This window comes from Mauremys reevesii, linkage group 2, assembly GCF_016161935.1.
Source record: "Mauremys reevesii isolate NIE-2019 linkage group 2, ASM1616193v1, whole genome shotgun sequence".
NCBI lineage: Eukaryota > Metazoa > Chordata > Testudines > Geoemydidae > Mauremys > Mauremys reevesii.
Window position 1 is genome coordinate 119,807,095 of NC_052624.1, and position 69,548 is coordinate 119,876,642.

Consider the following 69,548-nt stretch of genomic DNA (forward strand, 5'->3'; position numbering starts at 1 on the left):
GTCCACAGCAGGAACAACAGGCAAGAAAATAGTAACATTGGTATAATCAGGAATGGCTTGCTCAAGGAAGCAATTGTCTACCCTGGCAATACTGTGGCCCTAAAAAGGGCTGATTCCTCTACTGATAAAAACCAAGAGACCCATCAAAGAATCATAGATTATAAGGGATCTCAAAAGACCATCTAGTCCAATCTGCTGCTCAAAGCAGGACCAATCCCCAAATGGCCCCCTCAAGGACTGAACTCATAACCCTGGGTTTAGCAGGCCAATGCTCAAACCACTGAGCTATCCTTCCCCCACACCCTTAAAAACCAATCTTGACAGCCAAGTTATCCACTGAGACCCATGTAAAATTATAAAAATCAATTAAATGAACCAGTTTTCTTACACTTGCTGCAATAAGGGAAGAGACAAGATTCCTAGAAACAATGCTGGGAATCCTCATGGCAGGGTTATAAACAAGGATTTAACAAGGAACCCTGGGAATTCCAGCCTCCTATCCTGCATCCTGAGCTAAAAAATCTCCAAGCATTAAAAAGCTTTGATAAAACTGAGTAACACCTCAAAACTGAGGCACCCAAGGTCCAGCAAAAAGTTCCCAATTAAAATCCAGCCCCCAATACCACCAAACAAAAGTGGGGTGTTTAGATGCTGCTTGTAAATATTTGAACTGGGAGCACTGGGTGTTGGGAGTCTGAAAGGACAGGAAGGAGCGGGGAGGAGTTAAGGAGGCTGGGTGAGAGTTACAGAGGGTGCAGCAGCAGCTTGGTAAAGAGGTTTCCACTTTAAAAATGAAGTCCTGTTGAAGTTTGTTAGTACCTTGCCTGGTTGTTACAACAAAAAGGAAAGGCCATCTGCTTCCAAGGAACAGGCTCATCCCCAAAGAACAGATGCTGTAAAGACTGTAACTGTAAAGTAGCAACTCTGCTCAAAAGATCAATGAGACCTTGACCCTCTTCTACAGCAGGCATGTACAAAGTATTCTGCCTCAGCCAATGATGGCCAGATCAGAAAAAGTGAAAAAAAAAATCCTTCTGAACTTTTTCTAATAAGAGTGAAGGGGGATTCAGAACAATACACTGATGCCACAACATAGAGGCAAATACATTATTAATGACTAACACCTGCCTTTGGAAGTAGAGTAGAGGCAAACAGCACCTCTACCTTTGGAACCTCCCCTCCAACTTCTCCACAATTCCCTCCCAATTCTGACATAAAATATCATTCACACCTAGCATAATTCCCAGTGTCTTAAAGCCAGTTCAGAATAAACCCCAACAAAGTCAGGGGGTGGGAGATCACCCAAGCCTGCAGCAGGAGTGTGAGCTTCCACCCATTTATGTGAGCTGAGAAAACCTGCTCAAAAGAGTGCTGGGATTCCATCAAAACCTGGACAACAAAATCATGAGTAAGAAAAATAGCCACATTGCCAGCATATGCGGAGACTTGCACTGGAGTACAAGCTGGAACAGGGAGAAAATGGCCAGAAAGGTGCTTTCACAACATGCATAACAGAGGCTCGATAGAAAGAACATAATATAACCCAGAGAGAGAACAACCCTGGCTGATTCCCCTGCAGACTGGAAAGGGGGCACTCAAAACCCCATTCACCTTAAGTAGACTATATATATATCTCATTATACTGACTGCAGGAGGCAAACACAAAACCAAAAGCACAAATTGCGAAACAAAAATCCATGATCTACATGATCAAAAACCTTCTCTTGTTCAAAGGAAATCAACCTAACATGAAAATCAAACATTTCTGAGGTCAAAATTACATCCAGCAATAAGAAAAAGTTATAAAAAATGGACCTGTTGGGGACACAATAGGTCTGTTCAGGGTGCACAACTGAACTAACACTGGTCTACAATTTTTGAGAAGTCGTCTGCTTCAGAGATAAAATGTGCTATTTATTATGTATTTTGATGTTCTGAATTCAAATATGACAATTAAAACAACTGATTGGCTACTGTTTCTAAGTTATTTAAGTTTTTACATTTTATGTCTATGTATATTGTGTAGATAGTAGAGTTTTAATCATAAATTGTAAACCTAGGTCTTTTCATGTGTTTATGGTTGCTTTACATGATAATATTTCACCTGTCCTGTTTATGTAACACTTTAAAAATCAGCAAAAGGGTTATATAACTAAAATTTATTATGAAACAAAAGGCAAAAAACTTTTATGTACATAGTTTAGTCCTATTCAGTGTCTACTCGGCGCTTCTTGGCTTGTCTCTTGTATTCATTAAATGGAGCATCTCTTGTCACTGTCCAGCAATAGTCTGCAAGCATTGATGGGCTCCATTTGCCCTCATAGCGTTTCTCCATTGTTGCAATGTCCTGGTGAAATGGCTCGCCGTGCTCGTCACTCACTGCTCCGCAGTTCGGTGGAAAAAAATCTAGATGAGAATGCAAAAATGTATCTTTAGTGATATGTTGCAACCAAGGCTTTTGTATGCCTTGAGGAGGTTTTCCACCAACAACCTGTAGCTGTCTGCCTTGTTTTTTCCGAGAAAATTTATTGCCACTAACTGGAAGGCTTTCCATGCCGTCTTTTCCTTGCCACTCAGTGCATGGTCAAATGCATCATCTCGAAGAAGTTCACAAATCTGAGGACCAACAAAGACACCTTCCTTTATCTTAGCTTCATTTAACCTTGGAAATTTTCCACGGAGGTACTTGAAAGCTGCTTGTGTTTTGTCAATGGCCTTGACAAAGTTCTTCATCAGACCCAGCTTGATGTGTAAGGGTAGTAACAAAATCTTCCTTGATTCAACATGTGGTGGATGCTGAACACTTTTCCTCCCAGGCTCCAATGACTGTCGGAGTGGCCAATCTTTCTTGATGTAGTGGGAATCTCTTGCACGACTATCCCATTCACAGAGAAAACAGCAGTACTTTGTGTATCCAGTCTGCAGATCAAGCAAGAGAGCAACAACCTTCAAATCGCCACAAAGCTGCCACTGATGTTGGTCATAGTTTATGCACCTCAAAAGTTGTTTCATGTTGTCATAGGTTTCTTTCATATGGACTGCATGACCAACTGGAATTGATGGCAAAACATTGCCATTATGCAGTAAAACAGCTTTAAGACTCGTCTTTGATGAATCAATGAACAGTCTCCACTCATCTGGATCGTGAACGATGTTGAGGGCTGCCATCACACCATCGATGTTGTTGCAGGCTACAGGATCACCTTCCATGAAGAAGAATGGGACAAGATCCTTTTGACGGTCATGGAACATGGAAACCTGCCAGGAGATTCCACTGCTGTAGTCTGGAGCCAACAGCTCAGCTCTTGGCTAGTTCCAAATCCCTGACAAGGTCATTCAGTTCACCTTATGTTATGAGGTGTGGTTCAGAGTGTTATATCCTTGGGGGCAGCCGGTTTAGGAAGAAATCACTTGAGGCCAGACAGCAGACAGCTAACAAAACTACCATTTTATTTACAGACACAGAGCTCACCCAACCGTCCGAAACTGGCTGGGCTATCCCCTAATAATCTAACTCAGTTGCCATAGGAACAAAAACCATGACAACCAAATACACAACATATTCCTCCTCCCCTAAATAAAACACACACTAGACTAGAGAAGGAGGGTAGACTGCCTCCATTCCCGGCTAAACCCTGGGGATTATTTTACCCCATAACCGTGGGTTCGCCCTAGCTAAAGATCCAGCCGATGAGGAGGCCTTCTATCTCTAGGTGGATTACGGCGAACTTCTGGTGTTGTTGCACCTGAAAGTACCATGGGCTCAGGGTCCGCAGCACGAACAGGTGAGAACGTGGTATCAGCTCGTGCTGGGCAAAGAGGTATCTCAGCCACCGGCAGTAATGGAGGAGAACAGTCAGAAACAGGTGATTTGTGATTCGGTGTCTCACCAGAAGTGGTGAAGTCAGACCACTCAACTGCAGATGTGTCCTGAGGACTGGCATGACCTGGCAACAGCTGATCTACATGTCGCCGCCACGTAAGATTCTCTGCAGTCCGGACTGTGTAGGAAACAGGTCCTGTCTGAGTGATGATTGTGGCAGGGACCCATTTAGCTCTGGAAGTATAATTCCGAGCCAAAACTGGCTGTCCCGGGCTAAAGGTTTGGTCTTTTGCTCTGGGTGCCCGTCTGATGACTTGATATTGCTGCTGATGTTGCACAATTTGTCGGGTTCAGAAGGTTTCAGCAGATCAAAGCAAGTGCGCAGCTGTCCCATCGTTAGAAAGGTCGGGGATGCCTGGGTCATAGCATGAGGTGTGTTTCTGTAGGAAAGTAAGAAGGTATCCAGACGCTTTTGAATGGAGTGTTGTCCCCTTGCTGATTTCAAAGCGTGTTTCATTGTCTGCACAAATCTTTCAGCTAATCCGTTGGTGGATGGATGATATGGTGATGTGGTGTATCCCATTTGCCTTCATAAAATTTTGAAACTCCTGAGAGACGAACTGCGGTCCGTTGTCGCTCACAAGTTGTTCTGGCAGACCAAAACGACCAAAGAGTCCTCGTAGTTTTTGGATAGTACTCTCTGCAGTAGTGGACTGCATTATAGAGACTTCTGGCCATTTAGAATGGGCATCTACTGCCACCAAGAACATGCTTCCTTCAAGGGGGCCAGCGAAGTCAACATGAATACGTTGCCACAGGTTTTCAGGCCAGTCCCATGGGTGTAGGGGTGCCCACTGGGGTGCATTCCTCACACCCTGACATGACATACAAGCTTTTGCCTTCTCTTCAATAGCACTGTCCAATCCAGGCCACCAAAAATAGCTTCGTGCAATTTCCTTCATGCGCACTATTCCACAGTGACCGGAATGTAGCTGTTCTAACATCTGTGATCTCAGTGGTGGTGGAATAACGACACGTCTCCCCCACAACAAACAACCAGATTGGACCGATAACTCCGTCCTCCTGTACATGTAGGTAACAAGGTCGGGTGAGACCGGAGAGGTTTGTCGAGATTTTCCATGCATCACCAGGTCCATAACTTGGGACAATACTGGGTCAACGCGAGTTGCCTTCTTTATCTGAGTAGCAGTGATGGGTGTATTCTCTACCTGTTCAAAGTAGAAGATTTCCTTTTGGGCACTATCTTGATGTTTGACCGGCAAAGGCAACCATGAGAGGCCATCGGCATTGCCGTGCAGAGTGGATTTCCAATATTTGATTTCATATGTGTGTGCTGAAAGTAACAATGCCCAACATTGTATACGACTAGCAGCTAATGGGGGAATGCCTGTGTAGGGTCCAAAAATTGACGTCAGAGGTCGATGGTCTGTGAGAAGAGTAAACTTTCGCCCAAACAGGTACTGATGAAACTTCCGAATTCCAAAAACAATTCCTAATGCCTCACGTTCGATTTGGGCGTAGTTAGTTTCTGCTTTGCTTAGAGTGCGTGAAGCAAAAGCAATAGGTCTCTCTTCTCCCGAAGGCATCATGTGTGACACGACTGCTCCCACTCCATAAGGGGAGGCATCGCAGGCCAATTGTAGGGGTAAGGATGGATCAAAGTGTGTTAGAACTTCAGAATTTAGCAATGCATCCTTAGCTTTGTTAAATGCAACATCACAGGTTTCAGTCCACTTCCAGGCCTTGTTCTGCCCAAGGAGCTCGTGAAGTGGTTTTAGCAGTGTGGCTAACTGTGAGATGAACTTTCCATAATAGTTCAGTAGTCCTAGAAATGAGCGCAGCTGTCTTACATTTCGAGGTGGGGGAGCCTTCACAATAGCTTTAACTTTTGCAGGGGCCTTATGAAGACCTGCAGAATCAATGATGTGTCCCAAATATTCAACAGAGGGCTTGAAGAATTCACACTTGTCTTTGCGAACTCGTAGGCCATACTCTTCCAGTCTTTGTAGGGTAGCCTCTAAATTCTTTAAGTGATCCTCTTCATTTGTTCCAGTGACCAAGATATCATCCAGATAGCACTGAACTCCTGACAAGCCACACAAGATCTGGTCCATAGCCCCTGGAACAGGGTGGGAGCAGACGTTATTCTGAAGGGTAGGTGACAGTATCGATAAAGCCCCTTAGGAGTCACAATAGTCAACAGCTCTTGGGACTTTTCATCAACGTGCATCTGTAAATATGCTTGACTCAGATCAATCTTACTGAACTTTTGTCCCCCAGCCAGGCCTGCGAAGAGGTCATGGATGCGGGGAAGCGGGTATTGCTCTGCACACAACACTGGGTTGACAGTGACTTTAAAATCACCTCAAATCCGGAGAGAGCCATCTTTCTTCACTATTGGAACAATAGGAGTGGCCCATGAGCTATGGGTAACTGGTATTAGGACTCCATTGGTGACCAGGCGCTCCAGGTCCGCTTCGACTTTCGGCCTGATGGTATATGGCACAGTTCGGGCTTTCAGATATTTTGGTGGACTGTCAGGTTTAATGTTCAATGTCACAGTGATTCCCTTCATACTTCCCAAATCATCTCCAAAAACAGCAGCATGTTTCCTTAGTATAGGGGTTAGACAGGTTTCTTCTTTAGTCATCCGGTGCACTTCTGCCCAGTTCAGCTGAATCTTCCCAAGCCAAGACCTACCCATTAAGGCTGGGTAATTACCTCTCACCACAAACAGTGGCAATTTAGCGGCCTGTCCATTGAGTTCCACCTTAACATCAATAGTGCCAAACATGGGCACAGTTTCTCCCGTATACATCTTCAGAACAGTTTTTGTTGCCTTAAGCGGAAGATGCTGTAGCTTTTCTTTATACACAGTCTCCACTATTCCCAAGTCAAGGGTTGTATATACTGACCCAATAGCTTAACTTGAAAACTAGAGCCAATCAACAATTTTAAGCATCATTTTCGTTCTCAGTCACCCAGAATTAGTAAAGTTTGACTACATTTATTTCAGAAGCATTTTGGCTGTAGAGCAGTGTAATCACAGCTTTCAGTCTATTTGCCAAGGAATTTGGAAAAAAAATATATAGTCGGAGCAAAGCAGGAACACAGGTCTCCAATTCTTTACCTCCCCAAGATCCACCTTCTTAGGCAAAAGGGTAAGAACTGCTTGATGACAACTAAGTGGTAATATCTTTTTGCTGATGCTTTCCTGAAATAGCTGGAGCAAGTGAGGCCCAAGAAGAGTCAATAGGCAAACCATCAATACCAGGTGCCTTCCCTGAAGCAAAGCCACTTAGGGCAGAAGTCAATTCTGAGAGTGTCAAGTCCTGTTCAAGTCTGTCCACAACCAATATTGAGATCCTAGGAAGATCCTCAAAGAGCTGCTGAGTCTCATATGAACACACAAGATCTATGAATACAAGTCTGAGAAAATATTCATAGCAAAATTTCTAATATCCACAAGATTTGAAAGCACTTGGCCTAACAATGTATTTAAATGGCCAATCATCTTCCTCTCTGCATGTTTCCTTTCCAGGCCAGAATAAAAACCCAGTAGCAGCATCCATTTGAGAAAGGTCCTGAAACCAGACCCTAACCAGTGCACCCTGAACTTGGCTATCCAACAGGTCCACTAAGAGCTGTTTTTTTTATAGAAAGTTCTCCTGCAACTCAGCATCATTACTACCAGGAAAGGCTTTTTCAAATTCCACAGTCCCCAACTCCAATTCCTCCTGAGCAAAGGGCCAGGGTTGTCTGCTGCATGTATTGCTGACAAAAACATTTAATATTAACTTTACCCACCTCCCACTATTTCCTCAAGGAGTGGGAAACATCCTGTGAGGCAACCTAAGCTCCCCAAAAATAATTGAAGAATCCTGAATGTGAACATCTTACAAAACGTGAATGTTAAAATGCCTGCACGGAAGACAGTCTTGAATAGAGGGAAGAGACTATAAAGATAAAACCAAACAATGTTCTGAAATCCTGGTAGGGACATTTGTCTCATTTGTGAGAAAGCAATTGAGACCAGGGGTGGCCCATCCATATAGGTGAACTAAGTGGTTGCCTAGGGTGCCAAGTTAAATGGGGTGCCAAATTTGAGGGAAAAAAGAAGTATAGAGCATTTGGAAAGTTTTCAAAATGGGAAAAAACTTGAATTACGATTGAAAAAAGAAAAACTATAGATGAAGAAAATTTACGTGTGATCAAAGAAAAAAGAATACTGGCAACAAATATTAGAGAGTATGATTGCTTTAGTGAGAGTTCTTGCTGGGCAAAATTTAGCATGCTACAGTAGAAATGAAAAATTATACACTCCGGATAATGGAAACTTTTTAAAATTTGTTGAATACCTAGCTTTGTTTGATCTAGTCGTGAAGGAGCATCTATGTAAAATAACTGATCATGAAACACAGGTTCATTACTTAGGAAAAAATATGCGGAATGAACTGATTCAAATCATAGCAAATACCATCAAAAAGAAAATTGTAGAAGCTGCCCATTCTGCAAAATACTTTTCAATAATATTGGACTGTACATCAGATGTGAGTCATTTTGAACAAATGATGATGATCATTCGTTTTGTGGATAAGGAAAAGTCTGCAGATGAAGATAATGTTGAAATGCTCCTAAAGGAACATTTTTTTGGGTTTTGTACCACTGAAGGAGACGACTGGAGCATTTATGACTGAAACTATTCTACAAGAGCTTGAAACAATATCATTATCTGTTGAAAACTTACGTGGTCAAGACTATGATAATGGGAGTAATATGAAGGATAAAGACAATGGTGTGCAAAGGAGAATGAGGGAAATCAATCCTAGGGCCTTTTTCGTTCCCTGCAGTGTGCATTCTCTGAATTTGATTGTCAGTTATGATGCTGTTTGGAGGCAAGCAGTTTCCTTGACCTGGTGCAATGTGTTTATGTGTTTTTCTCAGGCTCAACATGCCATTCGGAGATTCTGACTCACCATGTGAGTTCTCTAACTGTGAAACCACTTAGTCAGATAAGATGGGCAAGTCACACTGATGCTTTGAAGCCTCTTCACTATAAACTTGGAAACATTTATGATGCCCTAACTGAAATTTCTGATGATACTACCTTTACTGGACCATCTGGCAATACGGCACGTTCAGATGCAGAAGCTCTTGCAAATGGCCTTTCCCAGTTCAAATTTGTGACTTCACTCATTTTGTGGTAGAAGATCCTTTTCGAGATTAACTTCACTAGTAAGCAGCTTCAGGAAAAGAACTTGAACATACATTCTGCTATTCAAAAACTGCGACAAGCTAAAAATATTCTGGAGGAATTCCGAAGTGATGAAGGGTTTGAAAGAACACTGGCAGATTCTCTCCAACTTGCTGAAGAAATAGACTTTCCGACAGAATTTGAACAAGAGCCAGTTCACATTCAGCAAAAGAAACAGCAGTTTTCATATGAAGGACAAGACACACCAGAATCCAGACACATTCAGAATCCAAAACAAAGGTTCAAAGTGAATTTCTAGTTCGCAGTCCTTGATATCGCTATTTACTAGCCAACTGCTCATTTCCTAAACAAAGAAGAACATTAGAGATAGTGAGTTTAACAGCAGATGTTGAGAGGAGCACTACAGGGACAAAAACACCTGCACAATAATCCCCTCCTCAACTACCTGCTCAACAAGGCTAAGTTTGGCAACAAACACAACAGCCTTGCTCATGTGTGTGGCATACTGCACATTTTTAAACCCAATCCCCTTTCCCACAGCTAGAACAAACTCCTCTTCACAGATGCAGATCTGGAGGCAAAATCCACAACCCATGGGCATGGGTTAAACTCTCAGAATCCACAACTAACTGAGGTCTCTGTCTCCCTGGACTGACCATGTCATCCCAAAGGGCAGACAAAAGCCCACTAAAAAAAACAGAGAGAGAAATCCTGAAATTAAACCCACAACAACTACAAAACTCTCAACCTCCCTCTCACAATCCTGAGAGAGAGAGAGAGAGAGAGAGTACAGTAGCCTGGTGGTTAAAGCACTCTGTCACGCTGTGTAGAGTGGTTCATAATCTTCCTACTTCAGGGACAACTGGGAAAAGCTGGGCAGAAACCCCAAACTAGTGGTATGTTCTATAATTAGACTTCACCAAGCCAGTCACAAGTGTGAACTCCTGAAGTACTACAATAGTCTTATAATGGAGTCACAGATAGTCCCTGTAGAGCCACCCAGGTTAGATGGACCATGTGATACACCAGAAATCACAAAATATTCCAGATTAAGCCCAGTCACTCCCAGGTCGATTTGCATCCTAGATCTCACAGCAAAGTTAATACTGGTAGCCAATTCTATAGTAAACTAACTAAAAGTTTATTAGCTAAGAATAAGGAAACAATAGTTATAGAGAGGTTAAGGCAGGTAAAGATATATGCACAGGTGAGTCTCAGTCTATAATTCCAAATGGTAACAGGGAGGTTTCCCAAAAATCTCTCAGGGCAACCCCTATAATTCTGGAGATCTCCATCATCTGGTTCAGTTATTCTGCCCTGCTAGAATGCAAACAACCCAGAGATGCAGAATTTTTCCTTGTGTCTACACTTATAGCTTCTTCTCATGGAAACCAAGCTGACAGGGTCACCATCAGAGTGAGCTCTTTCTTTGAGGGAAGAGAGCGAGAGGAATGAATTTAGATTCTTTGATCTCTGATCTTCAAACACAATGACCACTTGCCTTCAAATGTGCAAAAGTTAGCACTTTCCTGTCAAAGATCTTCATTTGCATTACATGAGGCTTCTTTCTCATTTGATGGTTTATTTAGTTACAATGCAAATGTTTGCATTAGTTTTCATGAAGTTTAAGCACCAAATACACTCTTATACATTTAACAATCACTTTGATCTATACTAATGGACAAGTAAAGTGGCTTCCAGTGAGGTCTGATGCTTTGACATGACCTTGCACCTAGCCTGCCAGAATCACACACCTTGGATGTAGGAGATCCAGGAATCCAGTGCTGCTCCAAAAACTTTAATAGGAGAGACTGAGGGTGACCCACATCAGAATATCCCATAGGACAAGGTTAGAATCATAGAATATCAGGGCTGGAAGAGACCTCAAGAGGTCATCTAGTCCAACCCCCTGCTCAAAGTAGGACCAATTCCCAACTAAATCATCCCAGCCTGGGCTTTGTCAAGCCTGACCTTAAAAACCTCTAAGGACAGAGGGAGGGATAGCTCAGTGGTTTGAGCATTGGCCTGCTAAACCTGGGGTTGTGAGTTTAATCCTTGAGGGGGCCACTCAGGGATCTGGGGCAAAAATTGGTCCTGCTAGTGAAGGCAGGGGGCAGGACTTGATGACCTTTCAAGGTCCCTTCCAGTTCTAGGAGATTGGTATATCTCCAATTATTATTACCTTTATGGAGATTCCACCACCTCCCTAGGTAACCCATTCCAGTGCTTCACCACCCTCCTAGTGAAAAAGATTTTCCTAATATCCAACCTAAACCTAAACCTCCCCACTGCAACTTGAGACCATTACTCCTTGTTCTGTCATCTGCTCCCACTGACAACAGTCTAGCTCCATCCTCTTTGGAACCCCCTTTCAGGTAGTTGAAAGCAGCTATCAAATCCCCCCTCATTCTTCTCTTCTGCAGACTAAACAATCCCAGTTCCCTCAGCCTCTCCTCATAAGTCATGTGCTGCAGCCCCCTAATCATTTTTGTTGCCCTCCGCTGGACTCTTTCCAATTTTTCCACAAAAAATTGCACTTATCTGACTGGTGGCAGATTACTATTCAAATCCTTTCTTCTCTTCAGGTGGAGGGGAAACTTGATCCAGACGTTTCCCACTTCCTAAGTGGGTTCCCTAGCCATTGAGTTTAAAGACCTCCTCACACAAGGGTGTTGTGTGAACTCATCCTTAGGGGGCCTGATCTGGTAGCTGGCCTCTGAGCACACTTAATTGATCAGGCCTCACACATAGCTATCTTCCTCTGGTTTCTGAATCACTGCTGCTTAAATGGGAGATAGGCATCTGACACCTAGAGGGAAACAGTAGTAGTGTTCATGCACAAAGGCTGAGACATAGGCATATAGAACCTTTTACAGAAAAACTTAGATGCTGAGTGAGTTTAGGCACTTACAGGATTCTGTGAGAGTTTTGTGCATTGAAGTGGTGCCAAAACTGAGACTTTGGTGCCTAAAAAGGGACTTAGATGCCTACTTCCTTTTGTGCAGTTCAGGCCTATATGATTAAGAAACTTCCTCTAATGATGTTACTAATAATATATCAGTACAAGGCCACTCAGGGTATGTCTACACTGCAATGTAAGCCTAAGGTTCAAACTTAGGCTCAAGCCTAAACCCCGTTTGTCTACATAAAAATTGCACTAACTCAGGGCTTGGACCCGGGTCCAAGGAATCCATGCGAGTGGAGGGTCTGAGTCTGAGTCAATCTGGGACCCAGAGTTCAAGCCCTATTGTTTTGAAGTGTAGTCATAGCCCCACTGAACTCTTGCTCTGGGAGTCCACCGAAAGTATCCCCCAGTCTCCTAGCCAACTTTCTTTCTCCTCTGGGCAATTACGTTTGGTGAACAGTCAAATTTCCCCCCTCTGCACCATGAGCAAAGGGCTAGATTCTGTTTGAAAACTAGGCCCTGACTCTATAGACAAAGAAGTTTCTGGTGTAACTCAATTGACAATTAAAGTTATTGTATTAGAAGACTTTGGCCTTATCTCTGTAATAACATAGCATCTCATAAGAACATAAAAATATACAAATGGCATACTGATTTAGACCAGTATCCTGTCTTCCAACAGTGACCAATTCCAGGTACTTCAGAGGGAATGAACAGAACAGGCAATCATCAAGTGATCCATCCTCTGTCCTCTATTCCCAGCTTCTGGCAAACCGAGACTAGGGATACTCAGAGCATGGTGTTGCATCCCTGCCCATCCTGGCTAATAGCCATTGATGGACCTATCCTCCAGGAACTTATCTAGTTCTTTTTTTAATCCTGTTTTAATTTTGGCCTTCACAACATCCCCTAGAAAAGAGTTCCACAGATTGACTGTGTGTTGTGTGAAGAATTGCTTATTTGTGTTTGTTTTAAGCCTGCTGCTTATTAATTTCATTGTGTGACCCCTAGTTCTTGTGTTATGCGCAGGAGTAAATAACACTTCTTATTTAACTTTCTCCATACCAGTCAAGATTTTATAGACCTCTATCATATCCCTTCTTAGATATCTCTTTTGCAAGCTAAAATGTCCCTGTATTTTTAATCTCTCCTCATATGGAAGCTGTTCCATACCCCTGTTAGGCAAAAAGATTCTTTTCCCCAAGACAGAAACTGCTGAGAAGCAAGGACATAGTTTCTGTCACCCCTAATCATTTTTTTACCCTTCTCCATACCTTTTCCAATTGTAATATATCTTTTTTGAGATGGGGCCAGATCTGCATGCATTATTCAAGATGTGGGCATACCATGGATTTATATAGCGGCATTATGATATTTTCTGTATTATTATCTAACCCTTTCCCAATGGTTCTTAATATTCTGTTTGACTGCCACAGAACAGTGAATGGATGTTTTCAGAGAACTATCCACAATGACTCCAAGAGCTCTTTCTTGAGTGCTGACAGCTAATTTAGATCCCATCATTTTGTATGTTTCGTTGGTATTATGTTTTACAATATGCATTATTTTGCATTTATCAACACCGAATTTCATCTGCCATTTTGTTGCCCAGTCACCTGGTTTTGTGAGATCCCTTTGTAGCTTTTCACAGCCTTCTTTGGACTTAACTATCTTGCGTAATATTGTATTGTCTGCAAATTTTGCCACCTCACTGTTTAGCTCTTTTTCCAGATTATTTATGAATATGTTGAACAGTATTGTTCAGACCCCTGGGAGACATTGCTTTTTACCTCTCTCCATTCTAAAAGTTTACCATTTATTCCTATCCTTTATTTCCTATCTTTTAATCAATGTACTGATCCAGGAGAGGACCTTCCTTCTTAACCCATGACTGCTAAATTTGCTTAAGAGCCTTTGTAGTGGGACCTTGTCAAAGGCTTTCTGAAAGTCTAAGTACACTATATCCATTGGATCACTCTTGTCCACAAGTTTATTGACCCCCTCAGAGAATTCTAATAGATTGGTGAGCTATGATTTCCCTTTAGAAAAGCCATGTTGACTCTTCCCAACAAATCATAGTAATCTATGTGTCTGATAGATCTGTTCTTTACTATGATTTCAACCAATTTGTCTGGTACTGAATAGTTTCTCCGTGTATGTGTAGGTTTAATTCAAAACTGAAACCTTATTAAAAGTACTGGAGTACTGAAGTATTGGAATCATTTTCAAAAGTCTTTATTACACATAATTTTAGAATGGTGTCTCCAAGCATTCCTGTCTGGAAGTCAGATCTTGCACATCATCAGTGTCATGCTGAGGAACAGTCTGAAATGCTGTTGCTAACAGTTGAGAGTACACAGATTGGGAAAGGTGCTACTAGGTAACAAACTTATCTCTTGCTATATTGAATTACGTGGTTCATAGAATATTTCGAGTCCACTGGAGTCCTAAAGTCAGTGTCCCAAAGGAGGTTGAGAGTGCTCAGTATCTTGATGAAGACTCTTAGCAATTCATGGGATTAGATTCAATGTGCAACTAAGTATCTCCAATGTTGAAGCCACTAATAATTACAAGTAAGTTGCATTCAGCGATAGATTGTGACTTGGACTAGACACAAGCATAGGAGGAATAAGAATCCCCCCCTTACATCTCTGCATAATCTGCCTACCTGTTTAGTCTCCCCATGAAGTAGTGAGTGGTGAGTGGGTGTAGTCTTCCCTCAATCCCCCAGTGCTCCAGCTGTCACAGCTTGAAGTAAGAGGAGTGCAGGGAGACTAGCCCTGAAATAATGCAGTTTCCACCTCAAACTTAGCTCAGGGCTGTGTCTAAGGACAAAATGTAGCCCATTAATTTAAATAAGTGTGGAATAAGGTACTACTCAATATAATGATGGTAGAATATGGCCCTTAATGTGTGCAATAGTATATTTGTTTGTCTTTATACACCATTATCTCACAAATAGTATCTTGATTGTGTATAAAGCATATTTGTCAAACATCCAACGAAGTGGGTATTCACCCACGAAAGCTCATGCTCCAAAATGTCTGTTAGTCTATAAGGTTCCACAGGACTCTTTGCTGCTTTTACAGATCCAGACTAACACAGCTACCCCTCTGATACTTGTCAAACATATGTAATTCAGTGAGCTTTTCAAGCAGTGATGCTTCAGTTGTTTTGTCAAGTAGCAAAGTGAAAATTATTTCTATTAACCGTAGGGCTTGTCTACTCTGTGGAGTAATGTTATCTAGGAGGGTGTGATTTCTAAAGCACACTAACATGCTGCACATTAATTGGGCCAAATAGACCCAGCTGGTGTGCAGTAAAGATTCTCTAGTGCACCCTAATGTAGTACTGTTTCAAACTGTTTAAAGTACTGCATTAAAGTATTAAAGGGGAACCTTTAGTGTGTATCAGCGGGGTCGACATGGACTAATTAATGTGCAGCATTTTAGCGTGCTTTAGAAATCATATCCCCATAGAGTGTATTACCCCACTGTATGGATAAGCCCTATTTATGATACATCTGAGATGTGACTCAGTACATCATGTACATATATGGCACTAGGTGCCATGCATTCAGGAGAGCAGAACACTTGCTATCATTTGTGAGAAGTGATATCCCCTTCTAAACACATGCTTAGAAAAACTATTTTCATTCTATGCCTCAAACTCATCTGGACTTTTATCAAAACAGTTTTAGAAAGGTTAATTAAAAATAGATGATGAGCAAATTGGAGCAGGTGGGTCATAATTCATGTCAACATTTTGCTTAATATCCTGCACAGTTTTGTTTTTACTCTCCTTTGTATGTTATGATTTCTGTCTGCAATTTCCACCAGTCATGTTCATTATTTAAATGAGACAAATAGACTATTGTCAAAAAATGTGAACCAAGTGACATTATTATTCTGACCTAGTGTAAATATCATGACCTGTCTTGGAACTCCAGCAGTAAATAAAATGGTTCAGGCAGTCAAGGTGACAAGGGACCTGTCTATAAATCAAGCATTTAGACATTATGATACATTTTATTAAAGAGCAAATGGATTTCTTGACATTATGCCTTGTACACAGGAGTCAGTAAATGTAAATGTAACCATTTGAAAAAAAGATAAAGCTGATTAGGCTTTTGGGACTGGAGAAAAATACTGCTTTTACTGCGTACCATCTTCTTTTTACTTTTTTGTGATGTCTGTAGGACTTCTAAAATATCAGAGAGGGATGATACACACTGACACCTACTTATTTTAGAAGATAGTAGGAATCTAAGATGATGAACATAGCCATTCATACAGATCAGTGGCTTAATCAACTCAATACACAAAACATTTTTACTTGACATAAGGCTACCCATCATTATTTTATGCTTCATAAAAGTTCCATTATATTTGGATTTGAACTTAACAATATGAAGTCTTAGGAAAACCTTGGGGAAATCTACCCACATTTCTTCTTCTCTCATGTCTCGAGTCTAAAATTCCTGTAGGAAAGTAAGGATGGTGGGAGCCAAGATGCTCTTTTACACATGGTGGTAGCTATCTACAACCTCAATATGCTGTTTTAAATTTAATACAGGATTTTACATGTACATAATCAAGTATTACATATTAGAAAATAAAGTGGCAAAAAGCTCTTTGAAACATAATTTAATATCCTCATGAAAACGTAATAAATGAGAAAAAAAAGTTACAGTGTACGTAAAAAATAATCTTCCATATAGGCACACTAGGGGAAAAAGGACATTCTAAACCTTCTGATGGTTAATAAATTTTTTTTTGCATATAGGGATGAATTGAGTTTTCTAATATTAAAAATATTGTTATGTGCAGTATAGATTACTGTTAAGCCATCTGAAAATAATTTGCCTGGTCACCAGACAATAGTATTTGTACAAATAATAAACCTTAGCATATGGTCTGCCTGTGTCCAACTGATATAAATATCAAAAAGTCAGTTTCTGACCCTTCATTTATACTTTCAGTATTAATTCTCCTGCCACTGCTATATGCTAGTACCTGCATATACTGTTCTGTTTATCACATGTGTTTCTGATCAAATATTTCCTGTAATTTGTTTCCCCGTGTTTGTTGTATGATCAGATTTTTAAGTGTAAACTGAAAAAAAGTCTTTAAAGAAATAACTTCTCATGGATTTTTTAAATCCTGTAAATATGAATTAATTCAATCATATTAGATCATAAACCACTGATGTTACAGGATGCCAAAAATTAAATTTAACTTAAATCACTGTCAAAAATGAAAAAGTTATAAATATAAACATAACTAGGATTTTGCAGTAAGTGGTCATGATGCCTGTCAATGTTTAGATTAATATTCTCTGAATATATTTAGAGCTTCCTTTGGGTCCAACCTACTTCCATTGAAACCAATTGCAAATGTACAATTGTTGATCTTGTGTGTGTTCATTTCTAACAAGGTTCAAACATTGCTGTGTGAGATCTAATTTGCACTAGTTCATAGGCCCTGAAGTCTGTAGAGGTTCACACTGGAATGAACCAGATTTCTCCTACTTCTGTGGTAGCAAAAAAACCTTGTTCTTTTTCCTAAGTCCATTGAAATAAATGGGAGTCTCTCTCTTGACTACAGTAATTAGGCCTTCAGATTTCAAAGAACTTTTCCCTTATAAAATTGAGATATAATACTGTATGGGAACTGAAATATAAAATAAAGAGAGAGTTCCCAGTAAGGCCCCCCTACAGAGCCTAACTGAGGAAATTACAGGATGTCAAAATACATTAGACCATTGCTTGCTGGTATTATATACAAACACACAGTTATCAGCACCATGTGGAAATGGCTTCTGCAGAGCTTTGCTGACTTTTCTGATCAAATTAGATAGGATCACCAATCAAGGGTACAAAAGAAATATCCTATGACTTTCTTATATCATGTGATCTGTTCCAATGAACTAGACTTGCAGCTGAAATTCACCATGACCAAATGCATAATACATTTCTTAGCTCTCCAGTTAGAAAAAATGTTTGCAACCAAAGTTCACTAACATGAACATAGTTTAAGCAAATTACTGTTAAAAGACAGACAGCATTCAAACTCTAATGAATGCTATTTTGAGTTCTTTTATAATTCAGGTCCAAGAGTCTGTATAGCTGTAAATCCTAAAAAATTGTGATAAATTAAAATTTGTCCTCAGACTTAAACACTAAAGAAAAAGACTGACCTGGTCAGTATTTGGTGAACTTCAAAAAGTTCTTGCTACTGGCTGAAAATAAATTCTGCTTGTTGATTGTCTAATACAATATTTGATACTTATGAAACAAGCTGGCAAGAATGAATCTATATGGAGAAAAAGTAAAGAAAATAAATGTGAGTTACTCAGAAAAGAAAAACAAACTGATTGAGAATGGATACATAGCTGCTTAGAACTCATAGCTACTGTATGAGAAAAAACTGCTGCAACTAAATTCCTCTGGAAGTTTATTTCTTAAGAAATTACAAATGGAAAGGGAATTTTAGGAAATTTACAAAAGGGGAAAATAAATACAGAACATTCTGTTATTTTGGAAAAAAAGAAATGTCAGCTGATGGGGAAAAAATGCCTGTGATCAACTAGATTGCAAGGGGAGGTGTTTGGAGCAGGTGCAGGAAATTGTTTCTGAGTTTTGTAAGGGCTTTTTCAGAGCTGGAGCCAGTGTGATAAAGAGCTGCTCTTTCACCAGAAAGAATGTTTGCTTACTATTTCATCATCCCCTGGAGGTGCAGAGAAAGAAAATAAGCACATCAGTTGTCATTATGACAGGATAAGAATGAGGCCATCATATTTCAATAACACAATGCAATGAGCAACCCCATCGAGTGATGAATTATGGACTTTCTGTTTCACACTCTACTATAAGTTAATATTATCTCCCCAGGATAATTAGAGTGAAGTTCAATCACTGACCCTGAATTGCCATGTGGGCCACACCATGGATTTTGACACAACGTTTTACACATTTATCTTTTCACCTAATACACTAAATCTGCATCATAGTGGTGATTAATCTTCCTGGGCCCCATCTAACTCACACTATTCTTCTTGCATGGATTGGCTGGTCCCTGGAGTCTCCTTGAGCATAATATGAGCAGGTCTATTACACTGTAGTTTTCTGCCAGTTTATGTCCCATTTTGTATTCAGTGATTGTGGTCACTTCTGAAGTTTGGCCCAAAAGCTGATCATGAAATTGAAACATTCAAACATGGAAGTATCCACGTCTGCATCCACCAACAAAGGGTAGGTAATTCATTCAGTTTGTAAAACATACCTGTACAATCCCAATTGGAACAGAGAGGCCCTTTTATTTCCACATGTAAAGGTGAAAGAAGAGAGGCTCAGTGACCCTCAGCAAGGCTCCTGAGGCATTTATAAATTTCCTGCAGTGCTTGTCATTTGTATTACTCTTGAAGAACAAATTTCACTACCCTTGATCTACTTGTTCAATGCCCCTTGCGAATTTCTCCCGCCACACCACCATTTTTGACTTTAAGATACAGATGATAGCAGGCTCAAATCTCCCTAGTCAAAACAGAACTACATTTTCATTTAGATACACAAGTGGACTTTCAGATGAACATGCTCTGGACACAGAACTGTTAGTAAAATTTGTCACAATCATATTTTCTTTTGCCCATGAAGGCAGATGAGCACTTGGACCTTGCTGAATATACTCTGGCAATTTGTAAAGGCCCAACTCTCCCCTCCCCCCCATCACTCATGATGAGTAGTATCGTACTCCACGAGTAATCCCATTTAAATCAATGTGATTATTCAAGGAACAAGGTTTTTCTCAGAGTGAAAGAAAGCTAGCCCTAAAGAATCAACCTGCGCTAGGGATTACACTTGTGTGCACTACACATGTGCTGAGGGAAGTAAGAGGGTATGAGAGCCCCCTTTACACCACTGCACAAGATACCCTTGCTCCTGTCCGTCCAGATCCAAGGTATGTCACACTGCAATTAAAAACCCACCGCTGGCCCTGTGAGGTGGAAAGGTCCCAGAGCCCAGGCTCCAGCCCCAGAATGAAATGCTAGCCCTATTAAGTGAGTGGCAAAAAAAACATTGATTTATTGGGCCAGGATTTCAGTCAGAGTTTGGACCTAGGCAAGTTTGGTTATCCACGTAAGCACTTTTTCTGTTTTGAATTGCTAGTTTGACTGTAGCCAAAAATGGACGATAAAGGTAATAATAAAAAGTTAACCATACTTTTTAAACTTCAGAAAAGTTTTAGCTGTGAGTCACACTCAGTCCAAGTTTTGGGTGAAATATTTTAGATCGACCAATCCTAATTTTGACTCTTCAGAAAATAATTCTTCACAACATTGTTTATACAAAAGGTCTATACATGTTAATAAAAATACTCCTACATTCCAGGTAGAGTGCCTCTACACATAGTGTCCTATATGACCTGACAAACAATGAGAGAGAGAGAGAGGAGCAGGAGAAACAAATAAGGCTGTACAACACTTTTATAGTAAAAATCTGAAACCAGACAAAGATCAACAAATCTAGCTAAGGTTTGAGAAAACTTTCATTGGATCTTTTTGATATCACCAAGTTTTAACATTTCTCTGGATGACTTTTTTGTATTCTCTTCCTGTCATTGTTATTTTGCAACAATTATTTAAAATGAATAAATATTTAACTTTGAAAACTGAGCTGGTTTATTAGGTTTTATGCTGGAACATTTTTTTAACCTATGAAAGCAGTATAACCTATCAGTGTAACAGCAAAAGTGTTGAAACTAATTTGAGTTTCACATTGAGTTTCTAGGTTCATTTGCACCCTAAAGTCAAAGCAAAACTATGGGGTCATGAAACCATGTAATTTGGACCGGCCTAAATCTGGTGGGTTTCACAAAGCTACGAAAGTGAACTAGCATGTGACAGATATTTCAAAGGAGGTCAGATAGAAGAGGTCTCACTGAGACTACTTTGTGCACTCCTCAAGCACAAACAATGGCTTATCTGGTTAGCTGTGTCTTCCCCTCGCTTAATGGGAATTTTGTTGAGGTGTAGAGTTGGGTCTGAATCAACCCCTTTCTTGGAAACAATCTGGAGAATAGGGGCATGGCTGGAGTGGTTTTGTGCTTTGGATATCTTTGGTTGCAGGAATAGTCTGTCTGGGCTGTGTACATTAGGCCATAAGTCAGAGCAGCCTTCAGAGTGCTCTAACTTCATGGAGACTGCAGTGATTCCCATTTTGCCCCAGAATCAAGGAGCTAAAAAAGTGGCTTACATTTGCTTTCCCATCAACCTCAGTCATGTGCTATGTGTAGATCAGTGAAACCAGAAAATCTAGCCCATTTTATTTTATTCATTTAAAGCATTTATAGGGCACTGATACACAATGCAACGAATGGCTTAGTACAAAATATTAATGTTCACTGAAAGAGAAACAATCAATGTAAAGTGAATACTTTAATAAGATGTAATGAATGGGTCCATGCCAATTTTAAGAAAGGGGTCAGGAAAGATTTTCAGATCCTCATATAAAAAAAATAATAATGTATTTTTGCATCCCTTAACCCTAATCCCCAACCCTCCATTACTGCCTGTTCTAAAATCTACAAAAGGCCAGAGCCTGTTATTTGTTTTCCAGACACTAAGTACTAGGCCAAATATTAAGTACGAATCAGCCTAGAGGACTCTCCATAGCCCAGACCATGAAAGGAAATAATTAAACTGATTTTTCTGTTCAATTTGGTTTGTGACAGATGTCACTGGCAAACCTCTATGGGTTGAGGATTCTTTGGTTGCCTGGGCTCATGAGCCTTACTGTGTCTTTGGAGAAAACCATTTTTCTGCTTACTACTGTATATTTAAAATGAAAAAAGAAAAATATATATGAGTAAATGTTTTTCATTGCTTGCTTTTTCTCATGTTTATATCCAGTAAAAACATCACTCATAGTCAGAGTGAAGCCCCATCTTGCCATCATTGCTTAGGGAAACCTCCCATTACCCTAAATAGCAGTTTTTCCAGAATAAGGAGACCAATTTTAGGACTTTATAATCAATGAGTGAAACAGATTGAGCACTACAAGGTTCATTTTAACAGCCAGGCAAACCACAACAAACCGCAAGTTCCAGTTAAGACAAACCTAGAAAGTTATTTTGGTTCACCTGACAATGCTGCTACTTTTAGACTACAAAACTACTGATTGAGTCATGCTACCATGATGCACAGAATATGCACACACCAAGTCCAGGCACAGGATGAGAGCATTTGCTAATTGGTTAAGTCTGGCCACCAGCTGGCAGACACAGCCTCAAACATCAGTAATCCAGCTAAATTGTGCAGATGCTGTTCTGAACAGCTGTAAATAGGCTCGTTCCACACCCAGCATCAATCCAACGTAGAAATTTTCTTTCAAAGAAAGCAAAAAAGAGGATTTTGTTGTATTCAACTTCTCACTGTGAGTCAGAAGGGGGGCACAGAAGATGGGAATCAAGCCTATACTCTAGTTACATTGCAATTATGTTAGGTCAGATTTTTAAAAAGTGGCCTTCATTTGTGGATAGACAATGCTATGCACATAATCAATTAGGCATGCAGTTTTGAGCACTACCACCTGTGTAAGCAGGTGTTCAAATTTATTCACACTATGTGCAGGTGTTCGTATTTGAACAGTGTTTGCTTCCTTGAGGTTAATGTCTGTACAAAAAATTTCCTCTTATAATAAAAGAAACAAACTTCACCATAGTTTTATTAGTAATGCTACACTGTGCATTACTGGAGAAAATTCTTCTCTCACTTTATACCCTAGAAATCCCCACTGAAAGCATAGATGTATCCAGAGAAAAAAAATCTGGGGGGAGACCAAGACAGTCAATTTTGATCAACATAAAGAGAAAATTGGGAGTGAATCAGAATAGTGATATAGCTGTCTCCAGGCAAATTTCTTACTCACAGTATATTACAGTCCATCTTTTAGAAAAAAAAATTAAATCTGGTTATTTTTGTATCATTTTGCATCTACCCACTCTATTAACAAAATCTTTTCAAAATATACTGTCTCTCTTGTCTTTCTCGTGATACTTTATTTTTTCTTTCCTTTACTGTGTATCTTATTATTTTTCCCCTTTTTCAGATTATTTCCTCCTCAGTATTATTTGTCTATGTTGTGAAATAATTGTGTTTCCCTTCCCCCAGCTCTGTTTCCTTATGCTATGATCTCTTCCTCCTGCCCCTGAGTTTTCAGTGTCTCTTTCCTCTCCCTTTATCACTCCCTGTCACTCTCTCTCTCATGTACCCTGGTTCCACTGGTGCAACAACTGTTGGAATACTGAGTTCAGTTCTGGGGTCCTCAATTCAAGGATGCTGATAAATTGGAGAGGGTTCAGAGAAGTGCCCTGAGAATGATTAAAAGATTAGAAAACATGCAGTATACTGGTAGACTCAGGAGCTTAATCTATGTAGCTTAAGATTAAGGGGTGACTTGATCACAGTCTATAAGTACCTACATGGAGAACAGATATTTGATAATAGGCTCTTCAATCCAGCAGAGAAAGATATAACACGATCCAATGTCTGGAAGCTGAAGCTAGACAAATTCAGACTGGAAATAAGGCACAAATTTGTAACAATGAGAGTAATTATGGATTGGAACAATTTACCAAGAGTTGTGGTGGATTCTTTATCGCTGGCAACTATTAAATCAAGATTGGATTTTTTAAACAGATATGCTGTCATTCAAAAGGATGGGGAAGTTCTTTAGTTTGCGTTTTCCTGGTGATATAGATGAACACAATGGTCTCTTCTGGCTTTGAAATCTATGTATAACTCTGTACTCTCCTCACTTTTTATCTTCTCTCACTCCTATTCCCATGTCTCCCTCAACATACACTCTCACATACACTTCTTGATTTAATTGGGGATTGGTCCTGCTTTGAGCAGGGGGTTGGACTAGATGACCTCCTGAGGTCCCTTCCAACTCTGATATTCTATGATTCTTCAGCTATGATACACTGCAGCTTTCTCCTTAACATTAAGCAAGTGCACAAATACACAGGGGTGCTGAAGCAATTTGGATAGTAGAGGTGCTGAGAGCCATTGAACGAAACTATAAACCCTGTATATGATGGAAACCACTTCAAGCCAGGGCATGCTGCAGCACCCCCAGCACCTTTCGCTCCAGCACCTATGCAAATATATGCAGAATTCCTCAGAATACACTCAATCCTGCAGGTTCCTCATCTATATCTGGTCACACACAGACACAGCTGTTAATTGTTTACGCCTTTGGACTTCGAGTATTGTTGCTCTCTGTTCATGTGAGAAGGACCAGGGAAGTAAGAGGGTGAAGGAATAAGCCCCCTAATAACAGTAGCTTCTGCAAAGTTCCAATCTACATAGAATTTCTTACACAAGTGCATCCAACTTTCCTTCCCCGCAAAAAGCAGCATCTCCCCCTCCTCAGTTCTCTCTCTCTCTTATTATCTCATCCCCACCATGCGTGCACAAACACATGCGCACACTGAGGTAATCCCCTTCTCTGTATAATTTGCTTACTTCCATACTGTCCTCCACACACAGAGACAAAGAAGTAGAAATATGCACGTTACAGAGTTGAGTGAACATGAAGAAGTCAGGAGGCTGTGAAGGTGCTTTTATCTCTTTTATTCATATCTTTAGGTGTTATAAACCTGACTGTAACCTGTCCAACTACACATGCAGTTCCCCACTCTTCACATACTTCAGACCTCACTTGTCCCTGACCTATTTCTCAAAACCATTCAGCAGTGTTCCTTTACAACTCTCAATGCCTAGATGCAACCATGTTGCTTTAAAAAACTTAATAACATGTTTCCTATATTCAGTGTAGTTGTAGCTGTGTCAGTCTCAGGACATTAGAGAGACAAGGCGAGTGAAGTAATATCTTTTATTGGACTAGCTTCTGCAGGTGAGACAGACAAGCTTTTGTGCTGCACAGAGTTTTTCTTCAAGTCTGGGCAAGGTACTCCCATCATCACAGCAAAATGCAAGGTGGAAACAGATTGTTTAGCATAAACAGATAGCACATATTGTAAGAGACAATTCAATGTAGAGTGGCCTGTTAACACCTCTACAGTCATAGGACAAAAAGAGGGGGTTAATGGATTACAAATTGTTGTAATAAACCACAAATCCGGTGTCTCTGTTAAGTCCTTGATTTTTAGTGTTTAGCAAAGTAATAAATTTAAGCTCCTAGGCTTGTCTTTTGAAAGTTTTGTGCAGGTTGCCTTTGAGAATGAGGACTGAAAGGTCAGATATAGAGTGATCGCTTTGTGAAAAGTGTTCGTCCACAGGAGATAGGATGTTTTTGTCTTATATCATTTTCCTGTCTGAGTTCATTTGAGAAGCTAGTGATTGCCTAATTTCACCAACAAAGTTATTATTGGGAAATTTAGTGCGCTGGATAGCAATATCACATGTTGTGATAGGCATGTGTAGAATTCATGGATTCTGAAAGATGTGTTGTGGACAGTAAAGTATGGATCGTATTAGCAGTGGAGATATGTCTGCAGGTTTTGCATCTGTTGTTCTGTCAGGGTCTGAGTTGGTGCATCCTGGTCTTTGGGGATCTGGTATCTGATGACAAGATTGAAGACTTGGGGTGTTGTTTGAAGGCCAGAAGTGGGGTTACAGGAAAGATTTGTTTCAGGATAGGTCCCCATTGAATATGGGTTGCAGTTGTTTAATGATACCGGAGAGGGACATTTTAGCAATCAGACAAGTGTCCAGACCACTGCCAGTTATTGGGATAGACTATCGATTATTCTGCTCATTGCATTTAGCTATTTAAGTATGCCTTTGCAGGAACTTTAGCTATAACTAAGGCAAGCCAGGAAGGGTAGGCAGCTATCATATGAAGTGAGATTGACTTTACATCCTCTCTGACATTTTGGGGCAAATATCTATGAAAAACAGGAGGTCTGGATATATTTTAGGATTGTTGTTATGGGGAAATATAACTGCCAGACTAACAGCTCAAAACTGCTTGCTTAACAATTATTTTTAGTTACATGTTTTTGTAATTCCTGATTTTGCCTAACGGCTGATTTTGTTTGGTAAGCTATGTAACACTTTTGATTGAAATGCCTTTGTAACTTTTTGGGTATGAGAAGAGAATTATGGGTCTGGGTCAATCCGATCACTTTGTGGACACATTGGAAGGCTCTCCAGCCACAGATGGAAGGCTGACCACTGGACATCTGCAGCTGAATCACCTGAATACTGCTTCAAATTCCTGAGGGGTAATCCTGAGAGGTAATAATCATTTGGGGTACTCTATAACCTATTGTGTTTGTATGTGCTTGAAACTAAACTAAACTAACCTAAAGGCATTATAGTTGGAGTGCTGGAGACTAATAAAATACTGGCTTTAAGTGAAAGCACATGGTTTTGATTTGTTTGTGTCAGCCATATAGCAGTCAGAAGTTCTATGTCTCCCTTCATCTGTCCTGATACCACTTCACAGAGAGCTTTGTGTTCAGGGGAACCCCAGGTAACAATACCCTTTATGGGTTTCACTGTGAGGTGATAGGTGATATTTAGGGGTGTGTGGGCGAGAGGAAATTTATTTCTGTATTGAAGCAGGTTGTCTCATGGAATTTCAGTGGCTCATTCCATGATGCAATCTAGTTCTCTGGTGGAGTGTACTTGTTTGGTGAATGAAGGAGTGCTAAAACAATTTCTATAGTGGGGGTGCTGAGAACTATTGAACCAAACTGTAAATCCTGTATATGATAGAAACCATTTCAAGCCTGGGGTGTGGCAGCTATGGGTGAAGGTGGTTTTGAGTGTATTAAGGTGTGTAACCCAGACTGTCTCCTCGGAGCATATTCTGTGGGTATCTAACTGGCTGGCTGTATAAAACAGATTTCTTGGTGTGGTTGGGGTGGTTACTGCATCTATGAAGGTAGGTGTTGTGATGCATGGGTTTCTTGTATATGGTTCTATTGCTGAAGCTGACTGTGGTGTCCGGGAAGTTGATGCTAGTGTGGGAATGTTCCAGAGACAGTGTAATGGATGGGTGGTGGTTGTTGAAGTTGTGATGGAAATCTATGAGGGAGTTTAAGTCACCTGTTCAAAGGATGAAAATATCATTGATGTATCTCAGTTATATCATTGGTTTCATGGAATATATATCCAGAAATTCTTCTTCAAGGTGGCCCATGAAGAGGTTGGCATATTGAGGAGCCATCCTAGTATCCATGGGTTGTTGAATGTAAAATTGTTGGTGGTGAGGATGAAATGGATGAGTTTAGTGATGTTCATTATCCTGTAAATATGCTGTCATTCTGAGGGATGTTGGTGTATAGGGAGGTGCCATACTGGCAAGGATGGTGTTCTGAGGTAGGCTGTTAATATTGAGGAGTTTGTGGAGGAAGTCAGTTGTGTACTGGAGGAAGCTGGTCCTTTGTATGGTGAGTGGTTTGAAGATGGTTTCTATGATTTCTGATTTTCCTTCAGTAAGAGTGCTGTGGCCAAATATGATAGGTTTGCTTGGGTTCCCTTCTTGGGAAGAATGCAGAAGGTCCCTCAGGTGGGTTTGTGGGGGATGATTTTGTAGAGTTTCTCTTGGAGTTGTCTGGGGAAGGATTTTCTAATATCCTTAACTTCCTAGGTAAATTGTGGTGTGGGATCTTCTTTGAGTTCTTTCTAGCTGGTGGTGTCAGATAGTTGTCTGTTGTTCTCATTAACATAGTCATCATGGTTGAGGACTTCAGTGGCACCCCCTTTGTCTGCTGATTTGATCACTTTCTGGTGGTTAGATTTCAGAAACTGTATGGTTGTCCTCTTGGCATTGGCGAGATTATGGTGAATGTGATATTTGTTAAGGATTTTGCAGTCAATTTTTTTACTGAAGCAATCAATGTAATGATCAAGAGTGTGGTTTCATCTGCTTTGTGGTGTCCAGTCAGATGATTCTTTTTACTTATGGTTGTTGGTGGGGACATGGCAACTGTGAGTTTTGTCTTCATTGTTGTTAAATAATTCTTTGAGGTGGAGACAGTGGAACAAATCTTCTAGTTCTTCAATGCTAGTATGATACCAAGTTCTGTGATGGGGCAGAAGTTCAGTTTCTTAAGAGTATGGATAATTAAGCTCCAGTGAGGGATAGTCTTTATAAATTGATGATGTTCGGGTGTTGTTTAGTGTTCATATGGTGGGTACTGGTGCCATGGTTTCTACCAGAAGTGCCGTTCTGTGGGTTGTAGAGTAGTTGTAGTTGGTTCCATTTTTTGTTTTTGTGTTCAATGGCAGATATCAATTTTTTTTATGTATTTGTTTTGGATTTCTTGCATGTTTTCCATGTAACTTTCCTAATTTTTTTCCTCCAGTGTGTGAGAGCATGTCATGATTTCTTGTTTGAGGTGGTCCCTTCTGGAATATGTGAGTTGCAGTAAGTGGTTCCTCAGTTTTTCTAAAATCATCTACAGAAAGGTTCAGGAGTTGGATGCAGTGGTCAGATGGTTATAGATGCTGAAACCCTACTGAAAAATGATAAAAAACAAAAACATCCTATCACCTGCACTTTCACAAAGTGATCACTCAATCTCTGACCTTTCAGGCCTCATCCTGAAAGGAAACCTGCACAACACTTTCAAAAGATGAGCCTGAGAGCTGAAATTCATTACTCTGCTAGACATTAAAAATCATGGACTAAACAGAGACACTGGATTTATGGCTTATTACAATATTCAGTAGCCCACTAACCCCCTCTTTTGTCCTATATCAGCAGAGATGTTAATGGGCAACTTTTTACTGAATGTCCTTTACAATATGTGCTAACTATTTATGGTAAAAAAATCTCTTCCACTTTGCATTTTGCTATGATGCTGGAAGTACCTTTCCCAGACACGAAAAAGAGCTCTGTATGGCTCAAAAGTTTGTCTCTCTCACCAACAGAAGTTGGTCCAATAAAATATATTACCTCACCCATCTCGTCTCTCTAACATTTTTCCACTGTACGTAAGAGCAGCATCTGCTATCGCTCTTGAACTGTGTGCATATTGCATCATATAAACTGTCCCTAAGGCTTCTTTCATGTCTATATAGGGCACTTGCTCAGCACATTTTCTCTCTGAATCAATAATATAATATCTGGACTTTAGAACAAGAAATGGAAAGCCATCTTTATGCTCATATGTTCTGTCTTAACTAGACTAACTTATGGAACTTAGCCACTGGCTTACAAAATCCCAGGCTGTGCCCCAAGTAGGTTTTGTGTACAATGATTTACACAAGTCTCAAAATAACTGGTGTTATACAATACTACCAGTCTTTGATTTGTGAGTATTTTACATGAAAGAGTTAAATTTCTGCCTAGAAAATTTGATCTGAGAAAAATTTGAGGGAATTAAATATATATCTAGCTTTTTACCTGCCTACCAAAGCATGATTTTTCATGGGTTGTGGTGGTGGGGATTTTTTCCCCACAGCTTTGTAAGGGACTTTCACTAGCACCCTATGAAGGCAATAGCTCCCCAGGAGAGAAGCTTTCTCTTGCTGAGTTATCAATAACTGTGCTAAAGATTACTTTTACACATATCATCTGCCGTCTTGATCTGCCTTTTGAATGACATTCACCGATGTAGTGGGACACACATTTCCTTAATCTGAAGGTTCTTCCCTCTTCCAACCCCATTGACATTAGTCCTTTTTTGCTGTAATTAGAGTTTATGGTAGAGTTGGGTGAAATTTTTTAGCCAAATTTTTTTTCAGAGAAAATTGCAGATTCAGTGATACTGCAACATTCTGCTAATTCATGATGGTTTTGCCAAATTGCTTTTACCAAAAAAAATACCAAAAAACAAAAACAAAACCAAACAGAATAAAACAAAATGACAGAAAAAAAAATCCCCCCAAACTGAAACATTTTAATCTCTTGGTTTGAACTGATATTTTGTTTTAAATTTTCCTTTCATTTAATCAAAAAAATAAAAACAAAAATGTGTAAGAGTGGAATGGAACATTTCGATTTTGCTTAAATGAGACAGTTTGTTTGACCCCCAGCAACTTTTGTTTGACTTTGTGATTTTTGTTTGTTTGACCTGAAAATATTTTTTGTTTGTTTTGTTGGTGATTTTTCAGAATTGCCAGCCAACTGAGAAATCCATTATTCATATAGCTCTTCTTTATGGGACACATGGTAAAGCCTAATTTTGAAGATTGGTAATACTGAGCCCTGTGTTTCTTTGTCTAGACCAGGTTGTGCTTGCACTGGTTGTTGGGCAGGAGCCACAGTTCCCCAGGGTTAACTCTAGGAGGAACAATGCCTCAAGAGGTGCAATCCTTCTCTCTGTTCGTCAGTGAGGAGTGCACATGCCACATCAGCTGTTAAGATGTTACAACCTGCTACCTCCTACACAGCCAGCCAGCTCTTCAGGCTGTAACAGAGGTGATGGACAGCTATGTCTTGATGCGCATCCAATCCCCTTTGGGGTGACTTACATACCCAAAATGATAGGAGACAATAGTCTCATGTGGCCTTTTTTCCAGCCCAATATCTCTAGCCAAAGCTGGATGCTCTGCCATACTTGAGAGCCAGGTTTAAATTAAATCTTTCTTTTAGGACTTGTCAAAAACTTGGAATTGTTTTCCACTCCAAAAATATTAAATGCCTTTAGACTTTTTTCTGGATCTTTCTGATTTTTCAGTGAAATTATTTGAATGGTTCTCAGAAAAGGAGGCATGGGGGGGGGGGAGAAAAATAAAGTTTCTTAGCTTGAAGAGTGTGTATCTTCCCCCAAACCTTCTACTTTTTTAGATTGAAGCTTTCAGATACTATCCTGGCAACAAATAGTAGCAAAGAACACTGAAGTGACACTCTCTCAGAGTGTCCTCCATTAGAAATGGAGTAGAATATGAGAGAAAACAGCCCTCTCAAATATAGGTGAATTCTGCTCAGGGAAATTGTGATTCAGGTTCCCTGACCATCCCTGACATGATACATTTCTCTGAATCTTAGAGATCAGAAAAATAAAACATAAAAATGCTATTAAAAAGTTCCCAAAACCATTCCTGGTAAAATAGCACTTGGAGTAGATTACCTTGAGTCGTGTCTTTGAACAATAGAACCATTCTCCTTCATAGTACATCACCCCATGTACACCTCCTTACGTGAACAATACTTCCCCATACTCAAGGACTAAACTTCCCCCAGAGGTTTAAGTTCTCAAAAGAAATGTCCTTAGCAAAAGAATTAATATAGGTTTTATAAAATTGCTGGAAATGCTATAAGCAACTCCAGAAGCATTTCCTGAACTACTATCATCCTTCTTTTATCAGCCTGAAATATTGAGCCAAATCCTGCTATGGCGTAACCCATAAAACATATGAGGTGTATGTGATGGCAGAACCTGGCCCATGAGTGCTATTGTTTTATATCTTTCTAAGATTGTGTCATACTATGGACAGTACATACGTGGAAGAGACAGAAAAGATTGATTATATCATCCAGCCTATCTGCCCCTCATGAAGGATTCTTCTGTCAGGTTCATTTTCTAGAACTTTGTCTCTTCTAGTTTTTAAATTCCCAATCTAGTTTTAAACCTCCATTTCCTTTGGTGACTTTTTTTCATCTCATGCTCAGAAAGTTTTCCTTAGAATTTAGCAAAATATGTCCTGTTCTCCCTTTTGCCTGCCAGAGGAAGATATAGAAAACACAATGTTTTTTTTCCTGTTTTTTTATTTGTTTTAGAATAAAGTCAAAGAAAAATGAGGATGCATAAATTCTCACAATTGGAGCTGGGCTTCTGATAGCAGTGTTGTCATTCACTGGAATATGTCTTTAGAATGAATAGACCAAAATTCTAATTTAGATTTGGATCCAGATTTTGAACACTATCACTTGTTTGAGGTTTTCCTTCAACCTAGTGTAGAAATAGCGCCCCCCCACCCCTGAATTTTAGTGTCCAGGTCTCAGGATTTGTTCTAGACCATATATTGTAGTTCTAGAGATGATAAGAGCATAACCTCTATCTTCTAGATACTCCTCAGACAAATGCAGCATGAAAAAAAATATTAATAAATGAAAAAATACCTCTGTTGTCCTAGGTACTCAAAGTAAAGTGTTCTTGGAGATGATATTTGTTTTAAATTTTACTGAGGGGAAGTATTTTTATATTGCACAGAAAAAGAATCTCATTAGGCCTAGGCACAATACATGCACATGTAACATAACGTTTTTTTTTGGTGTATCTGAGAGCATAATTTGGCCCTATGATTTTCTTCTAGGCTACTGTCAGTATATTCCACCATAGTGCTTAGAAAAGGTGACAACAAATCAAATTATGCCCTAGGCATCATTATGTATCTTTGTTGCTGTGCAGAAGAGCGATGGAGGTGCCAGCAACCCTGGCACACAACAGCACAACAGATATTCAGGAGAGGTGGGAGTCAGGTGTGGAGTTATGGCTGTACTTTTCAAGGTGATTCTGGCCTGTCTTTGTCAGGGATGCAGTAGGGCAAGGAAAGTTTCTCACTCTCTCCTGTCACCTTGTCCATTCAAATAAGTGCTGGTCAGAATCTGGCACCATATTACCAAAAAGATACAAACAAAATGTGAACCTATGAGGTAGCAGAAGTGTTTCTAGAATATTCTGCCCTGATTTCACACTATTAGCAAGCTGTGACAATTGTTAAAAATCAACCTCTTGATTATAAGAATTCAAGGAAGTCAAATAGAAATCAGTGTGTTGATTTGCAGTTTTATTGTGTATGGAGTTATTTGGTTACAGCTTGCTTACAATCTCATTAGGCCTAAGCACAATACATGCACACGTAACATAACCAAGTTGAACCACTTTCTTAGGGGGCTCTTCAGTCTCACAAATTCCTAGATGGGCCTCAGGCTCCAGAGGAGGAATGGTCTGCTCTCCTTGGTAGCCAGCTGTAACCTTCTTCCATTCCATACTATTTCTGACCATTTATTGAATCCTGCCTCGTTTCAGCAGACCTGCAAGAAAAGCACAGTTTCCTCTTGAAATGGTCACACTTTATAGCTCCTGCAATCATTAGAACATACTGCTTCATAAATATGACAACTAACCAGTGGATTGCAAATGGATACTCTTTTCTGGCATTTTTATCCAAAGAAAATGTATAATACACTATTCCATATTTTAAAAATCTCTTTTTATTTACAGTCCATCCATGCATGCAAGTTGTAAATTAACGTGTTAGGCACAAGGCAAGACAATCCAAGACACTTTATGCAAATGCTGATAACTTTTCCACTTTCAGTTGAAGTTTATAAACTGCTGCAAGTTTCTAACATTTAAACCCTACTGTAATTATTAAACTTCTTGCCAGTGGACTCTGGGAAAGCAATATAAATGCATATCTTTCTTTCTGTATATCATTGTTTTACACATAGTCATTTGTCTAGGGAAATTCATGCTTTCTTATGTTGCAAAGGATTCAAAAGGAATATTAACATACCATATTCTTTATGATATAAAGTTAATACTCAACACTTGCAATCATCAAGTCAAATATAATAATGAAATCTCCTGTTGTTCAGAATCTTTTAACTTTTGAGTATCACATCATCAAGTCACGGTAATAACTGACTCTTAGGCCTTGTCTACACTCCAGGGAAAATTCGATCTAAGCTACATGATTTGAGTTATGTTAATAGCGTAACTCAAATCAATGTAGCCTAGACCTATTTACCGCGGGGTACACACTACGCGATGAAGGGAGAAGCTCTCCCATCGACTCCCCCTACTCTTCTTGATCCAGTGGCATACAGGAGTCGACAGGAGAGTGATTTGCGGTCAATTTAGCGGGTCTTCACTAGACCCGCTTAATCGACAGCTGATGTATCGATTGCTGCTCTTCGATCCCCTGGTAAGTGTAGACAAGCCCTTAGTTAAGAGTCAACCTATACTGTCCATGTTTTTCATTAAACAATGGATACAACAATTTACCAGCAATTTGGATTTTTTTTTTTATTTTAGCAATTCAGCTGTGACGCTGTCTCGTGTTGGAATCAATAATCCAGTTATCCCAGGCACACATTTGTAAGGAACATTCATGTAATTGATTCTTCTTTATAACCAAGGACAAGTCAAAGCTTACTTGCTAACAATAGTGCACATTTATTGGTATCTATAGTACTGTATGTTTTATAGGGATGGATAATCCAGGAGAAATGTTAGTCCCAAGTAAAAGAGATTGAAAGAGCTACTGAAGAAAAAAAATCCTAAAGGATTTTTAGATATTTATCAATTGATTGATTGATTTTACTATGGAAGACAATGTTATAGGCTTGGATAAGTTTATTGATTCCTCAGCAGCTTTACTTCTTGGATATTTTGGACCCTCCTGCTAGTTTAGATTAAAAAAGCCATTGCATGGATTCACAGGATTAGAGTATTTTGTTAGATCTCAATTTCATTTTCTTGCAAGTGGAAATTTTTGAAGCACAAAATTGGTGGCATACATTAGGGGAAATAAATGCAGTGATTCTGTTTAAAGTGAATACATTAAAATATACTATATGCCATCAATTATGATGTGGTAAAGATAGTCCATGAAATTAACCTAAACAATCAAATCACCCTTTGATTATGTTTCAGCTGACTGGCATTGTAGCATTTCAGAAAATTGAATTCAGCTTTATAAACATATGTTTAAAAGTTGTACACTTTCTATAATTATACTATGACATCCTTATTTTATGCAAAGCTAACTAAATATTGTCATATTAAAATAGCAAATCCAATTCATTGCTTATGAAACACATGTTTAAAAAAATAAAAGGCACACTTTAATTATTTCAAGAGCATTCAGACTGGCTCACCAGCCTACTGAATATTGCATTTGTTTAAAACTCAATCATGCAAAATGAAGACTCGATTTGAAAAATTTTAATAAAGATAACCAGACTATCATTATATCATTTGAATGCTAATCGGTACTTTCATTCAGTGGAGGGAGCACCGATAGTGTCAACTTTGCTGGAGGCTCTTTATTTCGCAATAAAAACATTTACATTCTAATGATTTTATTAAAGCATAGTAGCTGTCAGCATCCCAGATGACTCCCTGGCAAACTGTATCAGTTATCAACTCATATTGCCTTTATCAAAACCACCCAGTGGTGAGCCTAGGTCTGCACAATGAGATGTCTATTGCTCGGAGAGCTGGTATTTAATCATTTCTTCTACAGTATTGTTCTGCTTACAGTGCATAAATAAGTGCTTCAAATAACCCCAGAGTGCTACTGACAATGAAACAAAGTATCAGTCCTATTTATCTTTCTCACATTCTTCAGAAACCTTCTTCTCCACTTCTTTTTTTTATTATTATTTTGTTGTTGTTGCAGGTACTTTTTTATTCACTATACCCTATCATCATTCAACAGCTCTGAATTTCTTTATGATGAGTAGTAGGACTCACAGATAGAGTCAAAGAAGGTGATATTTTTTTGCACTGGAAAGTGATATAATGAATACTGGAAACAACTGGATTAGAAGTGATAGATGGACTCTGAAGCAACGTTGACCTCAAAAGAAAAAACAAGGGGGAAAAATAGGTTGCCTTTTTTCCCCTTGTAACAAAGAGAATGTTCCTTTTGTTGAGAAAAGAAGAGGCAGGTGGGGGTAGTAATCACAGACTTCTAAACCTCCTATGTGGACCTTGTCTACTTTCTGTTAAGGGACACTAAATAAAAACAGATGCACACCATACATTTTTTTCTGACTAAGCATGTTGAACAATGACTTGGAGACAGCTCTCTTAATACTAGTGAAATTTTATCAGTCTCAGCACAGTGAATGTTTGTTTTTAAAGAACAAAGTTCTCCCCATAGCTTTGTTGCCTTTGTTTTTAAAAATAAAATATTCTGAGGTCTACTTTAAACTGGGTCCATTCAGAATGTCTTTCCACTTCACAGTATAAATTGCCTTATAACTTGATTGTATCTAGACTATACCAAAGATCCATCCTGATGTGATAATTTCTTTGAATAAAAATCTCTTCAGTAGGGATTAGTTGTTGTTGTTGACTACAATCAGCTAATTCCTTGACAGAGGAAGAAATAGCAGTTATTACAGGCATGTGCAGACTCTGATATGATTTGAGTTCAGTGTCCTAACATCTTACTCTGTTTTAATCTCTGAACATAAATTCAGATCTAGTGGGATATTTACTTGCAGAGACGTCTTCACATCGTTTTGCTTTATGGCAACAGTCTAACTACCCAGCCATGTTATTATATGCATGGGAGGAAGATGTTTAATATCAGCAGCAGAAAGTATTGTGCAAATCAATAGCATACCAACATAATCAAAGTCCTCAGCTGGAAAATCAAGTGTGTGTAGTCTAAACAATCTGAAATGCCATCCATATGTGCAGAACAGTCTATTGATCTCACAACTGGGAGGCAACCAGGAGATTTAGATTCTTTTTCTTATTTGTCACTGATTTGCTCTGTGGCCTTGGGCCAGTCACTCAATATTTGTGAGCCTCCATCTGTAATAATCATTAACTGCCTTTGATTAGTGTTTTGGGATCCTCTGTATGAAAGGCAGTATATAAAGACAGAGGAGCAAAGGAAAAGCTGAGAGACAGGAACAGAGAGAGATGATGTTGCTGGTCCAGTCAAGAATCTGACACTCGCTGATTGCTTTATAGACAGTGCCACATCACCTAGTGCTATCCCATGATTGTGACCTGGCCTTGGCCCTAAATAAATCAGCTGGGTGCCAGCTGGTGGTGAGGTTTGCCAGAGCTGAATGGGTGGGAGCTTGGCTTCCAGCCCTGATGAATCTTGCATCACCCACCACATAGTTAATTATGAGGGTTTGGGACTGGAAGCAGATTTGCCCATTCTGAAATGCTCTCCCTCTGTGCCTAATAATTTCCATTTAATGCTAATAATGTATGTTTTTTAACTCACCTCATGCTTGATCCTTACAAAATATTATCCGGATCAACAAATAAACAACAATTGTCTCCAATACAGTCAGAAAATCAATCAGCTACTTTTGAATATACTTCACATTTTTCCAACCATTGTTAGTTCAGGGCTTGGAGTTTCTGTCTGAACCTGCCCTGCTCACTTTATGTTGCAGCTGTATTTACCTGACCTCTTTGATACATCAGTGTTAGCAAGCATATACTCTGACAAGCTAGGTCCAGATATAAAGTCTTTCAGGCATAGAAGCTGTTACTCCAACCTGCTCCCCTCCAACTGATATTCAAATAAAGACACTGATGTAACACAACACATTTTTATAGTGTGAAGTAGATTTAAAAAACCAAACCAAATCAAAACCAACCCACCAACCAACTGAAACAACCCTACCCAAAAAGTTTGTGAAAGCAACTTTACAAAAAAATTAAATTTCTCGGGACATATTGTAACATTTTCCCTCACTACACAGATGTTTGTTGCAACTCAGAAAAATATGTTTGGTTAAAAAAAATCATATTTGTGAATCATTGTCTTCATTCATTCAGCAATATGAAATGGCATGTTACAAACAGTGCTGAGCATGTTACAAACTATTTACCACTAATTAGCCACAAAAGCTGTTTGTGCATACATGGCCATTTTGAAAACATTATTCATTTTGACATAACTCAGTGTCATGAATTCACTGGAGTCCCTCTGTGTTTCAGCAGTGGCGACTGAGATCAGAATTTAGCCCCACTGCCTCCCTCCCCTTGTACTGCTCTGCAGCTCTGTTTCCACAGCTCTAAAATGTACGCTGGTGACAAACTCTGAAATATACTGAATCTCAGAATTCCACATCAACAGGAAGGAAGGTAAGTACATATTTTTCCTTTCTTATTAAAAAAGGAATAATTTTGAGAGTTGCCATCTTGTTATTCCCTGTAAATTGCAGAGGTATAAATCCATCTTTTTAAATGGCATTTCAAGATGCCAAAAGTTGGAGACTCTGAGCTCTAGATTTTTGAGGGGATCTGGCATCCTGACACAAACTTGGAGCTAGATTAAGTCTGGAAATAAAAAATAATAATAATAAAAAAAAACCTAGTAGAGCTGGTTAATTTTTTGGGTGGAGTAGTTTACCACTGGAATATGCATTTTCATCTGAAGTGAAATGTTTTAAAGGAATGTGTCAATTTTGATAACATTTTCAATACAAAATATTGAAAAGAATCATCTCAACTTTCTTGGTTTGTTTCATTTCAATAAGGTAAACATGTTTCAGTTCAATTATCTTGTTATTTTTAATTCCAGTAGTCTGTTCTAATATATTATATAGAGATATTACAACAATCTATATTTTATACTTAATATTTATATTATTTTATTACATTTCAAAATTATTGAAATAAAGCAATCTGATGTTATCAAAATGAAACATGTTCCAAATCAAATTCTTTATGGACTTTTCATTTTGCCAAAAAAAATTAAAATTTTCACTTTTCATTCTTATTCAGAACAAAAACACACTTTGAAATGTAGAGATTTCCCTTTTGATGGAAATCACATTTTCAAACAAAATGTAAATACTAGTATCTGTCACTAGTCAGTTTTTGTATCTGTCAAACTAGGTCAGTTTTTGGTTTTAATTATTTTAGTAGCCTGTATTTAGATGAATTTAGTAGCCTCCTTCCTTTACTCACAGAAGCAGTTCCATTGAAGTAAGTGGGTCTACTTGTATAAAGTGAACCTTAATTCTGGTATTTCCTAACTTTTGAGTGTTTGACTTTGCAACCTTAATAATGTTCTTTTTAATGTAGTCTTTTTATGTAATGTCCTAGATGTTTTAAAAAAGCAAATTGAAAAAAAAAAAACAGAAATTCCATTATATTGACACCCGCACCGGTCATAAGCAGTGTTGGAACCTTTAGATCCACCACACAGACCTCTTCTGCACGAGCTGAGTAACTGATAGCAATAGTAGGCTGTCATCCTATATGTGGACCAAAACTAGAGGCGGATGGAACACCTTGCCAGAGAAATCCATCAACCTCATGAAGAAACTTGCACAAATACAAACAGATATCATCTTCCTTTCCAAATACAAATGGATGGACATCATACCAAATGGACTAAAGGTAAAAAATCCACTGCTATCTACATACTACACAGACCACAGTGAGAGATTATGCCATACTCTATCAAAGAAACTGAGGAACCACCTGATCAGCATCCTATACAGCAAACAGGAAAACATCAAAAAAGAGCTCTCCAACCTGGAGACTCTCATAAATAACCAAACTTCCATACAAACGGACTTCACTAAAATAAGGCAGGAGATCTACATTACTCACTTCACCTCTCTACAAAGGAAAAAGGACTATAAGCTGTCTAAACTCCTACCTGCCACATGGGGCCACAACCGTGGCACCCCTAACCCACCCAGCAATATCGTCAATCTATCCAACCACACACTCAGCCCAGAAGAAAAGTCTGTCCTATCTCAGGGACTCTTTTTCTGCCCTGCCACCCCCACTAACATGATACAGTTCTGCGGCGATCTGGAAGCCTACTTTTGCCGTCTCCGACTCAAAGAATACTTTCATGATAAGACTGAACAGCCCACTGATACACAGTTACCCTCCCACCAACAGCACAAGAAAAAAAACTCCACATGGACTCCTCTTGAATGTCGAAATGACAGTCTGGACCTATACACAGAATGCTTCCGCCGACGTGCACAGGCAGAAATTGTGGAAAAACAACATTGCCTGCCTCATAACCTAAGTCGTGCAGAACGCAATGCCATCCACAGCCTCAGAAACCACCTTGACATTATAATCAAAGAGGCTGCTAAAGGAGGTGCTGTTGTCATCATGAACAGGTCTGACTACCAAAAGGAGGCCGCCAGACAACTCTCCAATACCAAATTCTACAGGCCACTTCCCTCAGATCCCACTGAGGAATACACTAAGAAACTGCACCATCTACTCAGGACACTCCCTACACTAACACCGGAACAAATCAACATACCCTTAGAGCCCCGACCAGGGTTATTCTATCTACTACCCAAGATCCACAAACCCGGAAATCCTGGATGCCCCATCATCTCGGGCATTGGCACTCTCACTGAAGGACTGTCTGGATATGTGGACTCTCTACTCAGACCCTATGCCATCAGCACTCCCAGCTATCTCCGTGACACCACTGATTTCCTGAGGAAATGACAATGCATTGGTGACCTTCCAGAAAACACCATCCTAGCCACCATGGATGTAGAGGCTCTCTACACAAACATCCCACACACAGGTGGAATACAAGCTGTCGGGAACAGTATCCCTCATGATGCAACAGCACAACTGGTTGCTGAGCTCTGTGCCTTTATCCTCACACACAACTATTTCAAATGTGATGACAATATATACCTCCAGATCAGTGGCACCGCTATGGGCACCCGCATGGCCCCACAATATGCCAACATTTTTATCGCTGACCTGGAACAATGCTTCCTCAGCACTCGTCCACTCACACCTCTTCTCTACCTACACTACATTGATGACATCTTCATCATCTGGACCCATGGGAAGGAGACTCTGGAAAAATTCCACCACGATTTCAACAGCTTCCACCCCACCATCAACCTCAGCCTGGACCAATCTACACGGGAGGTCCACTTCCTAGACACCATGGTGCAAATAAGTGATGGTCACATTAACACCACCCTATACCGAAAACCTACCGACCGCTATGCCTACCTTCATGCCTCCAGCTTCCATCCCGGACACACCACAAGATCCATTGTCTACAGCCAAGCACTGAGGTACAACCGCATCTGCTCTAACCCCTCAGACAGAGACCAACACCTACAAAATCTCCACCACGCATTCTCAAAACTACAATACCCGCACGAGGAAATAAGGAATCAGATCAACAGAGCCAGACGTGTACCCAGAAGCCTCCTACTGCAAGACAAACTCAAGAAAGAAACCAACAGGACTCCACTGGCCATCACATACAGTCCCCAGCTAAAACCCCTCCAACACATCATCAGGGATCTACAACCCATCCTGGACAATGATCCCACACTTTCACAGGCCTTGGGTGGCAGGCCAGTCCTCACCCACAGACAACCTGCCAACCTGAAGCATATTCTCACCAGTAACTGCACACTGCGCCATAGTAACTCTAACTCAGGAACCAATCTATGCAACAAACCTCGATGCCAACTCTGCCCACATATCTACACCAGCAACACCATCACAGGATCTAACCAGATCAGCCACACCATCACCGGTTCATTCATCTGCACATCCACCAATGTAATATATGCCATCATATGCCAGCAATGCTCCTCTGCTATGTACATCGGCCAAACTGGACAGTCTCTACGGAAAAGGATAAATGGACACAAATCAGATATTAGGAATGGCAATATACAAAAACCTGTAGGAGAACACTTCAACCTCCCTGGCCACACAATAGCAGATCTTAAGGTGGCCATCCTGCAGCAAAAAAACTTCAGGACCAGACTTCAAAGAGAAACTGCTGAGATTCAGTTCATCTGCAGATTTGACACCATCAGCTCAGGATTAAATAAAGACTGTGAATGGCTTGCCAACTACAAAACCAGTTTCTCCTCCCATGGTTTTCACACCTCAGCTGCTAGAACAGGGCCTCATCCTCCCTGACTGAACTAACCTCGTTATCTCTAGCCTGCTTCTTGCTTGCATATATATACCTGCCCCTGGAAATTTCCACTACATGCATCCGACAAAGTGGGTATTCACCCATGAAAGCTCATGCTCCAAAACGTCTGTTAGTCTATAAGGTGCCACAGGACTCTTTGCTGCTTACCAGAGGGTTTTACAAACATTTCCTGATAATGGATGAATCATAAGACTCAGAAATGTTGGGTTCAATTCCAGATTTTTGAGGGGAGTGTACTCTAGACTCTTCTGCGCTTTCCTCATAAGCTTGATCCCTTTTGCCCCATGCCCTCCAACGTTTCCTTTCTTCTCCCCACCCTGGCTCTTCAGTCTCAGTCCAGTCCCAGTCTCCACTCCTCAGACTTCTCATCCCAGTAAGTCCTAGTCTATCCTTCCAGACTTCCAATCTCTTTCTTCCCTGTACTTCCAATTCCATTCTCCTTGCCCAACCATTCTCAGTTCTCCCTCACACCTCTGCTCCTTGGCTTCAGTTTCCTTGTCTAACCAGTTGCGGTCTCTCCTTCGTTCCCTGTCCCAATCACCTTGCTCAGCCAGTCCCAGTCGCCTGCAAATTCCTTCCCTTTCAAGGCTTCCTACCCCACAGTTGTGGCTTTTGTCCCTGCTCTATTCAAATCAGGCAGTTTCTTCTTCCATGACAACTGCACCCAGCAGAGGGTCACTAAGAGCATAGGATAAACAAACTCCCTGTCCTCAGTTCAAGTGCCTGATTCAAGTTCTGGTACAACCTGCGGCTAGAGCTGCAATTGCAGTGGAAGTCCTACTCAGTCCTGAGCTCGGGCATGCTAACGCAGGTGGAGTCTTTGGGAAATGTAGCTGCTAAAATCTAAGCGGTCTCTACAGATCATGTATGAACTGCAATTTTCAAAAGCTCATAATTTGGCCAAAATTTGGCAGATATTCAAGAAGAAAACTATAGGCACATCTCTGACATAAAGGTCATGACAAATTTCAAGTCCGAAAGCATGAAGGTACTAGAGCTTCTCAGAGAAAGATCACTAAAAACATTTCCATCCAAAGTGCCGTATTTTCCCCTAGCATTGTTGTCAGAAATGGCTGAACCATTTTGGAAAAAAAATTCAAGAACTATTCAATCTGAGGCAGACATTCTGAATGAAAATTTTCATCCCATATGATTAAAGTTTGGCAAATATATCAGCAACTGGAAACAGAATCTTATAGTGGGAACTGCTGGATAACCTTAATAATATGCAGTGTTGGTCCCAGGATATTAGAGACACGAGGTAGGTGAAGTAATATATTTTATTGGACCAACTTCTTTCAAGCTTTCAAGCCACATGGAGTTCTTCTGGAAAAGGCATGCTACCAGACCCACTTATAATTGTTAGGCTTTAATGTATATTCTTGTCTTCTCAGTAAATTAAACCTAATTAAAAGTACTATCACTGTAATTCCACCTGTTAAGGTTCTGATGCTGCTTTTAGGGAAGCCAATGTCTCCAAGGAGTGCAGTGTCTAGACTTACCTGTTCAAAATTCTTACTACCAAAGTATGATGCAAGTGTGGATGTGGAGCTAGCTCTGATTTACCTCCCTGCTTGAAGTTTATAAACCTCTAGACACTAAAAGTGAGTTAATACTTCTTGAGCAAAAAATGCTAACTTGTTTAAAAGGTAATTAGTGAATAATTCCTTTAGTTACTTTGCTCTTTTTCCTTCTCATTGAACTTGACCTTGCTGTCCATAGGAAGCATTATAAATTTTGAAAATCTCCCATGAATTGGACATTTTAATGAACTACTCACAGCAGTCACCTGTCAGCAGCCAGTATATTTGAGAGAGTCAGTGAAAATTTATCTCTCCTGCATAATATGTAACACTGCTTTTCACAGGGACCCAGACTAATTTAACTCTGCTGTTTTCTGAATTAACAAGGCTTGTCTTCAAACCTTTCGACATAGGAGCACTCTGTTCTGTTATTATTTTATTGCTTGCCTTCCCACCCTCCCTCAGGACGCACGTTATTTAATCCATCTGGAGCCTTAGTAACTAAGTTCCCCTGCTCTCCCTGACCCCAGTGATTTATGTTTCATATTTCATGCCGTGGTTGGTCTTTTACAACTTATATCTTCCCTCCTTCTCCGGGTCATTTTTTTTTTTTTTAGGAGGAAGGGTAAATATTTGACAAGTGGACTGTTTGTCATGCAAAACCTAATACAGTTACAGTTAGAGGGGGGAATAACTCAGTCTGTCAAGACCTAAATGCTGATAGATCATTGGCTGCTGCTAGGCCAAGGGCTGTGCCACTTATAATTTTTCCCACTGATACAACTATTTTATAGAATATGACATACATCTTTAGGTGTTAAATCATCCCTGGTATAATTTATCTGTCAGGAATCAAAGTGAAAGGAAATAAAATACCACAGCAAAGTCATATTGTTAAGTCTTATATTTCAGAGAGGGCCACTCTTGCCTGTGTGTGTGGTGTGTGTGTCTTTAAATACATATGAAAAAAGGGAAGAAAACAAAGAAGAAAGAGGAGGAAAAAAGAATTTGCATTGTGAACATTAGACTTACAATCAGTCTCCCTTTACTCAATGCATTACTTTTCCCATGTTCATATCCTTCTTATCTGATTTCATGTTTAATGTCCACCTTCCACCCCCACCAACCTGCACCCACAAATCTGACAGAACACAATAGTGCTGATAAAATGGAAGCAAATTTCTTCTATTAGTGACTGACAGCAATTTGAACAAAATGAAGTTGTATCATGATATCGTTATATATACAAGGTGCAAATAACCTAGTTTGAATAATCACAGCCTGTGTCCTTTTAAATGATTTTTTCTCTCCCATTTAAAGGGAGGCCTTTGATGTGATAATATTAATTCCCTCTGTGCTGGAAGGAAAAAAAAAACCCTAGGAGAAGCGGAAATTAAATGAGTAATGCAATGTCAGTCAATCTTTTAAACCAGGGCCTTATTAACAGCTAATCATTTTGTCATTTTGTCGCTCAAAGTAATGAATTTGATAGGAGGAGAAGGGAATGTTTTATGTTTATTTTTATTAGTTTTAAACAGAAACAGTTGTGGAAATATTATATTATCAAGACACGCATTTAAGTGGTTTCTGTTCAGCGTATCACTATTTTTCTTCCCTGCCAGTATCTGATTGCCATAATTTTGAATAATCTGCTTGCCCTTCAACAACAACAAAAAAATCGAAATGGATATTCATTTGAGGCATAGCATGGGGTTCCATCATTGGAGATGCAGTAGGCTTTTGTTAGGAATTTTTTTACATCCTATTTATTCAAAAGTATCTAGGTAATTAATCACTAACAAAATAGTTATGCAGCTTGGAAAGTACAGTATATGTTTCTCAACCTCCAGAGTCTGAAGGCCAGAAAATCCATGAAAGATCCTGTGAATAACTTTCTATATTTAACAGTGCTATGTACAGCTTTGATTTATTTTGAGATTTAATACTCTAAGGCTTCAGAGACATTAAACATGTACAATACTAGGATACATTAAAAAAATTCGTTTGCTCAGGATGGATTCTCTGTCAGTGTCCCTGTAGCATCCTCCTTTGAAATGTTAGGGGTGACCTCTGGATTTTGACTACAGAGGACTCTCACATTAAGTGTTGAATTTGGTGCCATTATAGGGCTTGATCTCATGTCAGTGGGAATTTCCCCTCAGCAAAGACTGCAGTACCAGGCACATACAAAATACAAGTAGCAAGAGTCTTTTTTTGAGTTACAAATTTTAGTTTATTTCATTATTCCAGTTCATATATTTATCGTATTTGTTTACTTATTTTATACATATCCAGTTTTTGAGCTGGCTCCTAAAGGCTGCTGAATGGCTCATGAATCTAGGGAAGCATGTAGTTAATTTACCACATATACATGCACACCTTCACAAAGTGATGTAATTATTAAGAATGCTGCTACTTTAAAAATGTACTGTGCATTTAAGAAGTTCAATATGCACAGGCTCATAAAAAAAAAATCCAGACCAATTTTTACTAGAACACTCAAAGGTTCTTCATAGTCAAGATATTTTTCTACCAAATTTCATCTTTGAACACCAAGACATTTTGATGCTAGAGCTATTGGGAAAGGGGAATACGCATTTTTTCCTCTCTCCTATTTGAAAACATCTGAACTCACCTTTATGCAGAAATCAGACTTGGGAAATTTCAGTCCAATAGACTGGAAGTTGAAGCTAGACAAATTTAGACAGGAAATAAGCCATATTTTTTTAATAGAGAGAATTATTAACCTTTGGAACTATTTACAGAGGTCGTGGTGAATTCTCCATCACTGGCCATTTTTAAATCAGTATTGGATAGGTTTTTTAACAAGGTAGTATTTTCAATATATTTTCAAAAGGAATTATTTTGGGGAAGTTCTAGGGGTTCTGTTCTACAGGATGGCAGATGAGATTATCATAGTGGACTCTTCTTGCCTTTGAATCTATGAATCTATCAAAGCCTCAGAAAGTGATGGCCAACAATATAATACAATATTCCTACTTCTATGTGTATACACACATATAGAGTCATAGACTTTAAGGTCAGAAAGGACCATTATGATCATCTAGTCTGACCTCCTGCACAATGCAGGACACAGAATCTCACTCCTGTAAAAAAACTCTAACCTATGTCTGAGTTATTCAAGCCCTCAAATCATGGTTTAAAGACTTCAAGGTGCAGAGAATCCTCTAGCAAGTGACCCGTGCCCTACGCTGCAGAAGAAGGCGAAAAACCCCCAGGGCCTCTGCCAATCTGCCCCAGAGGAAAATTCCTTCTTGACACCAAATATGGCTGTTAGAGAGCTTATTCCTTCACTCTCACACTTCCCTGGTCCTTCTCGCATGAACAGAGAGCAACAATACTCAAAGTCCAAAGGCACAAACAATTCAATGTTTATTGGGGTGAACTTCCAGCAAGCTTAAATTCGAGTTCCTTTTTCCTTATTTTCGAATCCCAACTTACTTCCTGTTTGCCCCTAATTTATATAGTAATATTCTTAGCTATACCTTTACTAATCATTTTACTAAAATTTACCTAACCAATCCTAACATATTGTAATATGATTAGCTAACCAATTATATCCCACCATCTTCATTACTTTACACCCAGCAAAATTAATTGTACAGCACAATCACAGAACCAGACAGAGACCATGCAAATAAACATACAAAACAATACAGAAGTGAGGATTTCACAACTACATTTATACAGACATAAGGGTTCTCCAGCTGTGTCTATTGATAAGTGAGTTCTTACCAGACAGAAAACTATCAAACTAAATTTCCTTTTACATGTTTTAGGCTCTTCCCTTTCTCTGGAGGTGATAGATCAAATCACCTTCCTAACAGCCCCAGATTGCCTTATTTCAATATGACTAAACAAGGCCTCAGACTGTCACAGTGAGAGAAGGTCCTTACACAGATAGAATCAAAATCATTGTCTTTCTTTTATACCTCTATAACTAGCTAAGTGATAAGAATACACCTAAATTCTTAAAGTATAGGCCAGACAGGCTTGAATATCTATATCCTAACAATGGCGATCAGCTAAACCCTGAGTATGTGGGCAAAACTCACCAGCCAGACACCCAGGAAGAATTCTCTGTAGTAACTCAGATCCCACCCCATCTAACATCCCATCAAGGTCATTAGGCATATTTATCGCTAATAGTCAAAGATCAATTAATTGCCAAAACTAGGCTATCCCATCATACCATCCCCTCCATAAACTTGTCAAGCTTAGTCTTGAAGCCAGATATGTCTTTTGCCCCCGCTGCTACCCTTGTAAGGCTGTTCCAGAACTTCACTCCTCTAATGGTTAGAAACCATCTAATTTCAAGTCTAAACTTCCTGATGGTCAGTTTATATCCAAAAGCAGCAAAAAATCCTGTGGCACCGTATAGACTAACAGACGTTTTGCAGCATGAGCTTTCGTGGGTGAATACCCACTTCTTCGGATGCAGTTTATATCCATTTCTTCTTGTGGCCATGTTGGTACTGAGCTTAAATAATTCCTCTCCCTCCCTGGTATATATTTATAGAGGGCAATCATATCTCCCCTCAACCTTCTTTTGGTTAGGCTAAACAAGCCAAGCTCTTTGAGTCTCCTTTCATAAGACAGGTTTTTTCATTCTCCGGATCATCCTAGTAGCCCTTCTCTGTATATGTTCCAGTTTGAATTCATCCTTCTTAAACATGGGAGACCAGAACTGCACACAGTATTCCATATGAGGTCTCACCAGTGTCTTGTACAATGGTACTAACACCTCCTTTTCTCTACTGGAAATACCTGGCCTGATGCATCCCAAGACCGCATTAGCTTTTTTCATGGCTATATCACATTGGAGGCTCATAGTCAGGGCCGGCTCCAGGCACCAGCCCAGCAAGCAGCTGCTTGGGGTGGCCAACAGTGAGGGGCAGCATGTCCAGGTCTTTGGTGGCAATTTGGCAGTGGGTCCCTCACTCCCTCTCAGAGCGAAGGACCAGCCGCCAAATTGCCACCGAAGACTGAAGCGGCGGCAGTAGAGCTGCAGATCGCGATTGTGGCTTTTTTTTTTTTTTGCTTTTTTTTTCTTTTTGTGGCTTGGGGTGGCAAAAACCCTGGAGCCAGCCCTGCTCATAGCCATCCTGTGATCAACCAATACTCCAAGGTCCTTCTCCTCCTCTGTTACTTCCAACTGATGAGTCCCCAGATTATAACAAAAATTCTTGTTATTAATTCCTAAATGCATGACCTTGCACTTTTCACTATAAAATTTCATCCTATTACTATTTTTTTATTATTATTATTATTGCGGCACAGGAGCCAGAAAACAGAGCTGTAAACAGGGGAGTTTGAGTGGGAGTTCTGTTGGAGGAGAAGGCATTTGTAGAGGCTGGTAGAGAGAAACTAAGCCCTGATTAGGGAGCAGGGCTTCTCTGATTAGGTTTCCTATAAAGGTAGCCAGCCAGTCAGGCAGTGGCACAGACAGTTGCAGTGGCACAGAAGCCACACATATATTTGCTGCTGTTCTTCATCTTTAGGAACACATTTTCTTTCTCTGTGGTAGACAATTTCAACATATTTTATTTTTTTAACTATTTTGTTGATTTAGTGTGCAAGGCTGGAATGAGCATCTATAAAGTATAAAAAAATACTTAGGTACAGTTTTTGTTCTCTGCATATACCTGTGTAGGTACTAGCAATTGGTGTGAGTAAGGTATACCTGTGAAAGACCCAGAGGACCAAAATACCTGATGAATTATGTCTGGTCTCATGCAGGAACAATGACACTGATTGGGAATGCACTCCAATGCATATCGTCAGAGAACAAGAATTACCTGGAAGTATTTTGTTTTTCATCACTAAGTCTTAGTTTTCACTAGCAGAATCTGCTCCTTGCTTACAGCAAAACTCACAAAAATCTTTAACAAAAACAGATAAAAGCTGATTAGGTTTTTTTTAAAATATCTAATTTATAAACTAGTTACTTACATTTAAGACGCAGAATTCATCACATTTCTCTTGAGTTGTTACATATCTAGGCCAAAATTTTCAGAAATAGGAACCTAAAGTTAGACTCCCAAAATCTATATTTAGACATCTAAATAAGTGGCCTGATGTTTTAGAAGTATTGTGTACCTAGCAGCTTCCATCTAAATGTGAGCTGCTGGACACTCACACTTTTGAAAAGGAGGCCACTTATTTAGGGGTCTAAACACATTTTAGGAGCCTAACTTTAGGCCCCTATTTTTTTTTTAAATCTTGGCCATAGGGCCCAATCCTGCTTCAATAGAAGTCACTCTGAGCTTTGTCACTGCCTTAAATGGGAACAGAATGATCCTTTACCTTTATGTACATTGATTTATTTTAGCACACTGTAGATATTGCCCCATATCCTGCATGCAGGGCAACTGAAACACAGGTATGTCTATACATCAATAAAACACCCATGGCTGGCCCAGTGGTAAGCTGGAGCAGGTTCCCACAGGTTCCCAAGAACCGGTTGCTAAAATTAGACCTCCGTGGAGAACCGGTTGTTAAAGGGCCAGGGAGTGGGCAAAGAACTCCGGTCCGTGGGCCGGACCATCCTGTTGCTCCCAGGATTCCCAGCTGGGGAGGCTGAGGCTCCCCCAGCCCTTCCCCCGCTTCCCCTCAGCTGCAGCGGGGCCAGCCACCGGCACCAGCTGGGCAGCTCAGCTGAGCTCCTGAGTAGTCCTGCTGCTTTGAGCTGCCAGCAAGGTGAGGGGGGAGGGGGCTGCAAGCTCTAGGGTTGCCAGGGGGGCAAGTGGGGCAATTTGCCCCAGGCCCTGCAGGGGTCCCTGGCCCCACAGGTATGTCTCCCCCTGCCCCGGCCCCTCCCCCACTTTCCCCCTTAAATCAGAACTTTTTATAGGGAAACGGTTGTTAAGATTTTGGCAGCTCATCACTGGGCTGGCCCATGTCAGCTGACTTGGGCTCAAGGAGCTTGGGTTGAAGGACTATAAAATAGTAATATAGACATTTGGGCTCAGGCTACAGCCTGGGCTCTGGGACCCTCGGGCTCTAGCCTGAGATCGAATGTCTGCACTGGAGTTTTATAACCCCTCAGCCTGAGCCAGATGAGCCCAAGTCAGCTGACACAGGCCAGCCAAGGGTGTTCTGCTGCAGTGTAGACATATCCACAGAGGTCAATGAGAACTCATGAAACAATATTTTTTCCTGAAAACCAGAACACCTCTAGAAACCAAAATGGTAAATCACAGACTGTGTGATAATTTTTATTATGTGAAAAGTAAGATAAGCTGCATATTAAGACAGACGAGTAGCACTGATTTAAATAAGGAATAATGTTTCAATGTCCATATTCTATGAGTATGCTTAGAGTTTGGCCATTTATGTCATCACCATGGTTTACCTTTTATACACAGGCTGAGGAGGTGTGACTTCCTCTTTCCTTACTATTCCAGGGGTACCTGTATTTTGAAAACCTGGAGTCTAATCCTGATTTGGCACCAAAAAGTTTTCCTGGCCAATTCTCAATTAATTCAGACCCTACAGATGTTGAGTGAAGGAAACGTGGAGTCTCCATGGCCAAAAATGTGACACTTTTCTAAATAGAGCCTTACAAAATTGATCATGTGTTACTCTGTTTAGCAGCCTTTGGGGTGCATCACTTTGCTTTTCAGGCAATGCCTCATAGTAACAGTACAAAGTCAATGAGAGAAATAGCACTGTTCTAAAACTATTTTACAAAACTCCAGCTACATGCCTTCACCTACATAACAGGAGTCATACCCATTTTATTCTTTAGAAAGCACTAGAAAAGGACTCACATCTTTCTTAGTTAAATGCTTGTTATAGCCTTGGAGTTGGAGTGCTGCATTCTCTTTGTGAATTATTACTTGAAGCTCAGTTGCTTAAAACCCTTTTATGTCTCTATGTCACATTCAGGACACTCAAAAGGCTTTGCAGTCTAAGCAGTAAGACCTATATTTTGTGTGCTCTGATAGAATGATACACTGAACAATTTATTTGGGTCTGGCCATTTATTCTTTCACTAAAAATGTCTCTGTGTACCTCATCTTCTCTTTCAAAAAGGGGGAGGGAAACCTATAACCCAAAGCATAACATTTTAACAATGTTTGTTATTTCTTCCATCTATATACCTAAACAAGTAATTCTGGTGGAAAAAAAAAAGGATTATAAAGCACACTTCAAAGGTGTGTCTTACACTGAGACACTAAGGGTATGTCTGCAATATAAGACCAGGATTAGTAGAAATTGAATTAGCAGACCTTGGGTTTGTTAACCTAGAGTTTGAACATCTACTTTTGTTTGTAACCCCTGTTTAGGAATAATTGAACCTTGGGTCTGAACCTGGGGATTCAGCATCTATACTATATTATGCAGGCCCAAGTCCAACAACCCATGTCCCAGACTTCCTAACACTCTCAGAAAATGCTACCGCTCTAGTTCTTTGTTTGTTGTACAGTGCGGGAAAACGTGACTGTCCAAAGAAAGTTGGCCCATGGGATTGTAGGATACTTCTGATGGACTCCCGGAGCATGAGTCCAGTGGGTCTGTGTCTTCCCTGCAAAGTCAATAGGGCTTGAACCCTGGGTCCTGGCTTGACTCAGGCTCAGACACTGCACACCTGTGGGATCCTGAGTCCCAGCCTTGGGTTAACACACTTTGTGTGTAGACAGAAAGGGGGTTAGGCTTAAGCCTGAGTTCAAACCTGGGGCTTAAATTGTAGTGTAGACATACCCTTAGGCTTCTGATATTATACTACACTCCTCAAAATGTGAGATTGCTTATATCTACAATATATAAATTTAATTGCAGACATTTACTTTTATCCTACTTTAAAAATAAACAAAAATATTTAAATGCTTTCAGGACAGAAAAAAAATGTAATTCCAAGTGTTGCAAAGTAAAAATCAATGTTATATCCACTGTTCCACTGATTTAAAAGGCTCTGGGCTCCCCGCCGAAGCGGGCAGGCCAGAGCCCTCTGATTCCCGGCCGCGGCTGGGATTTAAAAGGCTCTGGGCTCCCCGCCGCAGCGGGCAGCCCAGAGCCCTCTGACTCCCCGCCGCGGCTGGGATTTAAAAGGCTCTGGGCTCCCCGCCGAAGCGGGCAGCCCAGAGCCCTCTGATTCCCGGCCGCGGCTGGGATTTAAAAGGCTCTGGGCTCCCCGCCGCAGCGGGCAGCCCAGAGCCCTCTGATTCCCGGCCGCGGCTGGGATTTAAAAGGCTCTGGGCTCCCCCCCTCGGAAGGGGGGGTCGTCTTATAGGGCGAATATAGGCCAAAACCTATATTTTAACTGTAAAATTAGGGGGTCGTCTTATACGCCCCGTCGCCTTATACGCCGGAAAATACGGTACTTCATCCCATTTGAATAGTTAATTAAATGAAAGTCAAATGTAACCTTAGTTCATTATTTCAATGAGAAGGAGGTACTCTATCACATTTAGGCAAGCAATGATCACATATATATTTATGTTCCATGGTTTAGATACATAAAGAATAGTTATTGGAGATAATTTTTAAACAAATGTAATTACATTCTATGGGCTACTTTCAGAAAGATGCCTGGAAATCAGCATAATGGTCTCACAGACAAACACATAAACACAAAGAGCCCATGTTCTCACTGGAATGAGTCCCAAACACAGCTCTTTAATGCAGTTGATACCCACCCAAAACAGGATCAATTTGCATAGGATGTTGTATATATTTCTGAAGCCACTGATGACTTAAGTAGAGTTTGTGCATATACAGATTGACAACTTTTCCTGATCTCTAGACAACATCCCACACAATCACAAAAGTTGTGTGGAGTAACCTTTCTGGAAAATGAGTCAAAAGAGAAGTAGCCAACCTTTGCCCAACTTTGTGTAGCAAATCACAGATTTTTCACTCTTATGCATATGACCCACCTAAATTTGGCTTTCTGTATTTGTCAGTATCTACAGCCCAGGACCTGTAATGGAATTCATGTGGGCCAGTCTTTCCATCTATGCAATCCTGCTGATGTCCAGGTCCTGTTGCAGAATTGGGACCTATGTATGTTACACACCACATAGGCGTATGTGAGGTGAATATAGAAATTACATAGGAACAGTGATTTGTATGCATATGTTTCTGCAGAATGCAGAGATACTGACTGAAAAGAGGAATGAAGATGTGTTGTAAAATGTATTAAGAAGCCAGGACACTTGCTCTCAGACTCTGTTTCAAGTCTTTATCCTTTGCACTATATTTTGGGATGTATAGCACAGTCATGTGCTTCACAGTCTTTACTGAAAGGGCAAACCATTAGGGCAGATTCCAGGAATTATGCTGATTTTAAAATATTTCAGCCATTCATCATATAGACTAAGTGGTAATTTGACAGGGAAGAGGGGGAAAGTTTGCCTTAAATGCAATTTTCAATTCATATTAAATAATTACTACATTTTATTTACGATATTTAGATATATATAGGAAAACAATTTTAATCCTGTGGAATCTTACATTTATGCAGATTTTTAAAGCATCCTATAATGAGAATTATTTCTATAATTCAAGGAGACCTATAATACACAAGGAGGGCATGTGTGGGCATCTGCACTTACAGTACTTTGTGAGTGATACAGTGCATAAGGCCATAGGACAAGTGTCTGTAGCCACCTGAGAATTGTATTAATGGCTCAGCAGTGGACTTCCTGTTATGCCCTATTGTTATAATGAAATATACTTTTTTTTTTTATTTAAAACATGGGTTTAATTAAATGAGTTTAATTCTAGGCATCCTTCGAATCTAAAAAAAATGAGTTCAAGAGAAGAAGTAGAAAATATAGAAACCATTTTCCATTATTTCAGTTACTTTCATTATTTTCTTGTATTTAGTTTTTTTCACCTTACTTTATGGTTTTGTGTATGTGATCTAGCAATTCTCAATATGCAGACTGAGAGATGAGAAAGATTATTGTCATTAAGGACTCTGTGAAATCCTTAATCAATAGCCAACAGTGCAGTTCCTTTGGACATGTTACGAGTTTTGTGATGGTTGCATTGTTTAGCGGTAGTACACAGGAACCCTAACTAGTTCTTGGTTCTGCAACTCAGTCCCTCTCTGACATCATGGAAAATATTTACAGTCTGATTTTCAGAGCTGCTGAGCACCTACAATTTCAACTGCACTCTGAAAATCAAGCCCTTTACCTTTTTTAGCTTCAGCTTATCAAATTTGTGTTTGATAGTCTTCCAGTGGGAGTTTTGCCAGCATAAGGGGTTCAGGATTGTACCCTCTGTTTGCTACAGCAACCTTCAGGGCTTTCTAACTAGCAAAAAGGAAAAAAAAATGAAATTATGATTGGATGGGACTTTAATGTAACTTTTCAAGGACTAAGGGTCAGAGTGTGGCACACAGCTGAAGCCTATAGTAAGGTGTGGGGTGGAGTCCCATGTCCCCAGGTAAACACCAGGAGTATTCCCAGAACTCCTCTAGCACTCTGGCGGGAGTGCAATTTGTGACACCCCTTTAAGAGGTGCAGAATATTCCTCCCACAACTTCATGTGTCACAACCTCATATTTGCCACTTGGCAAGAGTGGGTGTTCATGCACCCACACTCCCACCCCTCTGCCCAATTTTGGTGAGTTCCTCTTGAGGGAGAGCACCTTTCCTGAAATCAATAAAGTCTGAGGGCAGAAAAGAGTTACTTATTTTCCTCTTCTCCAACTTCATAGACAAATTAGGGCTGGCCATAATCTAGCCCTAAAAGAACAGAAATGGAATATGTTAGAGCTCCTCAAATGTAGTCATCCATTCATTCCTTTTAATATCAGAGGGGTAGCTGTGTTAGTCTGTATTCACAAAAACAATGAGGAGTCCAGCGGCCCCTTAAAGACTAACCGATTTATTTGGGCATAAGCTTTCATAGGTTAAAAAAAAACTTCTTCAGATGCATTCCTTTTAATTTTTACTGATATGACTTAAACTGAATCCAAATACCAATGAAAATATGAGTTATCACAGTGAGAAAGCAAGGGCACCATTTAGTGGGGTGGAGGTGAGGGATGTTGAAGAAAGAATGCCAGGGACTCAGAAGAAATACAGCCACACCTTCTGAGCCAAGGCTATGTTCAGAAAAGAGGGAGATTTGAGGGGCATAAGTGAAAAGAAGGGGCCAAACTCAGGGAAGGGAAGGAAAAGCAGTGGTATAGGTTCCCACTCTACCTGCAGTACTTACGTGGTCCCATCACCATAGTGTCTAAACACCTCACCCATGTCTAATCTCTTTCTCCTGGATGAGATGGCTCAGATATTTAAGTATGAAGTGTATAGTTATTGAGCACTTTTTAATATTGGTGAGTGGAGGAGCTGATGGGAATAGAAGTTTTACTTGATTAAGGACTAGAAGATTTGACCCTCCAACTTTCTTTCAAGACAGAGAGCTGCCTAGCGCTCATGTGCCAGTTTATTTTCCTTTCCTGCCTGCAGTGATCCTGAGATACTTCAGAAGTCTTAATTTTTTTCTGAACTTAAATCTGGAATTTTCTTGGTGTTTGGTTTTAAATATTGTCCTGTGAGAACTGCAACTCAGTCACTATGGTGTTGTGTTTATGAGACTTCGAGAAAGTAACTAGCCTTTAAACAGACGTGAAAGCAGTGTTGCCAACTCTCATGATCTTGTCATGAGTCTCATAATTATTGTTTTTCTTAAAGCCTCAACTCCTGGAGTCAAGTGGAGATGTGATGATTTCATCCTTCATTCTTAAAGAAAAATGTAGTTTCTAGCCCTCATGGCTGTGGAGAAAGCTTCAAAATGTGACCCCAGTGCATCTTAAAGGCTCAAAAAGCAGAAGGAAAATAAAAAGAACACAAAATCTATTATTTTTTTCATAATCTCATGATTTCAAAGCCAATCTCATGTTTTTTGGTGAGCATGATTCATGATTTTTGAACATTTGGGCTTGGCAATACTGTAAAAGTGACTTGAAAGTGCCAGTTTCACTCCTGTTTAAGGTTAGTTTCTAATTATTATTTGTAGCAGGGTAACTTCCCTAGAGCCCCAGGCAGGTGCAGTATAACCTCACAGGGCCTTGCTCTAGTAGAATGTTTCCAAAAGTTAAAAGTTCTGTTCCATGCTTGGTGAATTGCAAAACAGTGATAGAAATTAATCTAGATTTTTCTAGTTTTAATTGTTGTATTCAAGAGTTAGTAACAAAGTCAGAATGTACCTTAACATTTTAAACCTAACCAATGTCCCTTAAGTGACTTGACAGAAGATGTGAGAACATGTTACTATTAAAGCTGAGTGATACTAATATTTATTTAGTTATCTTTTTTTATATAGGAATCAGATAGAAATTAGTTGACAGGAGCACTAAGTTATTATCTTAAAAAGTAAACAAACAAACAAAAAAACCTAGAGTTTTCAGGTGCCTAAGTAGTCCCTGGAATCACAGTTAAAGTTGGCCCCCTCCCCCACCAAAATCTGAAATGGAGCTCCTGTGAGAAAGGGCCCCACTTGATTCAGAAGTGCAGTCTGCAACCCAGTTCTAGCTGCAACTACTTCCAAATGGCAACTACTACCACTCAGAGGGGGCAGATCCTCAGCTAATTAATCATCAGAGCTTCATTGAAGTCAATGGAAAGAACATTTACATTAGCTGAGGATCTGCCCCTGAATGTCCAAGACAACAGAGGTGCAGTAACTACAATTCTTAATGTTCCATTTGCTATAACAGGGATTGTGCTGGAGGACTGAGTGTCTACCCATTAAAGAAGCAGCTTTTGTTCTGTCCTTACATAGCTTCAGTATTGGTGAAGTCATCGGGAGTTTTGCCTGCATCTAGACAGCAGCATTGTGCCCTAAATCAGAAAGTACAGAGATTTCAAGTGATGACAGAAATCAATTGACCATCATAACAGAGCTATTAGACCTGGTTCTTACAGGAGTGTAAATCAGGAGTAAAGCCATTTAAGATAATGGATTGCACTAGGGAAGAACTGAGCTGAGTGAGATCAGGATCAGGCCCTTGCTACTGCATCAATATGCACTGAAAATTGTAAGGGGAAAATTCTCCTCTGATCTAAACTGAGGATCTCTACTGCATAATCTGTAGTTGTTCAGCCTGTGTAACTCCTACTGAATTAAATGGCATTTCAGCTCAAGGAATGGGCCAGACTTGTATCCCATTGAGGTTAGTCTAAAAGAAAATTAGGGAAAGAGCTGAGTGTGCCTATTTAACAGCAATATGGATAGCCATTTGGCTGAACACAAAGGACATTTTTTTCTTTTAAGTGTTTCTCTAATTAAAATTTAAAACAGACACTACTTGACTCCTGAATGCCTATTCAAAGCTGAAACAATGAGGAGTCTGGTGCCACCTTAAAGACTAATAGATTGTTAAAACCTAGTTTATTCAAAGCTGGTCTTGTGAACCACAGCAAATGGTGGATGTGCAGAGCAGAGCATGTCAATAACTCTCATGATCTCTATACTAGTGGAAAGTTACATAATTAGAGGCAGCATATGTAAGGCACTATCAACATTGGGCACTTGCTTTCTATCCTCATGTAGTTTGTAGGTACTAGGGGCATTAGATGAGTTGGTGATCCTAATCTATACATGAAGAAGTGGATTACAGCCTAATGGCCAAATCCTTCATTCTAAATATGATGGGACTTGGTTGAGGTCTACTGTGGCTGTGAAGTTCAAACTAATCTTAGCTAAGAGGAATAATTGGAAAAGATAGGGGAAAAAAAGCCTACAATAGTTGGTCACCTGTGAAAGACCATTATAACCATATTAATTTAGGTCAAGATTTTGGCTGAGTCTCTTCTCCCCAAAATGCTTGGGCCCAGAAGGGCTGTATGCCCTGTTGGGCAGGGTTTCCCCTGCTCTTCATCTCTGAACAATGAGGTCTGTCTCTTGCATTTATCAGTGTCTGCACTGTCCAGCTTTCCAGTAGCATACATGTTCCCCACAGCTCCTATTATACATGCCTATATGACTGGAGGGGAGGCTTTTAACAGGTTCTGGCAGGCCTTTGATTGACCCCAGGTGTCCTAATTAAGCTGGAGTTAACCCTGTTCAATTACCAGGGGGAAAAGTGACTTGCTTAGTATGGCCTCAAGATGTTTGCCCTCTTCCACTCTAATGTGATACTGCTGTGAGTAGGGTGCTGGCTACATGCTGCTGGGCTTGCTCCAGCTTCCCTCTGAGCCAGGCCCCCATCCTCTACTCCCTTGTTAGCTGGTTGCCCTACTGCTTGGGGGTAGGCCTTGCTGGCCTGCCCTTTGGAGGGGAAGTAAGGTGTTCCTCTGTTTTCCATCTTATCTGGGGTCTCTCCTGGGTTGCTACTAGCCTGCTGCTCTGCTACTGCCCTTAGGGAGGAGGTAGGAGAGCTGCTATAGAGCAGTGTTTGGGGTTGCCACAGTTTGCTGTGAGGGGGGAGTCTGTGTTGAGCTTTTCCACTTTTGCTCCTGTGGTGGTTGGTGTTGGAAGACAGGGGAGGGGTATGGAGCCCTTCTCCCCAGTCCATCTCTCCCCATTTAACTACCACAACTGTTTCTGCTCCCTCCTCTGCCCCAAACACTGCTAGAGGCCATTTTCCTCTCTGTGGCCTAGTTGTTTGCCTTCTCCCGCTAATTACCTGAGGTTTCCCAGAGGCAAGCAAGATTTGTTATCAAGCATTCAAGGGTGCACTTTTCTTCTTCCCATCCTTGGTTCTGTCCTCCCTCCTTTAGCTGCATTTGGCTGGTGGGCTTTTTTCCCTCCTGCCTTGCCTACTGGCCCTCCCTTTGTAGCAGTTTGCCCCCTTTCCCTTTGCTGCCTGCCCTGTTCACCCCCATTTGGCTGCTGTATTTGCTCCCTCTCCCCAGCCCTGCTTCCAAGGGACCTCTTTCTTTATTGCTTGCTTGTTAGTTTGCTTGCCCCACCCTGGTCCCAGGGTGCTAGCTTGTTGCTAGCCCTGCCCTCGTTCTTATAGGTTGTTTTTTATTTTTTTGATCCCTCCCTGTGTTAGGTCCCCTAGCCTGTGTTTACCTCACCCCTCCCTTCTTTCATGTCCCCTGCTGTTTGTCCCTCCCATTTGGCCCTGTTTGCTTGTGTGTCCATGCCCCTCTCTCTAGCGCTTGTGATTCCCTTCCCCTTTTTAGTTGCTTTACACCTCTCATGTTAGTTTAGCTTCTTTTCTCCCGAGAGTAGCCGGAGGAGCCAGTTACTATCCTGTGCTGGAGTTTGTGTCCCTTGGTTTCCTGTGTCCTTTTCCATTGGTGCCCCCCTCCCCTGTTTCCAGCCTAGTGGGAAGGAGTGGCAGCCTCCTTTCCCCTCCCCTTCTCCCCTCTCCTTAGTGGTTGTTCCTGTTCCTCCTGCTGCATGGTGGGTGTTTTAGAAGGTGGGACCTCTCTGGGTCCTCCTGTAGTCCTCCCCCCGCCTGTTCCCCTGTCCACCTCTATGATGGCTGTCTCAACCGCTGCTGCTGGGTCACTCACCAATGCTGCCACTGAGGCGCCAGCAGCAGCAGGCATGGGTAGGAAGGGCCAGGAGACAAAGAAGGGCAAGAGCCCCACCCAGAAGGTGACCTCACCAGTGGTGAAGGCTCTACCTCCTGCTGCAGCCCCTCTGTCTGCCACGCCCCCCCTTCCTCTCCTGTTGTTCCTACACCATTTTGGAGGGCGACCCTTCCCCAGAGTGTGTGCCCAGGTGGCTGCAACCCCTCAACTCACTGCCTTGTTGTCTAGCTCAGCCACCTCTCGGAATACCATCCCTGATGGCCAGGGCCCCTTCCCCACCCTCACCAGGAAGCACAGTGTGCGTTGCCTCCTGGTCTCAGCCTTGCCCCGCATGGAGACCTACATGCGGGTGATGGGGCCCACGGCTGTGGTGGCAGTCTCCAAAATGTCCAGGAATGTGGTTTTCTTCCTGGTGTCAGAGGTAACTTCCCAGGAGGTGGTTGAGAGAGGCCTGGAGGTGGGGAGCCTATACGTCCCCCTTGAGTCTATGGAGGCCCTGGTCATATGGGTGGTGGTCACTTCTGTTCCTCCCTTCCTCCCTAATGCTGCCCTTCTGCCTTTCCTCTCCACCCTGGGGAAGTCCCTGTCCATTCTCAGCTCCCTTCCAGTAGGCTTCAAGGACCCCGCTCTCTGCCACATACTATCCTTCTGCCGGCAGGTGCAGCTTCAACTGCTGCCAGCGGCGTGTGGTGGGGAGGCCCTCGAGGGGTCCTTCCTGGTGCCCCATCAGGGGACTCGGTACGGAGTATACTATTCCTCGGGGAAGGCCTAGTGCTTCCTCTGCCAGGTGATGGGGCATGTCCACAGGGACTGCCCCTTGGCCTGGCATGGAGGGGCTCTTGGTAGGGCACCAGCCCATCTTTGCTGGTGACTCTAGCTCCCTGGTGCCCTTCCTGCATCTCTGTCTGCAGTTGTTTCTGTTTGGATCCTGGGGGTGCCTCCCATAATGTGCCCAAATGGGTGGCCGGACCCGGTAGCCATTGTGAGCAGTTGCGTGGGGCCGTGGAGGAGAGAGTGGCAGGGCTGTTGATTGGCTTGCCTCAAGGGGAGTCCTCCCTTTCCCCTGTTGCCCTGCCCTAGTCTTCCCCTGCCCTTCTGCTATCGCCCTTGCCCCCGGCTCTGTTCCTGCCAGCCAGCCCTCTACTTCAGGTTGCTAGTGCGGAGAGGGAGGGGGTCATGAAGGGGGCTGCTGGTGCCAGTTCTTCTGCCACTTCCTTGCTGACACCCAGCTGTTGGATTTGGCCGGGGTCACTATGGCAGCAGAAGAGGACAGTACCACCTCCCTCCTGGAGTCCCCTCCTGAGAGGGCCCTGGAAGGTATCCCCTTTGCCATCTGTGTCCCCTTTTGGCACCGTAGTGCTTGCTGTTGAGGGGCACCCTGTAGTGGCGGGTGGCAATTTTGCCTCCATTTTTGAGGAGATCGAGGAGATAGAGGCTCTGGGTTTGACCCCAATTACTCAGGGGGCAGCTGACCCCCATTGGAGGGCCTCTGTCTGTGCAGTTGTACTCAGCCACCCCACCCCATCCCTGCTCTCACCTCTGGGCTGCCCCAGGGACTGACCTGCTGCAAACAGCAATTTGTTTGAGGCGGCCGACCCCAGTGTGGCCATGACTATTGCTGAGCAGTAGGGCCTTGAGTCCCTGCGTGTTTCCATCTCTGAGGTGGGGCAGCAGCCCTTACTGTCACCTGTGCCTCCCAGTGCTGAGACCATGGGCACTGAGTCCATCAAGGTGACTGGGTCCAGCGCCATAGGGGGACCCCTTTCCTTCTCTGCCCTTTTGGCCTCTGTGCCTTGTCGGGAGGCACCACATCCCAGTGGTCTTGCTGCCCAGGTCCCTGATCTTGTCCCTGTCCCTGATTCCTGCCCTGTTCCTGTCCCTGATCCCATTCCTGTCCCTTATTTTGTCCTTGCCACTCTTTCCTCTCCCTCTCCTGCTGTTGCAACCCCTGGGGTTGCCTCATTCTCTTTTTACGATAGCCCCCTGGAAGCAGTTTTTGTGTTTTCTTCTCCTGGCCCATCTGGAGCTGCTGTCATCCCTCTGCTGCTGTCCTCAATGCCGGAGGTTAAGACGGGCTGTGCGGTGCTGGTAGAATGGGTGCCACTCTGGGGTCTGTCCACTGCTCACCTGTTTCGTTTGGCCATGGGGCCAGTAAGGGGACCCAACTGGAGGACGACCAGGGGTCTGTGACCCCAACCCTCCATTGCGCTGAGAGATGAACTGTGTTGTTTCCTGCTGAATATCTACGGTTCCAGGAACAGAGGTGCAGCTAGCTCTTCAGTTCTGGGAAGATGTTCAATTTGTCCTCCAGACCTTGAGGGCCATTTTGGGAGAGTTCAAAGGGACCGGGAAGCAGGATGCTGCAGCCTGCCAGTGGACCCGCTGCTTCCGTGACACCCAGAAAGCTCTCGGGGTTGGTCATAGTTTGCTGCGGGATCCAGTGGGAACTGGTAGCATTACTGCCCATGAGGATCTTCCCCAGCCCTCATTATGTCACAGCCCATCTTTGCCACTTTGAATACCTGGGGCTATAGGGGGAGGGGGGGTTCTCCACAGGTGTCAGGTGCTCTCCTTCCTTCAGGAAGAGGGGTACTCAGTCATCTTCCTGCAGGATACCCACATGGAGTGAGGGGATGGGGGCATATTTTAGCCACATTTCAGCTCATCAGGCTGGGGTGTTCTCCCCCAACCTACAGCTTGAGGTGCTGAGGATCGTCGGTCATGCCGGGTCACCTGTTGCACCTCTGGGTTTGAGTGGAGGGCTGATGTTGAACCTTGTCAATGTCTATGCCTCGGCATCCAGCCCCAAGCATGCGTTTTTCTTCTAGCAGTTGCCCGCCTTCCTCTGCTCCTTAGATCCTTGCGAGTGCCTGGTCCTAGGCAAAAATTTCAGCTGCATCCTCGAGCAGACATCCTCCGGGTCAAGCCCGGCCTCTGCAGACATCCTCTGGGAGATTGTGGTTCACTACTCCCTGGTGGATGTCTGGCATGACCACCATCTGTATGATGATTCTACGTTCACCTATATCCAGGTGGAGAATAATTGGTCATGCCACTCCTGGTTGTACCACATTTACTTTTCCTGTTGTCATCTTTCATTAGCCCACTCCTCCAGTGACTGGCCGGCCCTGTTCTTGGACCACCATTTGGTGGCCATGACTGCCTCTCTTACTCCAGAGAGGCTGAGGTCTGCCTGCCTACTGGCATTTTAACGATAGCCTGCTGGACAATGTGGGCTTCGTGACATCCTTCTGTGAGTTTTGGCTGGTCTGGCGAGGGCAGAGGCATGCCTTTCCCTCAGCACAGTGGTGGTGGGACTTGGGGAAGGTTCACGCCTGGCTCTTCTGCCGTAGCTACACCTGGAGGGCCAGCTGGTGGAGGGATGTGGTGATAGAGCAGTTGGAACAGGAGGTCTTAGAGCTGGAGAGGCATCTGGCAGCCAGTCCCAGGATCCGTCCATCCTGTGGAGGGGAAGCGGGAGGAGCTTCGGACCCTTCACAACCTTAGGGCCCAGGGTGATTTCATTTGATCCTTCATCCATCTCCTTTGGGAGATGGATCATGGCTCCCACTTCTTCTAGACCCTGGAGCAAAGGAGAGAGGCAAAAAAGCATGTTTCCTGCCTTTTAGCAGGGGATGACACCCTCCTTACGGATCCAGTGGCGATCCACCAGAGGGCCAGGGCTTTCTAAACTGTCCTTTTCTCCCTGCATCTGATCGCTGCCGCTGCCTGCAGAGTGCTTTGGGATGACCTCCTGACAGTCAGCAAGGGTGACAGGGACTGGCTGGAGTTTACTCTCACTCTGGCTGAGTACTTGGAAGCCCTCCATCTCATGCCTACCTATAAATCCCTGGGTATGGACGGGCTGACCGTGGAGTTCTACCATGTGTTCTGGGACGTCCTTTGCCTGGACCTTGCCACCATCTGGGCCGAGTCCTTGGGGAGCGAGGTTCTCCCTCTGTGATGCAGGTAGGCAGTGCTTGCCTGGCTGCCCAAGGAGGGGAGTCTCTGCTACCTTTCGTATTGGCGTCCCATCTCGCTCCTCAGCATGGACTATAAGGTCATGGCAAAAGCCATCTGTGCTGGCGGATTCGTCCATCCAGACCAGACCTGGGCCAAAGTGTTCAGATGCCTGGTGTGGGGCCTGCAGCGCGCCTGATCATAGGTAGGACCATAGATGCCTTGGGAACTTCTACTGCAAAAATGTAGGTGCTGAGAAAGTTTGAGAGCCACTGAGTAGGGGTTTTGTAAATCCCAGTGCAGCCTGATTCTGGGATTCAGCCACCTAAGTCCTTTTGTGAATCCAGCCTGAAGTAGTTTATATTTCAAATCTATGTTTGAATAACTGGACTGCACATCCTGCTGTATATCTTTATGATTATATTTGTAAGTGGAAAGCAATAAAATGAAGTGTGTGGAGAGTGTGTGTGGGGGGGTGGGGTGGGGGGGGGAGGGAAATGAGCCCAAATTCATCCCTGATTTAAATCAATGGATTTAATGTATTTAGACTAAAAATGAGTATGGAGTTTGGCATAGTATAAATCAGAGAGTGGAACCTGGCACTTAAGCCAAAATATTAAAACTTGAATACTTAAAGGTGACTTTAAGATCCTATCTTTAGGCACCCACAATAATGGCTTGATTTTTTTTTTCTTCAAAGGGGCTGAGCACCTTCTATCCTCATATGAATATCAAGTTCTTTGAAAATCTGGCTAGTTCTTTAAATGCCTAGATAAAGTAAGGCATCAAAATCTGTATCTACCAGTCTATCCATTTACTCATAAGTATGTCTATATACCTATCTGTGTCTCCATCCAGGATATAGATTTAGATTTTATGTTGTGTGCATTACTGTAGTATCTAAGAACTTCTGAGTTTCCCAGTGGGCTTCGCTGAATTTTCTGCTCTTCTTCCATTAAGAGATGTTCTTTAGTTTTAGGATACGATTATATTTTCTTCTTAATTTTGTAATCCGAATGTTGGCCTTTTTTATTTATTCATTGTTTGTTTGTTCATTTTTTCTAGTTTTCAACACTCTCCCCCCCCCCCAAAAAAAACCCCAAAAAACAGACAAACGGAAAAAAACCTAGTAAATAATGCCAGGTAAAATCAGATAAATATATTCTTTAAAATTATCATACAGTGTAGGTTAGTGAGTGTTACCCTATTTCACATATCACCATACAGTGAAGTGACGTACAGTACTTCAGCTAAGAACAGTTTCAGTAGTAGTGATACACATCACCAACTGCTCTATTGCATAGGATTCAGAACATGACAAAAATCAGTTTCAAAAGACTGAAAGTCATTACTGTGGGCATCCATCATTCTCCCACCCAGTTTTGTTTGCCGATTGACCTCAGGTAGACACTAGGGAGGAGAGAAGCACAATGAAATAATGTTTACATGTAACTAGTTTGTAGACTTGTAAATTTAGCCTTGTTGAGCAGAAATATAATTTATTTCAGTTAACAAGCTGTTCCTCCCATCTTTTTTGTTGTTGTTGCTGCTGCTGTAGCTGTTGAAGAAACATCAGATCTTAAGAAGTCTTTCACATTAATAAAGATAGGGAATGTGTGGTCTCTCCTATGGTGCATTTACATTAATCATCAACTTGAGGTGCGTGAGTGTATGTGTGTGTGTGTGTCCTGTGTGTCACAGAACTTCATTAACTTCTAACTTCATTACAGACTAGGTTAAAAAGGAAGATGTGCTACAAAGGCAATGACTTTATTCAAATGTGTGACCTTCATGCTTTTGATTTATTAGAGTAATATAGTATAGGGCAATATCGCATAAACATAACATATTTATCAAACACATCTGTCCAGTAATGTGTGGTGAGCATAGAGAAACTGAATTTATATCTTTCGTATTAAGAATCTGTTATGAAATGCACTAGCTATTAAATGTTACTGATGCTGGTTTGGTGGGTTTTGCCAAGGCAGGGGAATATTTTTCTCTTCTCTTATGATTAGTTGTTACATAATTGATTTGCCTTTTGTCCCGCTGTTTTTCAGTGTTCAAGTTCTGTTCAAAACATTTTGAAAGTGAAATGGTGTCTTAGCTGTTTTCTGTCTTGTTCATCTGATGATAAATATTACAGGCTGTTTCCACTTTGCTTTGATAATTTGGAGCTAGGATGTTGTATGGCATGATCTTTATTGACTATTAATTAGCTACATGTCCTTGAACAACTAGTATTGCTTTCCTCCAATATATATAGAGGAAACATACACTATGCAAACCAAATCTATGTAGTTTACAGTACAAATCTAAATTATAAGAAAATGTTTATAGCGAGGTTTTAAGAAGTGATGTGGTTAGTATGACCCACTGAATACTTTAAATTTGAATTAATTTAAAAAATTTTGGATGCAATTTCTCATTGTTTTAAGATATTGTTGCAGTAGTTCTTTTGGTTTATAGGTTCACTGATTTCACACTTGCTTTGCATTTGGCATTTAGAAATGATGTTTCATGTACATTATCAGCATCTTAACAATATTTTTTTTATCTTAAGAGCAGAATTTCCACCTTACAGTGTATACCACAATTACTAATTACTCCTGAGGTCTATATCCAACTGCACCCAGGCTTCTTCTATATTTATAAATTTTGGCATATTTCTGACATCAGGTTCTCATTTGCAGTGTAAACTAATAACGTAAGATGGAATGGGAAAGACACAGAGATAATCCTCAGTGACCCTTGGGGTCACACTATGCTTTGCTATGAAGATGAAAAGAAATGAGCTGCAGCTCAGCCCTTTAAATTAACAGCAAAAGATATCCAATCCTTAAACCGTTTAACAACTTAATTTGACTTGGTTTTGTTTTTCTTTTATATCTTGTGGGAGAAGTATATGGGGAGGCTTGATTAGAATAGGGAGAATCTGTTCTTTCCTATCCAATTCTACTAGCCTTTGAACTAACATTTGGAAATATGAGCTTACTTAATATTTAAATCCTTTTACTGTATATTTATTGGGTTTACAAACAATTCAGTGTGTAAACCAATTCTCTGATAAACTGAGCATATACTATTTTTTAGCTTTATATTTTGCATAATTTTAATACTAATAACTTAGCACATTGGGAGCACTTTATATTTTAGAAGTGATTTGAAAACATTAAACACACAAAGACTATATCAAAAAATGATTTTGCTGAAAGATGATTTTCAGTCATTTAATTTTTATTGATTTTTTTAATACATTGTTTTAAAAAGGTGGTTCTCTTTATTATATTATCATTTTATTACTCTATTTCTTCCATTTGCATATGCAGAGAAATAACAGTATAGTGTTGGAGACATTGGAATCAGTACTATACAGCATTAGATTATGTCACCAGTTTAGGATTGCTTTTGAGTTCATTATAAAACCTGATAGAAAAATAAGATGGATTACATGGCTACCAGCTGAGCTAAAGTTTAGATTACTTCTTTCTCAGCATCCTAGGCATAACACTTTTTTTTTCAAAATTAAAAACAAAAAACAAAACCGTCATCTGCTCTTAACATTCTGAATGGCAACGATAAAACTGGTTAACTAAAATCAGATATTCTTTGCATCTAGCAGAAGATGTCGCAGTGGTGTGGGTTTTCAGGCATTAAAAAAGGCCATTTTGAATATTGATTCTTTGAAGCTCCATTAGCTATATGCTGAGCATTGCTGACATCACAGATTGATGTCTCTTTATACTGTGTCTCTTACTGAATCACTTGGGAAATCCAGCTATTGACTTTGGATGTTTGCGCTGTTCAGCCACTGGAGAATGCCTTTTCTCTTTCTGCCTCTCACACATGCACTCGCTTGCTCCCTCACTTCACTTTTTGTCCATGTGTGGGTTGGGGTGTGGTTTCTTAACTGGATACATCAACTTTGCTAACTTTCACTTAATTATTACTTCTCTACTATATAGTACAGAGGTTATGGAGGTCACAGTGATGATGCTAAACTATAATTGTTCTTTAAAAAGCATTCAGATAGCAGCCAGAAAGCTTTAAAGAAAAGAGCACACTCTTATCTACTCATAGAGACCTTCCGTTCACCTTGTAAGTAAGACAATTGTAGTAGCATTCCAAAGGAATGCTACAGGAAACAATAAAGACAAGGAACTCTAGCATTTTGGAAGTGAAGGTGGTAGTGATGTGCGTTTGTGTATGGGGTGAGCTAGTTTCTGATGAAAAGGAATGCAAATGTTAAAGGCATTGATCTGCACTCATCTCCGTTCAACCTCATGCCCTCTGTTATATCAATACATTGGAAACATAATTTGTATCAGCAGTTGTTTCTTTAATTAAGATCTCTCCCAAATCTTTCTCATTGATTCATGCCATTAACTTATTGACTAGACTTGCTTGTGCTGAGATGGTACTTTTTGCTGAAAGGCAGAGTCCCTCAGTTCAGGATGTTAGTGCATTACAACTATGTTTTTGGAGGCTGGGGGGGGGGAGCAAAGGGGCAAGTGATTTTTTTTCTGAAATGATACAATACAATACACATTTTTAAAGCACCTTTCATGAGAGCTTCCCCAGGTGCTTTGAGGGAAAAAACAACATTTGTTTGCTATCTAAAAGTGTTTGAAAAGCTTGATGAAACAGAAGTCAGCCGCCTTGAATACCCTGATGTAGAATTGACCAATCAAAAGACAGCGGACAGAGAATTCCATAGCCTTGGGGAACCTGCCATCTCCAATCTATAGATGTGAATGGTTAATAAACAGGAACCGAAGAGCAGAAAGACTGATTTGGAATATTAGTCATACTAAGGTTTAGCTAAATAAGCAGAGCTGAGGCTTTAGAAAATTATATAGGTGAAGAAAAAAGTTTTAAAATCTTAGATACATTACATGAAGCCGGTGTTCACTTAGAGATGGATGAATATTGCCAAAAAAAAGAAAAATGCTCCATTAATATTTGTTCATATTTCAGCTGTACTCATGCTCCTTTTTGTGTGTTTTCCATGAATATTGTAGCAAACAAGTCTACTGACAAATATGTTAATGGAAACAAAATTGTTAAGTAGATATTAAGGGATATAGATACAAATGGAAGTTTGAATGCATAAATGTGATTATGTGCAGCAGAAACCTGACTCTAAGAGTTATGATCATCTAGGCAGGTAATGGAATATACATGCTAGACACCATACAGTCAATCAAAACTAACCAACATAACTCAATTTTTTTATTAAAAATGCTCACTGTGAACTCCTCATGAAAGAATCAGAGACCAAAAATTATTCAAATTATTTGGGGCTATGTTTCTCCTTCCCTTGCATAAACTTCTTAAAGGCCAGACAGAACTGCAAGGGAGTGCAGAGATGATCCTTAATTATTCCTGTGGGGGGCAAAGCATCCCAAAGGAGGCAAGGATGAGCAGAGAATAGGTGGAGATATAGCTTCACTCCTGATCCTACACCACCAAGAGGAGTACTGCAGGCCCAGGGGATGTATATTCTGCCCCTGTTAAAGAGATATAACAGCATAGGGTATCCCCTGCACACTGAGGTGCTCTGGAAGAATGCTTGCTGAGCTTGACCTAGGGTAGTGTAGCTCTAAATCGCCTCCATGTAGTATTGTGCCTAAATGGCACAAACTAGACTTGGGTGAATAATTTCAAATAAATAATTAGAAGCCAGTGTGCAAATGGAGAAATGCTTGATATTTAAAGCTGCAAGTTTTTTAATCAGTACTAGTAGTAATTCAGGAGCGGGAATTAAAGATTGTTTTCACTGATAATTTTAAGTCACTCCTGTTTTCTGAATGCCAGCTGGAGTTTTATTTGAACCATATTCTGGATGGCTAGCTATCAAAGGATTAGAATCATCAATTTGTTAGCTGAAAAAGGCAGGGACTAGCACAGTGATGACAAGTTTCATGCTGGTCTGGGATACCAATTCCACAGGGGCCATGTTGTCTTAGCTATGGTGTGAAGTAGATAGCATAATACTAGGAGTTGGAATACT

At 40.9% G+C, this 69,548-nt stretch overlaps 1 long non-coding RNA gene across 1 annotated transcript; it reads right to left on the reverse strand.

Annotated features, from left to right (window-relative positions):
- Positions 1-32,867: 32,867 nt before the first annotated feature.
- Positions 32,868-58,798, reverse strand: LOC120399002. Its single transcript, XR_005594877.1, has 3 exons — positions 58,714-58,798; positions 48,923-49,006; positions 32,868-32,926 (listed from the first exon to the last, which is right to left on the reverse strand). It is a non-coding gene; the product is annotated as an uncharacterized LOC120399002 (long non-coding RNA).
- Between the last annotated feature and the right edge of the window lie 10,750 nt (positions 58,799-69,548).